This window comes from Mastomys coucha, unplaced genomic scaffold, assembly GCF_008632895.1.
Source record: "Mastomys coucha isolate ucsf_1 unplaced genomic scaffold, UCSF_Mcou_1 pScaffold22, whole genome shotgun sequence".
Classification (NCBI taxonomy): domain Eukaryota; kingdom Metazoa; phylum Chordata; class Mammalia; order Rodentia; family Muridae; genus Mastomys; species Mastomys coucha.
This window is the reverse complement of record NW_022196905.1, coordinates 6339266-6404252: the sequence shown is the minus strand read 5'-3', so window position 1 is coordinate 6404252 and position 64987 is coordinate 6339266. Positions and strand designations below refer to the sequence as shown.

The 64987-nt window shown below is 38.5% G+C and overlaps 1 long non-coding RNA gene across 1 annotated transcript; it reads left to right on the top strand.

Moving 5' to 3' along the window:
• The first annotated feature begins 28058 nt into the window (after positions 1–28058).
• Positions 28059–33043, top strand: LOC116070978. The gene is made up of 3 exons (XR_004110655.1): positions 28059–28093; positions 30214–30305; positions 32778–33043. It is a non-coding gene; the product is annotated as an uncharacterized LOC116070978 (long non-coding RNA).
• The last annotated feature ends 31944 nt before the right edge of the window (positions 33044–64987 follow it).

Sequence of the window (64987 nt, the reverse complement as noted above, 5' to 3'; positions counted from 1 at the left end):
AAAAAAAGAAATTAGACTTATAAAGGATAGGATTTAAAACAATGTCTCTTCAATGAGGTATTAAAAGTTACACTGTCATGCATTCATACATAAGAAATGGCAGCACAATTCATAACGTGAAAATCATGCTCTCGGTATTGATTTTAAAGAGAATGGATTGTTTAAAATTGGGTTTTGCTTTTCAAAGTTATGGTTATGCTCTAATACTGCAAAAGAAACTTAAAAATTATAGTTAAACTGTCAGTGTTTCATTGGCTGCAGTTTGCAGTTAGAACACAGGCTCAGGATTCTAACTCACCCATATTTGTAATAAAGAAACAATCAAGCAAGTGAAGGGTGCTGCCTTGTGGGGACTACTGTAAACATTTACATTTGAGCTAATGCAAAGCTCAGAGCAGCCTCAGCAGAGGATTGTGTGGCACTGCTTTTGTCTACAAGAGTCTTTGGGCCCTTGCCTCCAGGAACCTGGGGATTACTTTTAGGCCAAAGCAGCACTATTATAAAAGGATTGCGGATTTATCCAGATGTTATAGATACTGATTATGAAGGGAGAAATTAAAATTATGGCTGCTTCCCCTCATGGCATTATAACTGTTCCTGCTAACCTTAAAATACTAATGAATAAAAAGCACTTGGAAGGATTAATAGACACCAGAGCTGATGTATTCACTTACCTCCAAGGGATTGGTTATTCCATAAATCTAAAAGAAAGTTCAAATTTATTATTTATGAAAGTTTAATGAAACTAGGAACTTATGAAAGCATTACAACCTGGCTTACCTACTCTAGCTGCTCTTTCAGGAAGTACATATAGAATTATTATAGATTTGGAAGATTGTTTTTATACTATTCCTTTTTGTCTTGATGGTTATAAAAGGTTTGCATTTACTGTGTCTGCCTGTAATTTGAAAGGGCCCATGAAGCAATATCATTGGAAAGGTTTGCCTCAAAGAATGGCTAATAGTCTTACATTATGTAAAAAAAAAAAATGTCTCTTCTTCAATACTAGAAGTTAGGACTTTCAATCTTTCAGTGAATACTATTCATTATATGGAGGGTATTTTATTAGCTGATTCCTTTTATGGAGTTTTACTACAAGCCTTTGCTCTTATACAACCAGCTTTAAAATTTTGGGGAATAGTTGTTGCTCCAGAAAATATTCAAAGACAGTATCTTTTTCAATCTTTGGAACATCAATTATAACAAACTGTGGCACAGAAAACTTAAATAAGGAAAGATAGTTTACTTACTTTAAAAGTCTTCTAGGAGATGTTAATTGGCTAAGACCTCACTTTCAGCTGACCATGGGAGGACTCAAGGGGTATGCAAATTAACTGGTGAGAGATGGATAGTTTTGTAGAAAGTAGAGGAAGCTACTGTAATCAATTGTTGGCTGTTTGCATTATTGCTACTCAAGTGCCCACAGCAATTCTTTGGCAAAAGGAACCATTAAAGTGGATTCATCTTTCTTCATCTCCAAGTAAAGTTTGAACACACTATCATGGAGCTGTTTCTGTGTTAATATAGAATTGTAGGATAGAATCATGAATTTATTTTGGAAAGAATGTCTTAAGAACCTGATGAAATGTTTATTCCTTATTCCAAAGAGCAATTAAATTGGTTATTGCAGAATACTGATATTTGGCCTATTGCATGGCAAACTTTTTAGGGAAAATTGATAATCATTATCCAAAGACAAGTTGTTACAATTTGCTTTTATGAATCCTGTAAGTTTGTGTATATAGTCAATAGAGAAAATGCTCACTGTATTTACAGATGGCTCATTTAATGGGGAAAGCAGCATATGTAATTGTATCACATGTTTATTCTCTTGACTACCCCCTGCTTCAGCACAGATCATTTAATTACATGCTGCAGCCACTGTTTTTGAAATGTTGAAAAATCAAGGTTTCAATTTGTATACTGATAGTCAATATATGGCTCATGGTATACAATTTCTTGAATTTGTTCCTTTTTTAAATACTGCTAATTTTCAAATTTTACAATTATTTATGCAAATACAATTCAAGTTAAGAGAAAGAACTGTTCCTTTAAAGGACTGTTTTTGGACATTTAAGATCTCATACTGGATTGCCTGGACAGATCCCTTAGGGCAATGCCACAGTAGATTTGTATACCAGGCAGTTAGGCCTTTCACAGAAACAATTGGCCAAACAATCTCACTTTTTACACCCTCAAAATAGTAATAGCTTGAGACAATAATTTAGTATTTCTAGAAAATATGCATGTCAAATTGTAAAGACTTCTTCTGTCTTCAATTTCTACATGTACCACATAATGGTGCTAATCCTAGAGGACTTATACCTAATCAATTATTGCAAATGGATTTTACTCATATTTCTGATTTTTGGAAAATTAAAATATGTACATATGACTATTGAAAACTTTTCAGGCTTTCTAGTTGCAACTGCTTTAACAGGAGAATCAACTAAAAATGTAATTAGTCATTGCTTGCATTGGTATTTTTGGCTGTTCCAAATCAGATTAAAACAGATAATAGAAATGGCTATTACAGTCAAGCATTTGAGATGTTTTATAGATGATTTATTACTGCCCATATTACTGGGATTCTTTATAATTCTCAAGGGCAAAGTCTTGTGGAACTTTAAAACAATATCTTCATAAAAGGGGGGATTATATCCCTGTAAACGACATTATTTAAATCATGCCTTTTATCTTTAAAATTTTAAAATTTGGATGCCAAGGAACTCTCTGTTAAGGGTCTACGGCACCCTACAACTAGGCATACTTATGCCTACGTGAAATGGAAGGATCCACACACATACTGGCATATGGCATGATCCTGATCAGGTATTTTATATGGCGAAGAGGGCATATTTGTGTTTTTTCTGTAGGATGCTGCAGGAGCATGCTAGCTGCCAGAGTGGTTGGTGAGACATGCTGATGCTGGGACAAAGAATGATGTTGACCTTTGAGTTTGCTGAGTTTCCTGACAATGGAGGCAGGAAAGCTGTATTGGACATATTTTCCTGACCTACCTTTGCTTCTCTATATCCTAGACTGGACAAGCTGCCTTGCTTTAAGCCTTTAGACCTTGTGAGACAGAGAACATGGAGACTGGGGAGACTGACTTAGAAAAATTATTCAAAAGGAGAAGTTATAATGACTCTTTTCTTTCCTTTAATGTGACCAGTTATTCTGACTCAATCATGGAGTGGTATAAAAATCAATCCAATATTGGAAATACCAATGATGGATGGCTCAAAATCCCTATTAGCCAGCTGAGTTAGCTTGGCGTGTAGTCTCCATTCTTACTGGAGTGCAAGTGTTTTCTATCAATTCTCAAAGCCTCCACCCACATACCTAGTGGCCAGACTTTGTGTTTGATCTCTGCCAACTAGCAGCTGAATTGAACACCTGGGACATTCCTGCAGACAACTTTAATCTTCTTGCTTTTAACTTTTGGACCTTGTGTCTTGATCAGATTGGTTGTCTTCACACAAGATCACTTTCAACAAGCTCAGCTATTCACTGTGGCAGTCATTCATTGATATGAAGAAATGCTTTGAGTGCATATTCATATGTCCTTTGTGGCTTTGGTCTGAATGGGAAAGAGTGTAATTTTGAAGGCTGGTAGTCAGGGATGGGAAATCAAATTCTTGAGCTCCTATCAACCTAAGACAGAGACAAAGACCAAAAAGGTGTGTTTTTTCTTCGGGATGGGTAAGAAGGAATAATATAGACATAAGCTTAAGACAGACACAATCACCTAGCCATTCTATTCCCTAGACAGGATCATGGAAAACAAATAAATATTGTGCCCCATCCAGCTCATCTTTAAAAAAATGAAAAAGATGGAATTGTGCCCTTCCCCCAGCCTTGAATATGCTTAACAAACCCCTGATGGTTATACAACCTGGCTGGAGTCAGCACCTGGCCTCACTGCATTTGCAATTCCCTACCAGAGCTTTGAGGAGTTGACCTACTACTGAGTTTGCTTTGCAACTCAATCCATCTGAAACAAAGGACAGGTCTGTGGGGTTTGCTTATATAAATGCAGAGCTGAAAATTAAACTTTGAGCCTTGATCAGAAACCTTTGTCTTGGCTTCATCTTTCTCTTGCCCACCTGTACTTTTTCATTTCCAGCTTCCTTTTCAGGTATACCCAGTTCATCCATTGCTGCTGGACAGCTACATGCATGCATGTGTGCACATGCACCCTTAAACATTCTTGCTGGTTTTTCTCCTCCCCCTTGATTAGAAGCTGTTTGTTTTTTACAGAAAACAACTAGTACATTGTGCTTGTCTCTCTGTACCTCCCTGGTATATTACAAGTGTTCAGGTAATTTTTACTTGAAAACAAAAACAAACAAACAACAAAACCAAAGGAAAAAAATTGACATTTGTAACTTGCAATGAACTAGAGTATCTTTTAAAAACTTCCCTTGTGACTCCTTCATATGAATACAGGAAGAAGGATACAGCACTGTGTAGATATGGCTCCTTTAATCCTGGCCCTACTTTTTGCTCTTTTATACTGATTATCCCCAACACTGTTTCCCAGCAATGCCTATGGCTGATCCCGAGTTGACTGATATCAATTTTTCCAACAATGGAATTGACTTGGAATTTTCATTTCCTATTATCTGCAAATAATGCTCTAGAGGTGAACTCTCAGAATCTAGAGTGGACGCATGAGAACATGCAGAGAAAAGGCTGAACCCTATAGCCTTCATTGGGATGAAAAGACAAAATTCAGAGTTAAGTTTTGTATCTTGAATTTTTCAGATGTTTGATGAATACTAAGTCTAGAATACAGAGGATGAAATTGCTCCTAAATAAGTCTCATTATAATAAAAATGTTAACCACCCACTTAGTTTGTAGAGCAAATTACAAGGGACCTGCTCTTATCTTTCGACTACCTTGGTACCATCCCTGTCTCACTTTAATTATATATATATGTAACATAGCCACCTTTCTGTTCTTTGGAAAACCAATGTCCTTTCTGCTTTTGGGTCTTTGTCCCACTCTCACTCCTTGTGTATGTCAGTGTATGTATAGTTTTTGTTTTTTATAACAGTGTTTAACTAGGTAGCCTAGATGCCTCCAACTTAAGTCCTCCTGCCTCAGCCTCCCTAGTGCTGAGATTATAGTATACACTCCTAAGTTTGACTAAGATGTTTAAATATTATGTTATATAAAGTCCTTTTAAATCTTTAATTCTATTCTTGATGTGTATGAAGATAAACAGAGAAGATAATATGGAACTGGTCAGTGACTCTCACAGAAGACACTAAGGACTAGAATGAGCATAAAGAATTCCACTCTTTTTATTCCAGTGTTATTTTTCATAACCTTGTTCATAGATGAAAGATATGTTTTAAGTGTTTTATCTAAACAAGGCAGGTTACCAATATGTTCATCATTTCAGTTTCTTAGCAAGGATTTTACATTTGTCAAATTGCAGCAGGTACCCAGATCAATTTCCTTTTGTATCAATTGCCACTTGTCTATTGTAGAACTCGCAGTCCAGAATTCACAAAAAATTTATGTGAATGTAGCAAGTCTGAGCCACAAGGAAGGGATTTTAAAAGGAATTTCCCTGATAACTCTGAAACAAGTATCACCTCTCTTATTGCTAATCAGATAGTAGTATGTATAACCTAATTTAGCTATAGCTAAGGAAAACATAGGAAGTTTGAGGAGGTTTGAAAAGTGGATGCTCCAACATGTAATAAGGACACATGCTTCACTATCTTTATAGCAGACATATTTATAATAGCAAGAATCTGCAAACAACATACATGTCCCTCAATAGAGGAATGGATACAGAAAATGTGGTGACTTTATACAATGGAATACTAGTCAGCTATTAAAAACTTCATGAAATTTGCAGGCAAATGGATGGATCTAGAAAATATCATCCTGAATGAGGTAACTCAGTCACAATAGATTACACATAGTATGTACTCACTGATAAGTAGATATTACACAAAGGGCACAGAATACTCATGTTACAACTCATGGACCACATGAAGCTCAAGAGGAAGGAAGACCAAAGAGTGGATGCTTTGGTCTTACTTTGAAGGGAGAACAAAATAATCAAGGGAAGCAGAGGGTGGCAAGGGCTTGGTAGAAAGAGGGGAGAAAAAGAGGGGAAGAATCAAGTATGGGAGGAGATAGAGAAGATGTACAGAGGGTCATGAAATTGAACAGAAGTAAGTGCACAAGGCACAGTAATATTGGAGCAGCTGGGACAGGATCCTTCCAGTCACTATCTGTACCAGGCAGCTAAGGCTTTTCCACAGCCCTCTGTATACAGGTCCTGCCAGAAGAGTGCTCTCACTCCTGGGCTCAGAAGTGAGATCACTATTTTCTTTCCAATAACTGTCCAAAGAAGGAATGGCCAGGATTTCACAGGGCACAGGAACAGTGGAACAGCTGAGACAGGATCCTTCTGGTATCCATCAGCACCTGGAAGATGGGACTGTTGCACAGCCCTGTGTATACAGGTCCCATCAGAAGAGAGCTGGTCTCCCAGGAGTGCTGACACAGGTTTACAGGCCCACAGGAGGGAGAAGCTTTAGTCAGAGACTGTAAGACCAATTAACACGCGAGATAACCAGATGGCAAAAAGCAAGTGCAAGAACCTTACCAACAGAAACCAAGACTACTTGGCATGATCAGAACCCAGTTCTTCTACAACAGCAAGCCCTAGATACCCTAACATACCAGAAAAGCAAGATTTTGATTGAACATCACATCTCATGATAGTGATAGGGGACTTTAAGAAGGACATAACTAACTCCCTTAAGGATATACAGGAGAACACAGGTAAAAAGGTAGAAACCCTTAAAGAGGAAATACAGAAATCCCTCAAAGGATTAAAGGAAAACACAATGAAATGGATGAAGGAATTGAACAAAACCATCCATGATCTAAAAATGGAAATAGAAACAATAAAGAAATCACAAACGGAGACAACTTTGGAGTTAAAAGACCTAGAAGAGAACAGGAGTCATAGATGCAAGCATCACCAACAGAATACAAGAAATGAAAGAGGATCTCAGATGCAGAAGATACTATAGAAAACATTGGCACAACAGTCAAAGAAAATGCAAAATGCAAAAAGGTCCAAATGTGAAACATCCAGGAAGTCCAGGACACAATGAGAACACCAAACCTAAGGTATAGAAGAGAGTGAGGATTCCCAACTTAGAGGGCCAGTAAATATTTTCAACAAAGTTATAGAAGAAAATTTCCCTAACCTAAAGAAAGAGATGCCTAGGAACATATAAGAAGCTTACAGAACTCCAACTAGATAGGATCAGAAAAGAAATTCCTCCCATCACATAATAATCAAAACACCAAATGCATAAAACAAAGAAAATGTTAAAAGCAGTAAGAGAAAAAGGTCAAGTAACATATAAAGGCAGACTTATCAGAATTACACCAGACATCTCACCAGAGACTATAAAAGCCAGAAGATCCTGGGCAGATGTCATATAGATCCTAAGAGAACACAAATGTAGCCCAGGCTACTATACCCAGCAAAACTTTCAATTACCATAGATGGAGAAATCAAGATATTCCATGACAAAAACAAATTTACACAATATCTTTCCACACATCCAGCCCTTCAAAGGATAATAAATGGAAAAGTCCAACACAAGGAGGGAAAGTAAACCCTAGAAAAAGCAAGAAAATAATCTATTACCAAAAAGACGATAGCCACATAAACATAATTCCATCTCTAACAACAAAAATAACAGGAAGCAACAATCATTTTTCCTTAATGTATCTTAATATCAATGGACTCAATTCTTCAATAAAAAGACACAGATTGGATATGTAAACAGTACCCAACATTTTGCTGCATATAGGAAACCTACCTCAATGACAAGGACAGACACTACCTCAGAGCAAAAGGATGGAAAACAATTGTCCAAGCAAATGGTCATGAGAAACAAGCTGGAGTAGCCATTCTAATAGTGAATAAAATCGACTTTCAACCTAAAGTTATCAAAAAAGATAAGGAAGAACATTTTATACTTATCAAAGGATGAATCTACCAAAAAGTCCTCTCAATTCTGAATATCTATGCTCCAAATGCAAAGGCACCCACATTCATAAAAGAAACTTTACTAAAGCTCAAAGAACACATTGCACCTCACATAATAATAGTGGGAGACTTCAACATCCCACTCTCATCAATGGATCATGGAAACAGAAAGTAAACAGAGACACAGTGAAACTAACAGAGGTTACAAACCAAATGAATTTAACAGATATCCATAGAACATTTTATCCTAAAACAAAAGAATACACCTTCTTCTCAGCACCTCATAGTACCTTCTTCAAAATTGGCCATATAATCAATAACAAAACAGGCCTCAAAAGATACAAGAAGATTGAAATAATCCCATGCATCCTATCAGAGCACCAAGTACTAAGGCTGGTCTTCAATAACAACAAAACCAATAGAAAACCCACATACAGGTGGAAGCTGAACAATGTTCTCCTCAAAGACAACTTCGTCAAGTGTGGGAAGCCGCAGCTGCCACCATATATCCACCTGGTCTCCGGCCAGAGAAGAGAGCATTGAGATAAACAAGTCTTAGTTGGAAAAGCTGTGTGCCTCTAGTTTGTGATGCAAGCTGGCATGATTTCCCGCAGCCTATTATGCTTTGCCACGTAGCTGATGCTGATTGGGACCAGGGAAAGTATTTAACCCACAAGGGCTGGGGGCTGGATATAGATAGTAAGTAAGATATATAGAATAGTGAGTAAGTATGTATAGATAGGAGTAAGTATGTAGATATAGAAATAAGATGTATGTAAGAATAGGAGTAAGTAAGATGTAAAGATAGAAGTAAGATGTAAGGATAAGAGTAGAAGTAAGATGTATGTAGTAAGATGTAGGGAATAGGAGTAAGTAGGAAATAGGAGTAAGTAAGAAGAAAGTAAAAAGATGTAACTAGTAAGATGTAAGAAGCAAGATTACAAGGTTTATGATTAAACTGCATGGAGAAGAGCTCATTGTTGCCTCCTTATTTCCACTGGATGGAAAGGCAGCCAGCAGTCAAGGAAGAAATAAAGAAAGAAAGTAAAGACTTTTTAGAGTTTAATGGAAATGAAGCCACAACATACCTAATCTTATGGAACACAATGAAAGCAGTGCTATGAGGAAAACTCATAGCTCTGAGTGCCTCCAAAAAGAAACTGGAGAGAGCATACACTAGCAGCTTGACAACAACATATCTGAAAGCTCTAGAACAAAAAAGAAGCAAATTCACACAAGAGGAGTAGATGGCAGGAATTAATCAAACTCAGGGCAGTAATCAACCAAGTAGAAACAAAAGGAACTATACAAAGAATCAACCAAACTGGGACCTGGTTCTTTGAGGAAATCAACAAGACAGATAAATCCTTAGCCAGACTAATCAGAAGGCACAGAGACAGTATCCAAATTAACAAAATCAGAAATGAAATGGGAGACAAAATTATTGAAACCAAGGAAATTCAATAAATCATCAGATCCTACTACAAAAGCCTATACTAAGCAAAACTGGAAAATCTGGATGAAAATGACAGTTTTCTGGAAGGATACCAGATAACAAAGTTAAATACAGATCAGCTAAATGATCTAAACAGTTGCATAACCCCTAAAGAAATAAAAGCAGTCATTAATAGTCTCCCAACCAAAAATATCCCAGTACCAGATGGGCTTAGTTCAGAGTTCTATCAGACCTTCAAAGAAGACCTAATACCAATACTCTTCAAACTATTCCACAAAATAGAAACAGAAGGACCACTACCCAATTCATTCTATGAAGCCCTAATTACTCTTATACTTAAACCATACAAAGACCCAAAAACAAAAGAGAACTTCAGAACAATTGCCCTTATGAATATTGATGCAAAAATACTTAATAAAATACTTTTAAACTGAACCCAAGAACACATCAAAATGATCATCCATCATAATCACATAGGCTTGATTCCAGTTATGCAGGGATGGTACAACATTCAGAAATCCATCAACATAACCTATTTTATAAAAAAAAAAAAAACTCAAAAAAACCCCCACATTATCATTTCATTAGATGCTGAGAAAGCATTTGAAAAAATTCTACACATATTTGTGATAAAAGTCTTGGAAAGATCAGGAATTCAAGGCCCATACCTAAACATAGCAAAAGCAATATATAGCAAACCAGTAGCCAACATCAAACTAAATGGAGAAAAGCTTGAAGCAATCACAATAAAATCATGGACTAGACAAGGCTGCCCACTCTCTCCCTACCTATTCAATATAGTACTTGAAGTCCTAGACAAAGCAATTAGACAACAAAAGTAGGTAAAAGGGATACAAATTAGAAAGTAAGAAGTCAAAATATCACTATTTGCAGAAGATATGATAGTATGCATAAGTGACTCCAAAAATTCCACCAGAGAACTCCTAAAGCTGATAAACAACTTCAGCAAAGTGGTTGGATATAAAATTAACTCAAACAAATCAGTGGCCTTTCTCTACTCAAAGGATAAACAGGCTAAGAAGGAAATTAGGGAAACAATACCCTGCACAATAGTCACAAATAATATAAAACACTTTGGTATGCCTCTAATTAAATAAGTGAAAGAACTGTATGACAAGAACTTCAAGTCTCTGAAGAAAGAAATCAAAGAAGATCTCAGAAAATGGAAAGATCTCCAATGTTCATGGATTGTCAGGACTAATATAGTAAAAATGGCCATCTTTCTGAAAGCAATCTACAGATTCAATGAAATTCCCATCAAAATTCCAAATCAATTCTTCATAGAGTTAGAAAGAACATTTTGCAAATCCATCTGAAATAATTAAAAACTCAGTATAGCAAAATCAATTCTCAACAATAAAAGAACTTCTGGCAGAATCACCATCCCTGACATCAAGTTATACTACAGAGCAATAGTGATAAAAAGTGCATGGCATTAGTACTGTGACAGGCAAGTAGATCAATGGAATAGAATTGAAGACCCATATATGAACCCACACACCTATAGTCACTTGATCTTTGACAAAGGAGCTAAAACCATCCAGTGGAAAAAAGGCAGCATTTTCAACAAATGGTGCTGGTTCAAGTGGCAGTCAGCATGTAGAAGAATGCCCATCAATCCATTCTTATCTCCTTGTACAAAATTCAAGTCCAAGTGGATCAAGGACCTCCACATAAAACCAGATACACTGAAACTAATAGAAAAGAAAGTGGGAGAAGGGCCTTGAACACAAGGGCACAGGGAAAATTTCCTGAACAGAACACCAATAGCTTATGCTTTAAGATCAAGAATTAACAAATGGGACCTCATAAAATTACAAAACTTCTGCAAGGCGAAGGACACTGTCAATAGGACAAAAGGACAACAACAGATTGGGAAAACATCTTTATCATCCCTACATCCAATAGAAGGATAATATCCAATATACACAAAGAACTCAATAAGTTAGGCTACAGAGAACCAAATAATCCTATTAAAAATAGAGTAGAGCTAAAGAAAGAATTCTCAGCTGAGGAATAACAAATGACTGAGAAGCACCTTAGTCATCAGGGAAATGCAAATAAAAACAACCCTGAGATTCCACCTCACACATGTCAGAATGGCTAAGGTCAAAAACTCAGGTGACAATAGATGCTGGAGAAAGAGGAACAATCCTAGATTGCTATTGGGATTGCAAGCTAGTACAACCACTCTGGAAATCAGTCTGGTGGTTTCTCAGAAAATTGGACTTAGTACTACCTGAGGACATAGCATTACCACTCTTGGGCATATACCCAGATGATCCAACATGTAATAAGGACACATGCTCCACTATGTTCATAGCAGCCTTATTTAAAATAGCCAGCAGCTGGAAAGAACTCAGATATCCCTCAACAGACGAATGGCTACAGAAAATGTGGTATATTTACACAATTGAGTACTAGTCAGCTATTAAAAACAAGGAATTCATGAAATTCTAAGGCAAATGGATAGAACTAGAAAATATCTTCCTGAGTGAGGTAACCCAATCACAAAAGAACACATATGGTATGTAGTCACTGATAAGTGTATATTAGCTCAAAAGCTCAGAATACCCAAGAAACAATTTACACATCACATGAAGCTCAAGAAGGAAGACCAAAGTGTGGATACTTCAGTCCTTCTTAGAAAGGGGAACAAAATATCCGCAGGAGATACAGAGACAAAGTATGGAGCAGAGACTGAAGAAAGACCGTCCAGAGACTGCCCAACCTGCGGATCTATCCCATATACAATTACCAAACCCAAACACTCTTGTGGATGCCAACAAGTGCTTGCTGACAGGAGCCTGATATAGCTGAGACAGGCACTGAGAGGCTCTGCCAGTGTCTGACAAATACAGAGGTGGATGCTCTCAGCTAACCATAGGACTGAGCACAGGGTCCCCAATGGAGCAGCTAGAGAAAGGACAGAAGGAGTGGAAAGTTTTTGCACCCCCATAGGAGGAACAACATTAACCAACCAGCACCTCCAGAGGTCCCAGAGACTAAACCACCAACAAAAGAGTACACATGGAGGGGCCCATGGCTCCAGCTGCATATATAGCAGAGGATGGCCTTATCAGACATCAATGGGAGGAGAGGCCCTTGGTCCTGTGAAGGGTGGATGCCGCAGTTTAGGGGAATGCCAGGGCCAGGAAGCAGAAAGGGTGGGTTGGTAAGCAGGGAGAGGGGGATGGAATGGTGTTTTTTTTTTTTTTGGAGGGGAAACAAGGAAAGGGGATATCATTTGAAATGTAAATAAAGAAAATATTTAATAAAAAAATAAAATGGAAAAAAAAGAAAAGAAATTGAACAGAAATGTGTAGCAATAGTGGGTGGGGTATTGGGGCTAGCAACCAGAAAGTCCCAGAATCCAAGAAACAAGGTTGTCCCTGGACCCCACAGAAATTACAGTTAGTTGAAATAACCCACCAAGGGGAGGGAGAACCAGTCAAGACCATATCCAGAAGTTAGGCATGGATCCCGGTTGAGAGATGGGGCCACCCACCTATCTCCAAAATGTAAACCCAGAATCGCTCCTGTCTAAAGAGATACAGGGACAAAGAGAGGAAGAGACTGAAGGAAAGGCTATCCAGAGACTGTCCTACCTTGGGATCCATCCCACATGTAGACACTAAACCCAGACACTATTGCTGATGCCAAGAAGTGCTTGCTGACAGGAGCCTGATACAGCTGTCTCCTGACAGGCTCTGCCAGATCCTGAGCAATACATTTGTGGATGCTAGCAGCCAACCATTAGACTAAGCACAGGCACTCCAAAGGAGAAGTTAGGGGAAGGACTAAAGGAGCTGAAGGGTCTTTATCTGGCATCAATGGGAGGGGAGGCCCTTGGTTATGTGAAGGCTTGATGCCCCAGTGTAGAGGAATGCTAGGATGGTGAGGCAGGAGTGGGTAGGTTGATGGAGGAGCATCCTCATAGAAGCAGGGTAAGGGGGAATGGGATAGGAGGTTTGCAGAGGGGAAACACGGAAAGGAGATATCATTTGAAACATAAATAAATAAAATATCCAATTAAAGAAAATAAAAGTAGAAAATGCACATAACAGAATAGCGGTTGCTTTAGGAGATCAGATCATAAATGGCAGAGTATACTGGAGGAAGGGGAAATCTGAACCTAGCACTGAAGAAAATCTCTTTCCCTCAGGGTCATTTTGGTTGTGAAAGAGCAAGCTTGTGTTTCTCCAACCAGTGGGTTATTATAGTCAGTCTACTGTAGAGCTTATGCCCAGACTGACCATGCTATGATTCACACAGCACAAAGGTCCTTTCCTACGAAAGATTTCTGTGCAGAACTGAATCTCAGAACAGATGTGAAGGACTACTGTGGGATAGCCAGAAGTCTCAAGGCATCTCGCATCCTTCTGTTGGTGCAGGGCAGTGAAGGTGAAGCTGAGTACAGCTGATGAGCACACAGAGAAAACATTCTTATCACAAGAACAGCCTATTCTAAGAAAATGATTGCTGTTGTAATCATTATTTATTTATATATTATATAACAGGTTTATTCTAAATAGTGGCTAGCTGACTGGCAGAAATATCTTCATTATCCATGAAATGCAGGTTCCCGATGATATACTAGAAAAAAGTATTGAATGGGGTCCATAATTTGCCATTCCCCGAAATAATTTGGCATGTTAGGGAAGAAGGACTGCATTTTAAACAGTGTTTGCATTCATTGAGGTTTTGTAACTAGTGTTAGAAAATTTATAGTAGTGTAGCTTGAGTTTTCTTTTTAGATTCAAAGGAAAAAGTAAAACTTTAATTAAAAGCTTATGTGGATTAACCTATTTTTTTCTTCAATATTTTTTAATCTTCTAGAGAGAAACTGAGACCTGCAAGAAAATAGATCTGAGAAGATCTGTTGCTGGTTCTCATGAACCCCAAGAGAGAAAGAGAAAACTGGAAGTGTTTTTAAAAGCACCAGTCATCACCTGTATATTAAATGTACACCATTGAGCAAAGGCAAGGGAGCCCATCAGAGGAAGCCTTGTCTTGCTCATGAGTCAGAAGATCCACAGCTGTGGCCATGTCTGACTAACTCAGCCCTATATCTGATTCAATCAGCTAAAATCACCATGGGTTTATTGACATTAAGATGTTGACTATAAATTTGACATGGGGATTAGAGGTTCTAGAATAGCCAAAACAACTTTGAAAAAGAAGAACCGAGTTAGAGAACCAGATATATCTGATTTCAAGACAATACAAAGTATAGTAATTAAAGCAATATGTTATTGATGTAAAGCAGGGATACGCAAAAGTTTTTATACAAAGAATCAGATAGTAAATATTTTAGGCTGTGTGGGCCATACTGTCTCTGTCACAACTACTCAACTCTGCTATGAAAACAGCCATACGCTAACAGCCGTGCCCAATACATAGGGATGAGTGTGGCTCTGTATCCATTTCAATAAGACTTTGTTTAAACACATGGAAACTTGAATTTATATAACTTTTATGTATAATCCAAAAGTATTCTTTTGATTTAAAATTTTAAAATGTGAAAAGCATTCTTGGCTCATGGACTACATATAAAAAATTTGACCTACTGATCATCATTTACAAAACTGCTGTAGATATGGACAAAAAGATTTTAAAAAGACAATAGTCCAGCAACATACCTAAGTGCATACCAACAGCTATTTTTGAAGAGCTGAGCAGAGAAGGAAGTGGGAGAAGATCACCAAATAGTACTCTATTCTCTGTAAAGGAAAATAAGAAGCTCGAGCTCTGTACCACACAAATATTACTTCAAAGAGATAATCTCAACCCTAAAATTTTGGAATCTTAAGAAGAGATGCAAATTTTTGTGACCTTAGTTTAAACTGATTTCTTGATAGTTTATCCAATCCCAATTGGATGGCCCTAAACACATGTACATATAAGCAACAGTAATTGGGCTTAGTAGGTTTAGATATATATGGAATTCTCTGTACATATAAATGGATATGTTATCCAAATTAAAAAAATCAAAACCCAACAAATATAATTTCTAAGTTTATAGTCTGAAAAAAGTTAATTTTCGATGAAGATTAGAAGATCGAATGGCTAAATGGATAGGAAGTTATACATCACTTGTTGAGCAAAAATCAAGTACAGGAACATGTTAAAGATCATTTCATCTATTAATCTGTAATTCAGCTTAGTAGCTTTCTGATTATGACAATTGTGTCTCATTTTAAATCCTAGCTTTAGCTTACAGTTCCTGAGAGCTCTTTACCTCAAATTCAGATTTGTGTGCTACCTGATGACCTGGGTCCATATGTCCAGGAAGCCACAAGGAGTCCCCTATATTCTGTGTACCCCAAAGAAAAGTTTTATGTGCAAAGATGTAAAATTTATGCACATCAGACAATTTCAACTAAATTTCAAATTACAAAAACTGAGATAAGACAAAACTTTAAAAATATACAGAAATCACTATGAATATATGTTACACAGAAATCCAGGCTTAATGGGTTCTGATAAAGAACTTTAGGCAACTAAAGAGAAGTGAAATAAATGAAATGAAATTTTTGAAATAGGAAAACTACTGGGACATTTTCCAACTTGGTTCATGATAAATTTGGTAACAAAATAATGGGCTCAATTTTAAAATATAATAGTAGCAATAGTAGTGACCCTTTATCTCAAGGAAGTTGTGTCACTTTCATAACTTAGAGAGCAAAAAGAACACATGAGAAACACCAAATGACCTCCTGAATTCTGGAAAGTATTATAAAAACCTCGAAGTCTGTCATGCAAATAAACTATTGTTACGATCTGTTAAAAAACATTCAGAAAGCATCTTTCACAAGTGTGACTTTATGAAACATAAAAGATTTTTTTTCTCAGAAGGTGGAAACATGATCTGCTCTCTTCAGTTCCATCCAACCTCATATCGAAAACCTAACCAGAAAAAGGGGAGAAAGCACTAAAGACAGAACAATTAAAAGGATGATATAAAACTGCCATTATTCAGAAGTTACGTGGTTTTGTATGTAGAAAACTCAAAAGAACTGAAGACAACTTATTAAAATTAATAAGTGAATGTAGTAAAAAAATCAATTGGCTTTTACATGCAATGTAATAAACCTTCACAGTTCATAAAATCCTGAGTGATAAATGTATGTGTGGTTACTGTAAAAAATATTGGGGTCAGATGCCAAAGATCTATGAGGTAAAGGTTTTCTTGTATGTATTGATAATGGACCCCAGATCATCAACTCCCAAGAATACAGTAACAAACTATGAAAAATTAAAATCAGAAGAGTGGCACCATTTAATTTAGCATTGCATGATCAATTACTGCAAAATAAACCTGATGAAAGATTTATGTCTTCTATGAAAACTATTCTAAAATATTATTGAGAATTTTTAAAATATTTATAGTATTTTTAGATTGTCAGACTCAATGTAAATATACCAGCTCTTACAAAATTATTCTATGGGTTCAAAGCTATTCTATTAAGAATCCTGACAGACATTTTAAAGGGAAATTGGCACCATGATTCTTAACTTTACATTAAATATACATGGAAAGAGCAGCCAAACAAATCAAGAGATATGGAATGTTTGTACAATCAGATATCAAAGTCATTATAGTTGTTGTTATAATTTTTATGTGACAAACGCATCTGTTCTGGGTAATTGTCTTTTGAATAAGTGTTGCTAAGTTAGTTGGTCATCAACAAGGTAAATTTTAATCTGGATTTCTGTAACACACACAACATAAATTAATTTCATATGTAACATATATGCAAATCCAAACATATAGCATTATAGAACTCGTGCATGGCTTCCAAGTTTCTAAGAATACTCTGTCCATCAGTGAGAAACAAACTTGAAGTGTGAATCAAATTAGATAGTATACTGTTTACCTGGCTATTTCATTATTTAGGCTCCCACAGCTTGTTTTTTAAATGGATGCTTCTGTATTTATTCTATAGAGGGGCATCTAGAATTGACTAAGATGTTTAAGGGGTTTACAGTCAATTAGGGGAAGATTGAGAGTATGTGGAGAAGTTATGAACATACTTGGTTTGTTGTGATGATAATGGTGAGAATAAATCCACCCAGGAAGCTATTAATGCCCATACAAGGTTATGATGTTTATGTCCAAATTTACCTCTAAGGAGCTAATGAAAACCTTTGTCATTTAGAAGCCAAAGAATTTCCTATCTTTATGGCTCAGATTTCTTTTCATATGCCACTTGAGCCCTGCACATGCTTTATAATCTATGTTAAATTAGAGAGAAGGGCTAGCAGTAACCAACAGAATAGCTATGGTGAAGTGATAGAGTTTGAGGAGAAATACAGTTTTCTCAGTCAGAAACCTGGAATCCCAACATGCATGCTTATAAACACTATAAACTTAGGCAAGATATTAAATTGTGATGGGTGGAGTTCTTCAGTTCAGGGACAAAATAAGTTATTCGTGGCTGTTGTGAGAATTAATTGCAGAGGTTCTTGAGAAACACACACACACAAACACACACAAATACACACATTATACACACATATATACATTTATATATATATAAAATGTGTCTATGTATATATGAGTTACTTCATCTACATGGGATGATAATGCTCTCACCAAAAGCTATATCAAAAGACTCATAAAAACACCAGTGCCAGGCATGAGATACTGTTCTTTGAGTTATTTTTCAGAGAAGCTTAAGAGACTACCCAAATCATATAGGCTATTGACATTGTCTTTGATTATCTCCCAGAACTTCAAGGTAAGACCCTATTGCTAATAACTCCACTTATTTCAGACGCTGGAATTGAAGGAATTGAGATGGAACTGGTTTGGAAACGTCCTCTCTGGGGAACAGCTCTCACAATATCAGAAGGGGCTGTGCAAACTGTCAAAGGTGATAAACAATCAATTATCATACCCAACTATAATTTCTAAGATCCAGCAATGTTAGCAGATCCAACAAGATATCCCCAATAATGCAGTTTTTTGTTAGTTTTGTTTCTTTTAATTATGGTGGTAACTTGATGTACATGAGGTGTTCCACATAGTCTCAGTCATTTTGTTCCCTACTATGTGGCACTATTTGATTAGATTTAGGAAGTATGAACCTGCTTTAGAAAGTATGTTATTGCCAGTTAAAGCGACTAATTCCATTTTAAGTTCACCCTCTGCCTTGTGGTTGCCTCTTAAGATGTGAGCACTCAGCTTGGTGCTCCAGATGTGATGACTGCAAGCTGCCATGCCATGGAGGACTCTTATTCATCTGGAACTGCAAACCAAAATAATTCCTTTTTTCTATAAATTGCATTGGTCGTAGTATTTTATAGAAATACTATAGAAATAGCAATAGGAAAGTAACTAAAACTGTAACTAATAGTTGTCTAATTGGACTTAGGGCCCACTAAGTAGAAAGGAATTAATGTCTGGTACTGTAAACCTAGCCAGTTTTCCATGGGTGGAGAGCTCATAGGCCCTAGAGGAGAACATACTACTGTCGTTTTCCAAAACCAATATAGATTCTAAATGTATTCCAAATATGTATTCTTATATCCACAGATAAGTGTAGTTTATTTTCATCCCTCATCAAAAAATCTTTTTGTAACAGATCAGGACTATTTACAGAGATCTATACCAGATAAAACTTCAGAGACTAAGTTTAATAAGAATAAACCCAGTCACAACTGACACATATATAACATGTTCTCTAGACCAAAGGATCAAAGAGAATTGTGGAATGGTTATCAGACAGATTTCAATAACCAGAAGAATGAGATACTTTCTTCTGGATAGTATCTTCTAGTCCTGACACAGAAGTTCTTACATCCATGAAACATTAACAATATATCTTCTTAAAATAAGATAAGGAGACCACCATTGAAATGCTGATGTAGATGGGAAAGTTCATAAGACTCTACACACAGGTAAAGAGCTACAAATATGCAATGGTTTCTGTCAAAGGGAGACTTATTTTTCAAGATATGCACCCTTTATAAGTTTTTCAATTCCAAGTGTCACTAAAAATACGAACACGTGAGCAACACTAAGTAAGTAGTTGTTGTGTTAGTTTTTTGTTGCTATAATAAAATATCATGACCATGGCAACTTACAGAATGAAGAGTGTATTTGGGCTTACATTCCTAAAGCGAAGTTCACAATGTTAGGGGAGACAGGGCAGCATGAAGTTAGATCAGGAAACTACAAGATCACATCTTCAAGCATAAAGTGGAGTGAGGAAGTACACTCACAAAGCTTGCCCCCAGTGATACAATTCCTCCAGCAAGGCTACACTGCCCTGTAACATCCCCAAACAATGTCATTAACTGTAACCAAGAATTCAAATAAGCCTATGGGGGATGTTTTCATTCAAGTCACAACAGGTGTGTGTGTGTGTGTGTGTGTGTGTTTGTGTGTGTGTGTTCGTGTGTGTGGTGTGCTTGTGCATGTGTGTGTGTATGTGTTTGTGGTGTGTATGTGTGTATGTGCTTGTGGTGTGTGTGTATGTGTGTGTGTGTGTATAGTCACACACAAGTCTGTAAGTCTAGAAAGTATATAAACTTGAAATTCTCAAAAAATTAAGAATTCAATAAAAATAAATATTTTGAAATTTCAAATTTCAAGAAGGTCAATACTATATAAAATTTGGCTTTGAAAAACACACTACAAATTCCTGCATTTAACTATTTCAAGGCACTTATCTTTCCTTTCCCCTGTGTATCTTGTACCATACCTCCTCTTCTGTGTCTAGTCCCACAGAGCAAAGGAGACTCAAGATTTATTTGTTTTACAATAAATGCAAGTTTTAGATTGGACTTGAAGTAAAACTGGGATGTCCTTTGTGCAGAAGTGATGAATCCCACAATACTCTCTGTAGGAGTTCACGTTTTATACTTAAAAACCTATGCCACAAACAATCTCAAAGGCTAGAGACTTTCAGGTAGAGCCCTTTCTTCCTAGACCCCTATGCCATAACTGGTTGTCCTTGGGGACACTGACTTCTGGGATCGTTCCTTATTAGCTATTGCTTACATAGTAGATCTCATCCACCATGGGATGGCCTATATCGAGGAATGAAGTCTTTTTCATTTACAAATGTGAAAACCTGCATCCAGGCATATCTCTTCTACAATGCAGTGAACCTTCCAAGCCCTTGCCTTAGTCTCTTGGAACCAAACAAATTACATGCCACTGTGTGCTGTATATCACAGCTGGAGTGTTTATTACTCTGGGCTGAGTGGAGTTTGAGAACAGGCTTCTCTGGCAAGCTGGAGCAGTCTGTACCTTTGACTGACAAGCTGCCATTTTCCTGAGGTTTGACTATGTGGGTCCTTCACCTATCCATCCAAAAGAAAAAAAAAAAAAAGAAAAAAACTTAACCTTGGAGATCTTTGGCATTTGACCCCAATATTTTTATACAGTAACCATACATACATTTATCACTCTGTGCTTTATGAACAGTGAAGGTTTATTACGCTGCACTCAAACCTCATTTAACCTTTTCTCTTGAAGCAATCCTTTAAAACAGTGTGGGGGTTTGTGCAATCAAGGCTGGCTGATTCCCTTTTAGGACATTCTCTAGCAAGATACTTGTAGCCAGTGAGTGTTTGGTGGCATCTTGAACATAGAACTTACTCTTTGGTTCTCTAAGGAACTCAGAGTCTTGGCAGCCTTCGGACTAGTAGGATTAGGAATGGGAAGGCCTCAGAGTCAACAGGTCCCTTAGGCACAGTATCATTGCTTTTACCTCTGCTCACAGGTCTCTCCTCTCTTCTTTCTTGATTTGCTCATCAGTTATCATCGAAAGGTCACTTTATACTCGGAAGCTATTCTGCCACATGTGAAACTCCATTGTTATATCTAAGTCATAAAAATTAATATTTTATCACCACAAACTATTTTAGATTTTTATTTGTATACATATTGCTTTCTGTACTTGCTTGCCTGAAGATTAAAAATGTAGATTTTACTTGTAAACTCCATCTAAACTCAGTCCCTTACTTGATGCATGTAAAAAGCCTGCATAGATTGGAGGAGTGCATTTTAACCATATAATCTTGAAGAAAGAAAAAAGTGTTTCTGTCTAAAAAGAAACACAGTTTGGTGAGGAAACTGAAGCGCAAGGAGGTTGCATTCATTTTACCTGAGGTTCTTAATCTGTGTGTATCATTGGTGGGATTGAATTTGAGGTCACCTAGTTTGTTAGTCCCTGCCTTTAACCACTATACCTTATTTTTATGCTTTATATATTTGATTTTTGTCTACAAAGTACTTAAAAAGTCACGTATTCACAAAGTATTATACAAATGAACTCTGGGAATATGAAGAAACGAACATCGTTACATTTTACAAAGCATATCAACACTGAAGGAGAGTGTGAGACATGGTCATTCTACATTGCATAATAGTGAGGTCTTTTTCCCACCTCAGCATCTCTGATTCTTCACTGGGGAAAGGGAAAGGGCTTAGCTGTTTGCAAGATCACCAAATCATATCCAGAGTGGTTGCTGAGATATGCATCCACCAGCAAAACTTTCAGATGAGTTGTATCGGGGGAAAGAAACTGAATTACTGTCCACCCAGCTAGCAAACATGTGCTAAGGGATAGTAAGGGCAAGAAGTGAGATTCAAAAATACTTGGATATGTTAGATTCTTACTTTTAAATATTACAAGTCATCAGCAGTTTATACTTCATCAAAAAAAGACAATATTAAATGGAACAAGCACTTGTACATTTCATAATTAACTAACACAGTGCCATCTTTACAGTTGTACTTCTACAGAAAAGGGCAATAAGAAAAATAGGAAGGGGGAAAAAGCAGGTAGAGGTTTAAATTCCAATAGTCCCAGCATATATCATTTAGCAGGGCACAGGGCTTTTCATTCCCTGTGTCTTTAGGGTTTCAGGTTGGGTACCCTTGTTTGGCAAAAATGAATTCATTTTTGTTAAATCTATAGGCAGCATGATCTTGGCCAATGTACCAGCCCCTTAGGAATACTAAATGTATCCTATTTTGTTTATAGGAAAGAAGCAAATTAAGACAGACCTCTTTTGTGCAAACCATAAACTGAGTTTAACAAGACCAGGGGCTTGGGAATCTATGGTGAGGCTGCTGGTTTTCCTGGCACCTTGTTAAACATGGTTGAAAGTTTGCATGCTGGGGCACAGCCTACTTTCTCTTTGTTCCTGGGAATGGTTCGAAAGTGCTTGGTAGACCTGGGTAGGCCAGCTGGAATTTCAAACATGACTAGAAGAGAGCAGGGTGCTCACTAGCACCCACATCTGCTAGACCTGAGGACAAGCCCTCGGAAGACTGAGACTGTTTCCAACACTGCCTCCAGCATCTAATGATGCTCATTATAGAGCTGTTCTTCCTATATCGAAATGAAATCCTCCATCCTGTAGTTCAGTGTATCTCCTTTTGTTCTGTCCTGAATAAAGATGGAGAACAGCTGGTCAGCATTCCCTGTAGAATAACTCTCCAGGCGCTTGAAAAGTATTATTAATTTCCTCATAGCCTTCCCTCCTCCAGACCAATATTGTGGCTGTCTTCAGCCTACTTCTCCATTTACCTTTCTCTCTTCGGCTTCAGGTTCTTCTCCAGCTGCTTGCTTCCCAAAGCCACCCAGAAATCTGAATGTACTCATGTGTTTATTTGTGTGTGTGTGTGTGTGTGTGTGTGTGTGTGTGTGTGTGTGTTGGGGTGAAATGTAATTGTTACTACAAAATAATGTCTGGGATTTTGTTTCTCTATTAGCATGATATTATTTTAGAGGGCTTAGTCTTCTCTCTCTCTCTCTGAATGTGTGCATGCATGTGTATGTATGCGTGCATACATGTGCTTTTAAGAGTAGTGTTTTATTTAAACAGGAGTTTACAGTTAAGTCTTTTAAAATATTATCTCATGACATACTGTGCAGTACTGTTTTAGGTGTGCTCATGAAATTAAAGACAGAGTGCCATTCTATGTGTATGAGGATCTACATACTAACTCTGATAGTCAGCAATAGCTTTTAGAAGTCATTGTTAGAATGGATTCTGAGGTTGTTTAATAGCTAGTGTGAAGTAAGAATGTTGAAATGATTGTTCCACAGCATCAGCTGTGAATAGGAATACATATGGGAGCACTTTTACCAAGTTATAGGGGGCTAAGTAAGAGGTCCAAAGTTAAAATTAAAAATAATTGTGAAATGTATTCTTTCCTTCATTAGGTAGCATAGAGACTATATTGACCCCTCTATCAGGAAAGTCATTTATTAATCTCTCATTTACTTTGACTCATATACCCATGACATTTTATTACCCTTCTTTCCTCTGACTCCTGTATTCTGTTGGTTAGTAAGCAGTATTGAAAAGCACTACCATTTGTCTGTCATATCCTAGGAATTTGTCAATTCCTTGGATTTGTCCCAACAGATCAATAGGTGGCCAGCTTGCCTTCCCCCTCCCAAGCTACTGTCACAGTAGGCTTGTATTTGTTTAGTGCAATTCATTGCTTAACAACCATTGGCCAGTGCTGCTTAGTGTCATTCATTAAATGCGTCTTCTGATTGTCTTTTGCATGTTCCCCAAGTAGCTACCATCTAAACTACTTAATCTAATTTTATTTCACTTTTAAATAAACATTTCCTTTTTCAAAAATGATTTAAATGTTTCTTTACACGTACGGAGCATATTTTTCTACCCATTAAAATCTGCTCTTCTCTTTCCATCTACCTAAATTTTGTGTGCACATAGTCATCCACAAAGCTTTCTATCAGCTTGTCACTCTATAGTGGTGTCTCTGTCATCTAACCTCATCCTACAAATACATTTTCTTTCTTACTGCTTTGTGTAAGCTAGTTGCTCCTCTCTCTTCTTATGGGCAAGTTTCCTTCTGGGGGGACTCTTTGCTTCTTTGCCTATTTATTTTACTTCCTTTTCATCTGTATCAATCTTCCCCACAGCAGTGGTTTACCCAGAAACCCTACTCCCAAAGTTCCAATCCCATGATCCTCCAAATAACTAGGTCGACAGCTTTTTACTAAAAGATAATTCTTTAAAAAAAAAATTCAATTAGTCTTTACAGATTTGGGTAGATAGACTAATATTTCAGAGTATAGTTATTGATGACACGAGTAAAGAAAATGTATTTGGAGATCATACATAGTTAATAAATGATTCTCTTTGGAGGAAGAATAAAAGTGATTTCTTTTTGACAGGGCTTAAAGTATTATTAATTACGCGGATGCTAATATGGTATTGGGGAACAGCAAGGAAAGGCATGGAAATGGAATTTCTCACCTGGCTTGCATAAAATGGTGAGGAAATGTTCACATTTCTCTTCTCTGGTACATTGAACACATTAGAAAACTGCAGGCAAAATGCTCAGCAAGAAAAAGTCTTGATCAGTCATTAGTACATAATAGTCACTATAGTAATCAAGAAAAAGCAGAAAGGCACCTGTTGACTACAGTGTGTGTACCTCTCAGGTTTTGATAGGCCATTCTTTAGCTGAAGAAGGTTTTAAAACTCAGGCAAGACACTGGAGGACCCCAGCAATGGCTTCCCTTGTATTCCCTGTATGAGTATGATGGTGGAACTAACTCCAATTCACCTGAGAGACAAAGCACAATCATACTATAATGTTGTATCTCTGTGCCACAGCGTAGTGGCTTAATTGATTTATACTTTATTCTTTTCAAAAGGCAGCTGAGTGTCAAAGGTCTTTCTTTTGTGTAGTACTGCAAAAGTGGTTGTCAAACAACCTCCACTCATTTAATAATTTACCCCATTTTGTAGAAGAAAGGCAACTGACATGCAGTAAATCTACTCCATATTTAAATTACCACATTGAACAATAACGAGAATGAAAAATCTAGTCCATTATTTAAAATTAAACATATATGAAACTGTTTTGTCCAAATTATCACCAAAGGCTGTAGTTTAAAGAGAGAACTAAAGCCCTGAGTGGAATAAAAATGCCTAACGGTGCTTTGAGAGTGGCACTGGGATTATTTATTCTATTTTTTCTATACATAAGGAATTGAGCTAAATGAACAATGTTTAAGCATGTCAGAATTTCATCAATTTTGCATGAGCGTTCTCAAATATCCTGGTGGGGGTAATTGCTTGCAAATACATTTAAACTAATGATATGTTATATCCTTACTTGATATAAAACTATTAAAAGATACGTTATTGCATTTGACAATGCCGTGCAGCTGGGTCAGATCTTAATGACAGATTTCTGTATTTGTGAATTAAGATACAGTCTGCTGGAAGCAAATATTTTGTAAAAAAATGAAAGCTATATACTATGTAAGTTTGATCATTTATCAAAAAGTTCTTTTGCAGGATACTACAGGAGTCAAAAAGAAGAACTTTGCCCCTCTCCTAAAATTGGAAAAGAACTCTGGCTTCAAGTGAGCTTTTTACCTTGCTATCCTCAGCAGGGGAGAGAGGACTTGTGAAAGACCCACTTACACTGTGGTTTTCTGCACTCCCATGTACAGGTGACTGACATGCCTCGGAACAATTTGAGAAAGTGTCCCTTTCCTCCTTTAAACACATACATACACACATTCACAGACACATTTTCCTGGTGAATCAAACTAGGCCAAAAGAATTATTAGATGGAGAAAATAATTCTAGGGAAAAATGAAATTTAAAAAATCCACTTGCAGAAATAATTTTGTAAAATAAAGTGTAACAATTGGGCTGCTAGGAGTCTTTGGTCCTTCATTTTCAGGGATATCACCTTTTTATTTTAGCCCATTCTCAGTTTTGCCTTAGGTCAATAGAGAGGCTCTACTTTCTATCAGCTTGGGTTAATTTGTCTGGTCCTGTGATCAAAATCCCAGTGTGATTTCTCTTATTGACAAAGAGCTAAAGTGCATATTAATTTGTTTCCAGTGCAGATGGATTGTGAAGTAGGCATTTGTGTTTGTAGCTGGAGCTGGTTTGGCATTCCACGAGAAGTCAGGTGATGTTCATCCCACCGAGAGTCAGGTGATGTTATGATTTCAAGGAAGGATTGATACACTTCCCTAGTTATTTCTTAGAACTTTGTTTTTTATTTATGATGTCATTCCAAAGATATGCATTATCTACACAATCGCCAAGTAAAAACCTCCCGTGAAGGCAAATGCATCCCACTGAGCCAATGCCGGAAGATGCTGCTACATATCCAGAAGCATCTGCATGGTGTTGACATAATAAAATGTGTCCTTGTCCCCATCATCACAGAAAGCTTTCCCCAAATTATCACTCTGACTATTTAGTTGATCTGCAAGTGGTGAAAGGATTTCAGTAGATGAATGGCTGTAAGGTCCAGTCTACACTTAACAGGTTCTGATAGGACCAGCCTAAGAAAGGCCAACTACTCTGCAGAAGTTGAGATTCACCCTGGTATCACTTGTGCACCTTTATATGGGCATGTGTGAGAAACTACACATACACATAGACACACACAAACACACACACACACACACACACACACACACACAGCAGAAGCAGCAGCAGCACTCAATTGATGACCTGGAGGTGAACAAAATAAAGGGAAGATAAGCTTGCCTCTGATGTAAGGGGAAGATAATTTTTCTCATGAGCCGATTCTTCACAGAGTGAAAAAATTACATATTGTCACTTGGTGGTACATATATATGGAGTTCTCTCCTTGGCTTGGCAGCTTAGCTTGGCAAAGAACAGTACAATAGACCTTTAGTGCAAGAGTTACAGTTATGTGGTAACTCTGATGCATATTCTCACCCTTCTTTAAAAGGTATGTAGGCTCTGATTTTCAACACCATTGAAGATTATTACAACTTCACTTCATAATATACTGTAAATTTTATTATAAAGCACCAATTCCCAGGCTCCTAAGAACAATCTGAGGCAAGAGTTCTCTATACTTCTTACTCTTTCAGTAAAGCAAGGAACCTAATGAAGGTCTTTATGCAAATTTCCCAGTTATCAGGTAAAACTTTCACATAGAAAATCTGTCACATGTTGTAAAATTTCTTTATGTTATCAAATGCTAATGATGACTCTGAACACAGCCCACAGAGGATCTTTGAAATCCTTCATAAAACTGTATTCCACCCCAATATCAGAGAGGCCTTGGAAATTCCACCACTCTGAAGACGCCGGTTTGTAATTAGCACGGTGCGGGCTTCTCTGCCCTCTGAAACTATAATGTTAATTACAAAAATTACACTGTGTTTAAAAGTGCAATTAAGAGACTCAACTGCACAAAGGGAATCTTGGAACCTCTTTTCACACTTTGAAGCCAGGTCATAATGTAGCCCATAAAAAGGAGGCCAAGGCTCATTCCCTTTTAAAGGCTTCGGAAGACCAGGGAGGCGATCTCAGCGAGAATGCGTTCTACTGAGCTCCACAGCGCCTTAATGAACAGTGTTCTACCTGGAGCAAAGGATTAGGCAAAAGGAGAAAATGAGCTGAAAAATATGGCCGCTCGGCTCGGCTCGGCTCGGCACCCGACATGGCTGCTGTCATCATAATGCCCAGCTTGGGTCGGTACTGGGCCAATTCTGGAATCATTTGCCTAGTCCTGGTGGCAACTGGCTCTCAAAGTGGGACGTGTGTCTATGTAAGCAGAGTGAGGAGGTGGGCTGGGGTAGATTTAGGACTACTTTGGTACTTCATTTAGAACTGAGCACTATTAAGACGTATTGGAACAAAAATCAAGGTAGACCAGGAAACAAGCCCCACCTCAAACTTCTAGGGTGAAATAAAGGAGTGCAATTATAAAATGATCGTGATAACATTTTGGGATGATTCAATTTTGGGACCCAGGTAACATGACCAGTTTTACAATATGCCAGTGGTTGGTTAGTTCAAAGTGCAGGTTTGCAGAGTAGTGGGTCAAATATTAGGCAGGAAATCGATGCCGTGAATTTACTGTTCTTCTCTCCAACAGTGTAATATTTAGCAATTATTTAAATTCATAGGCTTTCAATTTTTCACATCAGAATAGTGAGCATACTACAGGTCTGAGGAAACTATGATCAAGTTATCTAGAACTATTATTGAACGCAAACCTACTCACCAGTTTTTACAATAGTTATCACTCACACCTTGTCTCTTCGGCTATGCCCTGCTAACAACGGGTCTCTATCAACTTGGGTGGAAGGTCCTTCGCTCACTTTATTACTGGTGAAATTTTGACACCCTCCTTCATCTTCAGTCTCAGGATCTCAGAATGAGTCCTTATTTGGAAATAGAAAGTCTTTCCAGATGAAAATAGCACGGAGTCATTAGGGACTTTGTCCAATATGATTTATGAATTAAAAAAAAAAAAACAAACAAAACAAAGCAAATGTGGGCACAGAGGGAGAGGTACACGAGGGGATCAATACTGAAGGACAGGAGGAGCTTCCCCTGGGTAAGCAAAGGAGGACTCTTCTCTCACAGACCCCCATAAAGCACCAGCCTGCACTCCTTTATTGTACACCTTTAGCCTCAGGAGCAGCACGGCTGTGGGACAGTTCCTGTTGCTATGCCTCAGTTTGTGCTACTTCCTTGCAACAGCACTAGGAGCTAATGCATGCTGAAACCATCTCTTTCTTTAGGTCCTTTTTTTTTTTTTAATTATATAGAATATCTTATCTACCATGCAGACATGCTTACATGTACACATAGTCCGTTATGTTTGTGTGCCCTTTATCTTTGGACACATAAAGTCTCTTTAAGCCAATCTTTTGCAGCAGGGACTGTTGTCATTTTGACTCTAGGAGCTTACTTTGTTTGCTTTGCTTTCAACTTCCTTGGAGGAAAGACTGGTGTGTGAAAACCCCTCTATCTTAGTGGTTTTCCCAGCGTCTAAACTGAGACGCCTCCCTCTCACTGTGGAATGGAACCAGAATCTAATGAACATTAGAGAAGTACCCAGAATGAAATCAGGCTGAGGATCTGGTGCCTCCATGCATGTTCTGGGGACCAATATAGTGTTCTAGAATCTCAGATGACAGAAATACTTGCTCTGGAAAGAGAAATTTATACAAGAGATAAAATGTTTTGAAAACCCAAGAAGGCATTTTAAGAGGCTCTGTTATGCCCCCTCCTGTCCCTTCTTCTTATTGACAACAGGCGTATGTACACAGGTGCTTCTAGACATTCATGCTAAACACATCCTAAATAGAGGAGTTCATCTCTCTCGGGTAGATTTGTACTTTGTATATTTTAAGTGTTAAATTTGCAAACCCTTCAGATATGCCTTTCTTGGATGACTATAAACATGTGAGTTGGTAGCTGCCCATATGCATCAGTGGAAGTTTTGAATCTCTGTCCACCGCAAAGGCTGCACTTATTTACCTTAGCTATTCCATCCTCAAAAGCTCTGATGAGACCTGAACTGGGGCACTTTAGTTAGTCATCCCTTCCATTTACAAATAAGTTTCTTGTAGAATCTAATGTGAAAACTCCCAACACTACCCCTAAAATTACCTTTTGTAGAAATATTAAAACAGAATTAAATATGGGAGAGAAAAATTTCTTCCTTCAAATTTCCCCCACCCATTTCCCCTCCTCCACAAAGTCCTGTGCAATGTGCTGCCCACTAGCCTGGGATATTTGGCCCATGTGTGTGGAAAAATTCCCTTCCTCCTCCTCCATCTTCTACCTGCTCAACTCGTTACAGAACCAGACAGTTTACATATGTGATCCTTCCTATTTAGAAAATTAATGGTGTTTTCTGGCTCCAAATCACAGCTTGTGGTGCTCGGCAGGCGATGAAAAACTTGGCCAGCTTCAGCAGCAAGGCAGCCATTAGAAAATTAACCCTTGGTGACCAAGGAGCAAAGGTAGGCGAGCAGGGTCCTGGAGACGTGGCAGGCTGTAGCTTTCAGGTGTCGATACATATGTTAGCCATGTTGGAACAGCACACATGGGGCCCCCTGAGAGCTCCTAGCTAGCATGTTTGTGGCTGCCCACTGCAGAGAGGGCACGGACATAGCTCTTGGCAGCCAGTGCAACCAATATGCCACGCTTTTTATTAGAGCTCAGGAGAACACCCAGAGCCTGGCTTTGGAATCCCAGCCATCACTGTCTTGGCTCCACCTGATTAAAAGATGTGCCATTCATCGCCAGCCATCCCTGCGTGCCTCCATTTCACACCCCGTGCTGTGCTCTCCCTGCCTGCCTCAGGAAATGGCTGACCTCAGAGAGACAGAGTCATAAAAGCCAGGGGGAGAAACTTTAAAGTGATTAACTCCACATTAACTTAAGCCTCCTTTGCTTGTTTGCTTTCTGGATTTTTCTTCTCTGTAACATATTTTCATGTGTGGTTTGGAACTCTCTCTCTCTCTCTTTCTCTCTCTCTCCTTCCCTCCCTTCTTCTCTGTCTCTGTCTCTGTGTCTCTGTGTCTCTGTGTCTCTGTGTCTGTGTCTGTGTCTGTCTGTCTGTCTGTCTGTCTGTCTCTCTCTCTCTCTCTCTCTCTGTGCATGTTAGGGATACAGGGTGGTCAGGGTCAAGTTTAGCATTGAAATTATGGTTTTCTGAGGGCAAGGCTTCATTTTTAGAGTTGTTGCTTTCACAGAACATACAGAGACATGGATTGTAAGAATTCATAGCTTGTAAGTTATCGTTCACATACAAATTTTCTTTGTTCTATTCTAATGAAACCAGTAACACTGACCCCTAAATCCAATGGGTGGACTGTGCCTTTCTGTACTCACCAGTTCAGCAGTTAAGGTCCATGGACTCTATCAGACCCAGCTATCAGCCAGCACTAAGGAGAGACACACAGAGTCTCTAAGGATGGCTCACAGTGCAGCAGGCAGGAGGAGCTGGAACCCTAGTTCTCATCTCACACACCTAGCATGCAATCCTGAAGTGCATTTTTATTTTTAGGTTCCTGGTACAAGAAAACACAGCTGCTTATTTTACTGCTTCTGTATGCTTGCTCCATGGTATTCAGAGAAATCAGGCTATATTCATCGCTAACATTGTGTAACACCAGCTTTAATACAAACAGGGTAAATAACACTGGCACATTAATTATTCCTTTCTAGTTCACTTTGACAAAAATACACTAAAATGAAGACTAATATAATTATAGATGATGTATTTTCAATTAGCCTTTGTTAATACTATTAATAAGATTAATAATATATACTAAAAATGTCAATATGCTTGTCTAAATAATTTTTTTTTAAATCACCCTTTGGGTTGTAGCATCAAACATTAAGGCACACAGTCTTAATTACGTGTGCTCATCAACAAAGTTAAATGGCTTCCATCCCTCAAGAGTGGCAGAGACAGAGAAGCAAGCACATAGCCTATGTGTGGACTCACCTTCCTTAGCACACTTTGCCTTGTCTGTCAACATTAGCATTTATGGAGAGACCACAGCTACCTTAGCTCAGGGATTTGCAAAGTTCTACAGAGTGAGGGCTACTCACAGCACAGCTTATTCGCTAATCCACACACATATAAATGACCTCCTTCTGAACTGAATGATAAAATGTGGGTTTTTTTCCCCCTTCATAATTTTAATAATATACAGCACAATGGTGACTAGTGTTAATGTATAGAATTAATTGCCCCAGTGAGACATTTCTTCAGAAAAAGCAATAATAGCTGGATTCTCCTTGAGATCTGAAAACCCTCTGGTATACTAATAAAATGAAAAAGGTTCACAAAATAATATCCTAAATAATTGGGTTCCCTGCTCCAAAGGACCCCATGTTGTTCCTCCTAAGTGTTCTAAAAAATGGCGATTATTCCTTGGGACTTAATAAAGCATAATTGAAAAAATATCAGTGAGAACGACCCAGTGCGGTACCACCGCGTCTCTTTAGTATTTCTGAAGGTGAAATTGTTCGCACTTTCTTCATAGTAAGAAGAACTGAAGTTTTGGCAGTAAATAATATTGTATACTGGGATGTAACATCTTGGTAATGTGCCCTGTCTTTCTCACTGTGTGTGTGTGTGTGTGTGTGTGTGTGTGTGTGTGTGTAGTTATCATTAAAGTTTTTAACAGCCCAATGTCACTGAACTGTTCCTCCCCAGAAAGTGGGAAACTACCTTGTCCTACTGGGCTGTATTCACAATCAAATTAGTATCTTCTGAAGTGTGTGTGTGTGTGTGTGTGCAAGGGGTGGGGTACACAAAACTGTTCTGTCGGTATAAATGTTTTCATTCCTGTAGCTTGTCTTTTTTCCCAATTCAGACATAAAGGTTTAGCCAGACTGATAATCTCTCACTACTGTTCTCCTCCCCCTGACTCATCTTAACCTGTTTATTTACTTCTTCTAATGCTACAAAATTACAGAAGGAAGAATGAGTGTGAGGAGAGAGAAAGAAAGGCAGCAACTGAAAAGGAGGAGCAATGGTGAGCGTGGCAGAAATGCAAAGGGGCCCGAGGACAGAGCAGGGGCTGCAGGAGCGACAGGATGCTGAAGATAGTTGTCCCAGCTACGAGATAAAAGCTACATTACATGAAATTAATGGAGGCTGTCTGAGACATACATGAATCACTGTTTCACCACTAAGAAGCCGGCACAAAAGAATAAAGAAATCTGAGTACTGACTACATCTTCAAAGGTCTCCTATTTACCCAGCTATACTGGGTACTGACACAAGTGGGGGGAAATATAAGGAAAAAGGCACTGCTGTGATCGAATGAATGCGACCATATGAGCTATATTGGAGCCGTATGCATCCTATTTAGCTGATATCAAACACAGTTTAATGAAAGTTAAATAGTTTCTGAGGAGTGCATGAGCTGGAACAGATTAGATTCCACCGAGGGGTCTCTCAGCATATTGTTGCTCACATGTATTCCCTGCTCAGGGCTGCTACAATTCCAGCACTCCATTAGCAATACACAAAAGACTTATGCAGATAGCGGGCATAAGCTCCAACCGCCATGTTGGGAAATAAAATAAAAAAAAAAAACCACACACACCGACACATGCACACTCGGATGAAGGTTTTGTTCAATGTGTTCATCTCAAAATAGATCTCTGTCATTCAAAACTGATAAGCGCTTTTGTGGAAAGGAGGAAGTAGCTGCCTATATTTTGAAGGAGAAATCTGCAAGCTGCCTCCAGGAGAGATTGCACGAGGCACATAATGAGAGTTTGATCTCTCAGAGGACAATGGCCTGGGTGACTGTGATGCCCTTGTGGTCTGAAAGCTACATCTGGCCCATAGGTACCTCAGCTGCCACCACCTCATGAAATTTCAGGGGTGCCTTGGTCTGCAGATGCCCTTACGTGGTATACCTGTAGCTTTTCACTTTAAAAATGTCCATTCTTTCCATAAACCCTGCTGAACAGCCTGCCTGTCTACTCACAGGGCTGTTACAAGAACTGACAGGATTGCAATTAAGAATTGTATTACTTGCCAAAGATTTTTTTTTTAAGTTTTTCGTGACTAGTCCTTCATGAGCTTTTTGCTGTTGTTTTGTTTTATTTTCCTTGTTTGTTTTGTTTTGTTTTGTTTGTGTTCAGTCCAGCATCTATGACTGAGCTGAGCACACAGTGGTCTTTTAATTTAGATAGAAACAGGACTAGTCCTTTATATTGGTCTCTTTATAAAATGGTTAGAATGGCTGATTAGCATCACTTGTTCTCTTTAGATGGAGGGAAAAGAATCCTTTTCAACAAGGGCTGCTCATGGTGTCACTGGTGTTTAATTGCATGCAAACCCTGCTGACCGATTCCCCCATGCCTTCCCTATGCTAGACTGCTCTAAAGATTAGTCATGCACTCTCTGCATGTGAAGAGCTGCCATTTTGCACAAAGATTCTCTACTTGGAACAATTTTGACACTACTCATACTCACAAAAGATTTTTAGAATACTATTTTTGGTTGGGCCCACATGAAAATGCTACTGGCATCGAACCAGGGATAGATGTTGTCACCATCCTAAAAGGGAACACTGTCCTGTGCCCATAGCAAAGAACTGTCTAGTTCCAAATGTCAACACTATTGCCCTCTGGAGGGGTGATTGTTTGTTGTGAACGTACGAGGTGAAGGCACCAACAAGCTTTGAACTCTGGTGTGTCTCTACTTGTTCCTTAGGTGGTCAGGACACTCTGTTTCCAGGAGGATCCAGGGGCTGAATGAGACTCTTGTAGGACTTTGCTTAAATTTGGAAAATATTCTTTAAAAACATTTTGTAGCCAGAGACAATTCTCTAACTTTCAGGAAAGCCTTTTTACTTTCTTGGCTGCCCGAGGTTAGGGACAAGAGTTCTTTTGTAAATTTAACTAAGGAAAAATAAAGCAGACATCATTACACATGGGTCCTATACTCTTTCTCAGTGCCCACTAAGAGGTTTCTGAATATCATTCAGATCTTTTTAGGAGGGGTGAAATGTTCTTAGTCATCTCTCCTTTCTCCTATGTCGTTTTGTGATTGTTCCTAGAGAAAAGTGTGGCCCCATATTTGCGACCAGAGTGCCAGTTTAAGGTAGGTGGCCAGGATGCTAGATAATTGGTTCTACTCTCTCCTCTTGATTCTTGGATGACATCTCATTCAGAATAAGAAGGTAATGAAGTTGTTGCTGGCTGCTCAAATTTTTCTTCAGGGACATCAGTATTTTTCTCCTCATCTTCTTGTCACTCCAGTGTATCTCAGGGTTCATCACAGTGCTCGATGGAGCATTATGTATGTAGTGGTGTGCATGCCCTAGGAGTTGGTTTCATCTGGTGGTGGCAAGATAGAGGTTGTTGTCCTGGTTAGTGACATCAACAAGCCAGAATACTTATAAAAATGTTGATGGGCATGCCCCTCACTTCCTCTTAGATTTTTGCTGCTCAGATAATTGGGAATATAACATCCATGTGACTGGAAGTTGGAGCGTAATTTATAATGAACTGATAGCAAAGTTTATCTACTATGACTAATAATCATAATGTAGTAACGATAATGTCAGTCATAATAAGAAGCTAATTAGAGTGGAAAACAATATGTCTCCTTAAGAAACCTTACCTAGCAGAGAAAATAAAGACATGAAGTTGGCACAACGTGTACTAATTCATTTAGCACAGTGAACTCAAGTAGCAGCACTTGCAGGGAATGATTGATTGACCTAGGAAATAATTCATGTGGAAAGTAATTGATTAAGGATAACACTCAGCCCACTTTTACCTGTGACAACGGGAGTCGGATGCTGCTGTATGAAGTAGCCTAAGCCATTACTTGCCAAGAAACAGCTTCTTACATGTTCTTAAGTGCAAGGATCTGTTGGCCCGAGCATTGAGTGGGGGAGCAGGCTGGCTGCACTGGTGGTGGTAAAGGCATAGTTTTATAAAGAATACTGTTAAGGCGATGAGACTTCTTTCCTGCTGATTGGCAAGGACTGGGGATATTTTGGAGAGAGTTCTAAAATTGTGCTGTAACAATTCAGGATTTTGTGCATTTTTGCAACAGTTTCTCTTTAACCTGCAGGTGGCATTAGTAGTAAAAATGTATTTTCTATCATTCCTGAGAAAATATGCAGCAATGGAGTGAGAGAAACAGTAAAGGGACTTCACAGCATGACTCAATTAGAGGAGCAAGCCCGATTCATTGCAGATGGTTTTTTGCTATGTTTAATAATCCAGGGAACTCAATGATCCAAATCCAGAAATAGTAAACTACAATCCTTATAGGAATTGAAAAATCTGAGGAAGTTTTTTTTTTTCTTTCTCTTGAGTTTGGAATAAAAGCACACTTCTATATGCATACATACACACATGTCTTGGTGATTCCATTTCCATGTGGGAGGCCAAGCATCTGAGCCCTGGGAACAAGCTCCATTCTTTACTTACAGGGCGAGAATTGAGAACCGAAACTCAACAAAGTGTGATTGAAGCTCTGTGAAGCCAACCCTTCAAGATTCCGACTTGCTGCTTCTGGGCCCTGCCTCCGCCCAGCGAGACAGGGTGGGGGCGGGGTGTTGATTTCTACCAGTTGCCAGAGTGGGGCTGGCTTGTCAGAGCTTCACAGTACCCCTGCAACTTTCAACTGTAAAAGCCAGGCAAATAATAAAGTGCCTGGACTGGAGTTTGGCTGGCAACATCTTTGCCAGTTCCCTTTCCCTAGAGTTGCTAACTCGACTAGTCGTGTTTGAGATGGGAAATGAAAAGATTGAACTGAGAAATGGCTCAGCTTATAATGTGTTTGCTGGATAAGCACCCGAGGATGATCCCCAGCGGTCCAGGAAAGAAAAGCCAGTTTTAGTAGCATACATTTGTGATCTCAGCCCTTCGGAGGCAGAGACAGGTAGATACCTGGCTCTTACTGGACAGGCAGTCTAGAGGATTTATTGAGCCCCAGGCCAATGAGGTACCTTGTCTTAAAAACAAAAACAAAAAACAAACAAAACAAAACAAAACAAAAACAAACCAAAGTAGATGTGTCAGAGGAATGATATCTCAGGTAAGGCCCTGACCTCTCTATACACAGCATGCTGCCCATACCCCCACCCCCAACCCCAGGTTTTAAACACACTCTAAAGATAAACATCATCCTGAAGTTAACATTTCCTTCTCTGAAGATCCTCACATTCACATGTTCCAGCTTTGGTTACTTCCTATTGGATCCTTGAGAACTTAGTTCATTTCAAACAGCCCCAATCCAATCCCATAAATAATTCTCCAGTCGTGAGTCTATTACCTCAAGATCTTTCTGGACAAAGCACATTAAGTCAACATTTAACCAACTAAGTTAAGACTTACACATTCACTGAAACTGAAGGTGCTACTGTGCATGTGCCCTGTTCTTATGAGCTACTGCCTAGTGTCTCTGTTGCTCTGGCTCCAGAGCCAGGAACTCCACCTTCCATTAAGCACCCTCACTTAGTGCCATCACGTGAGAAAGGGTACCATGGCCTGCATCTTTTGTTGCCTCTTAGGCATTCACTGCACTTTCAGATGTTCCTCTCAATAAGCAGCTGAGGTCCCAGGGATCAGATAACTCTCAAGTTGTCCAGCTGTTGCATGGGAAAGTGATACAGGCAACCCTTTTCTCTCTTGGCATTATTCACCATCCCAAGGTTAGAGAGACATGTGTCTGCACAAATAATTCACTTGGATGTAAGAAAGAGCTTCTCCACTAAATACCCTTGTCCCTCAAGCTGACTTCAGATCTTGGGGACAAGTGTTACCGTGCCATGGTGGGTTATAGACCAACTGCACTCAGGGCATACCACAGTGGTACCTTAGGCTTCCAGACCTGACCATCATTTGGGGCAGAACCAGACCTTCCAAGTACATGCGATACACCTTGCTGAACAAAGATGGCACTCAAGGTCACTATTCACTCGTGTCTAGTTTGCCTTTCTTCTAGATCTTTCTGAGAGCAGATACAACCCATTTTCTCCTATCTGCTCTCTTTAATGCCAGATCATGATTTTGTCCCCTGAAAAGAGACCCAATAGTATCTATTCTGACCTAGAATATTATCTGAGGCAAAAATAGAATGTGGCCTGACTTCCTTTTTTTTTCATAAAAGAAAATCCTTTTAAAACTTTTTTCTTTGCAAATTGAAAATTGATCATTTAAGATGTACCTAGTAGTACAGGCTGACTATATATTTCCCTCCAAATTCATATACTGAATCTTCAATATGAAAGAACTGGAAGTTAGGCCTTTTGGGTTGCTAGGTCATGCAGAGAAAGCCTTCAAAGTAGATTGAAGATTCCTGTCTCTATAAAAAGAGCCATGGAACCTACTTCTCCTCTTTTTCTGAAGTTGAGGACACTACATGATGGTTGTCTACAGAATAGGAACAAACCCTCACAATAACCTAACCATGTTTCACCCTGATCTTGAACATCCCAGCCACCAAAATTAGGGAAGAGACTCCTTTTTATTTGGTTGTTCTGAGATAGACTCAACTCCCACTATAAAGCCTTAGTTGGCCTCAAACTGGCAGCAATTGTCCTGTTTAGCCTCCCAAGCACTGGGATTACAGATGTTTACCACTATGTCTAGCTGACTTTGGCTATCCCAGCCAACCTACTCTGTCGTATTTTGTCAAAGTAGACAAAGACACATGGCTAAAGATGCTTCACACTGGGCTTTATAGTTCACAGATTTCTATAAAAGTCACATAAAAATAAGGTGATCTTGGTAATCTAGACACATGATTACCTTGGTTTGAGGGCATTTTATCAGTAATAATCTGCTCTAGCTAAAGAGTACCACTCTCGGTAGCCTCTTAGTGGTTTCTGGCCACTCTAGGTATCAGGCTGTTGGCTTCTGTGTCATGGAGCACATGGGACTTTAAGACAGTTGATGTGACCCACTACATATGATGTAATGATATCCCCCTAGACTGCTTCCTCTTCCTGGGTCCGAGTACTGCACCGTTCCCTGGAGAGACTGCTATTTACTCTCCAGGCCATGTGTGTCTGAACTAGTTTTTGTCATTCTCTTCAATTATCCTTTCCCAGTCTTCTTCAGTAAGTCACTGTTTAACTGTGTGATTATTTAACTATGCTTCCAAACTCTGGAAGGAAGCAAAACACAGCAATGCTAGAAATCCAGTAACACTTTTGACCTTGAATTCCTCTGGGAGTGTTTCTATTATACTCTATAGATTCACACTAGAGTGGACCCAAATTACCCCAAACACCTTGCTCCCAAAGTCCTCTAAAATAAACACACATACATGGATACGTACATATACGAGTACATACTTATTTCTTTAAACACACAAAATTTAATCTAATTACTGATGTCTAAGTTCTAAGAACAATTCTGAAGAAATTTCACAATTAAAAAGCATTTAACACTTCATATTCTTGGAGCAGAGAACCAGCTGCTCTGTCTCAACTTTCTCATATTGTAATTATAAGGCATCATGACACCAATTCTACACATTTCATAATGTTATCAAAATGAAGAAATACTCTAGAAAACAGAAAATGACTGTGCATATATTACAGGTGGTTACCTGGTTAACTGTTGTTTAAAGTATCTATACTAGCTACAAAATATTTATCAACGTTCAGGAGTTAATCCAGCCTGATTTGGATACAATATCTGCATTTGTAGAGACAGTCTTATAGTCTCAGAAGGTACACACATCTGCAGAGTACAGCTTCTACAGGCAGCACTATGTTAGAATTTATCTTATTCTTAATGAAAAGTTTGCTTCATCAAATCAAGACAGAGAGAAATGGCTGTTTTATTTAAAAAGAAAGAAGGAAGGTAGGAGAGGTAAGGAGGGAGGTAGAAGGAATGGAGAGAGAGGGGGAGAGAGAGAGAGACAGAGAGAGAGACAGAGACAGAGACAGAGACAAAGAGACAGAGAGATGGAGAAAATGAATCAGGTTTTCAAACTGAATTGTATAAGAAGAATCCTCTTCAAAAGAATTGTGGAATATGCTTTTGTGGAAATTGCTTTGGAATCCACCACTTGAAGATTCACTGAAAGACATTCAGGAAGACCTTCTTTCCTTCCTTCCTTCTTCCTTCCTTCCTCCTTCCTTCCTTCCTCTCTCCTTCCTTCTTCCTTCCTTCCTTCTTCCTTCCTTCCTTTCATCCTTCCCAATTTCCTTCCTCCCTTTGCTCCCCTTCCCTCCTTCCCTTCCTTCATTTTGTGTGTGTGTTTGTGTATTTATGTGTTTTCTAGGCCCTTGAAAGGGTGAACATTGACCCAATATGTCTCAAGTATTGTTAATGAGGGACCTGAGACCCATTTGTTTTGACTAAGGTGTGTATATTTCCAAATTTCTGAGCCTTTAACAGACACATTTGTTCTAACCATATTGCAGCAGATCAGCATTGCTAGCCAATTCCCTCGAATTCTTAATTCTTGTTAACAACTCTGGCAATTAACCAATTACTCCTACCACTGAAGGGCTCAGGGAGGAAGGGACCTGTGATTTATAGCAGCACAGCGTCTGTGCTTGTTGACTTGAACTCGATTGAGGAGCACTTTATTTAGAGACAGGATGGGCAGGTGAGTAGCCAACAGACTGGAGGCAATCAAAAGGCTAAAACTGCCCAGGCATGGCAGCTGCAGGGACTGCTTCCTGGCCCCTTGCCTGCTGTTACTTGCCCATGGTTCATGTGCCTAGACCTTGCAAGAAAGTCTTGGGCATTGCCTATGTGGGGCAGATAGCTAATCTAGCACTGGTGGTTCCAGAATGGCAGAGCTGCAGTGCTTGAGGGGATAGTGATTGCCTCATCTGTAAGTTAGGAAGTCTGTGCCTCCTGCCCCAAGGCCCTAATGAGTGGCCATTTAGACTTTTCTCAACTATGACCAGAAATGACTTTGGAAGGAAGCTTATTCCATTGCTGTGTAGTACTGCTTGTCAAAAAAGTCTCCCTTTAAGTGAAATGCAACCTGCCCACTTGTAGTTTGGATTCATGGATCCTATGTTGCCCTGAGAAGCCATCCTGAGTAAGTACTCTTTCTCCTAGCTGATGTGTTTTGTCAACTTGAGAGAAACTTCTCTGTGTCCATCTCTGCCTGTGATGGATTTCTTGTAACGTTATCAAGGCCTGTTAAACCTTTCAGCATCTCTTAAAGGCACCTTCTTAGTTTTCCATGCTTTGCTTTAATTGTGGTACAAGCATGTGTAAACATAATTATCCAGGTTGCATTCTTCATTAGCCCTAGTCTTGTCTTATCATAGCCCATCTTGTCTTTGGTCCACTAAAACCATCAGTTATAAGTGACTCATTTAACTAAAGCCCATAACATGAGCAGTAGCATTGTGGTGACATTTGATAGACCCTCTTTTGAATAACTTTGGATCTCTTTTTTTCTTTTTCAAGAACTATTCCTAGGGCTATATGGCATAGCTTGAATTTTTGATGTGCTCTTTAGGAGTTAATAAAATTATAGGTACTAGTAAAGGTAACAACATAGCAAGGGAAATGAGCAATGGCAAGACAGGAGGAAAAGGGAACTTCACTCGGGTGGTGGGGGTCACTTGGAAGTAGACACATAATTTCCCTTAAGGTAGGACCCATCAGATGTATATATACATATTTTCTGCTGTAAATGATGTGAAATGGGGTCCTAAAACTTCCCAGAGACTGAATGTCCTCACCCTCCTCCTGCTACTACTAATACATGTGCAGTCATACACTTTAGCTTGGGGCCTCCATAAAAGTGTAAATGTTTTCTGGAAGGAGAATATTAAGTCATTATCAGCTGGTAGTGTCTCAGAGGTTGCTGGTCACTGAGTAGGTCCCTAAATGTACAGGATGCAAAAGTGATCTGTTGTATCTGGAAGAGTATATGAATTGTATAAAATATAAATTTTTAACATATTTCATTTTTTAAGATGTAAAGAGGAATGATGAAAAGAAAACATTTATAGATACAAGCCACCAGAGACTAGTAGGGTAGCTGGACAGAGCCTTCTGCTGCAGTGTGGATTTTGGAAACTGAAGGGTTAAAAGGAATATCTCAAAAGAATTAGCTGTGGCATGGTGTTAATAAATTACCTAAGTTAAAAAGTACGAAGAAGAATACCAAGGGAATGCCTACGAGTGTTTCCTAGCTTGAGTTCAAGGACTGTGAGTTGTTGGGTAGAGAAAAATGCCCTGGTGTTTCTCCTGTTTGCCTAAAAAATTGATTAAATATTCTAAGGAAGAGCCTTAGACTATGAAAGTCTAAGCACAGCTATATACCAAGAAAAAGGATGCCTGTCTTTTATCCCCTTGAGGGTAGAAGTTGGCCACGTTGCTTCATCGAAGGCGTCATTAAAGACCTATGTTTGGGGGAAAATGTCTAGAAAAATGTTATTCTTATCCACAACTGTGAATTCTAATGAGAATAGGCTGGCAATTTACTATTGGAAGAGATGGAGACTCACTCAAAACATCTGTAGGCAGAACATGGGAGGAGGGTTCCCTGAAAAGGCTGTTTACATCAGTGCTCTCCTATGAATTAAAATGTAAATTCTGCTTTAATACCAAAAGAACAGTATTCTGATAGGCTTTCTTATCCAGGAGGAAGATATGAAGTTTGGATAAAATTAATATTATTAAATAAACAAAACTAATGAATTAAATAAATAAATGCATATTTTGAGAATCAATGAAATTTGGGGAATAATCTCCATTGTGATGTATTGAATGCGAGCTGACGGTTTGTTGCTGTTCACTCGGTGTGTAGTCTATTGTCCATCCTAACTGTATACACAGAGTACATTTGTGTGTTTTATGGGTGCGAGAGCAATGGAGAAGGCATATAAGAAAGAATGCCGCCAGTTTGCAAGGAGCAGAGTTCTCAATAAGGCAGCCTTTTGTCCAGTAATATACTTGGATGGGTTTCCTTCCCTCTGCCCAAGAACAAGACTTTCTCATATGAAAAGGCAAGAAGTCCACACACCCTGCCCCTGCAAATATGAGCAAGGATGTGCACATATGTCCCAAATTAATTCTGAGTCAAATTCAGACCCAGATTTGTGTTAATGTATTTAGCAAGTAATTAATTGTCCATTCATTCATTAGCAGTATATTTTAAAATTTCTTGCAATATCCTGCCTCCTCCCTTCACAAGGTGTCACTTCCAAGAGACAGAAGGGCTAAAAAATATGTCCAGTTAGATGAGAACACACATCAGAAACAGAAAATTACATTTTCAGCTGTAGACTATTAGTCATGGGAATGAAAAAAAAAACATTTTGTTTTCTTTCATGTTTTTACACACACACACACACACACACACACACACACAAATACAGTGCAGATTACAGCTTCATCCGTGGGTGTTTTACCATTTTATGATTCCAGTTTAGTACAATGCTATTCTCTCTTGTACATTATAATTTTTCTTCCATTTGTAAATGGCTTTATAGTTTTCTAAGCAGTTTCACATAAAGCAGTTCATTTGTGGAACTAATAGCATTTACATGGGGTAACAATATCCTAATAGAATTGTGCAATTCACATAATGAGTTTAACATGTTATTAAAATGAATGCTACCTGACAAAGATGGAAGAGAGAACAAGAGTGGCCACCAGTCTTCAGGTGAGTTCTAACTGTCCCTGGTTTGTAAGAGGCAGAGAGTATGCATATCTTTACAGACCTCTTGGCGTTTCTGTGCTCCCATACCATTTACCCTCTGCCTGTCTCCATTTTCAATAAGCAGGGCAATGAATTATGCTCGAGAAAGGTAGAACTACAAGACTTTATATCCCACTCTTTTCTCACTATAAAACAAACTCATTGTTCTTTTTGTTTGTTTATATATGTTATTATAATTATAAATCAACTAAAAATTGGGGTTGAAATTTAAATGATGTTGGCTGTCATTCTTAGGAACTAACAGGAGGATTTGAAGATGTTTACATAGCTGTAACAACAATCTGAGACAGTAGTTAAGATGAGCCAGTAGTTCTTTTGCTTCCTTACAATGCTGCACTAATCTCAGAGTATCTAAAATAGATGACCCAGGGTTGTGTCTCAGTCTTTAGCCTGCTGAGGCACCAACAGGCAGGACTTTTAACCTTAGAACATCCGATTCCCCTTACATTCATTCTTTTTTGGTAAAAATTTAAAAAGCTTTGCTAAATAGTAATTAATTTTGAGGCATTCTTGAAAGTGAATGTGAAGATCTGGGAAAATGAAGGAGAGCTAGTCAAGTGGGGCTGTGAAAGTACATTTCCTTGTGAAAAGAACCATGAAGAAACGAGTTTAAGGCTCAAGCATGAAGTGAAGAAGGTGTACGGAGGCCCTATCTTCCTCAGAGACATAGCAGAAAGATACCAGGTTCCCATTCACCCCCAGTTTCTCATTATACAAACACTGCATGCAATATTTAAGGTGGCAATTTGTTTTGTTGAAAATCCATAGACCCAACCTCACTTCTTTGTTTGGATATACCCACAGCATTTGCCTCCTGAAAAGACCTCCTGATCTCAAGAAACTCCAGATAGTAGAAACCATGTTAACGATGGAAGGATGGAAGATGGGGGTGGGGGGTTGGGGGCCGGAGTGCGTGCTTCAGCCTTTGCAGAGTGGCTGTCTTATCTCAGGAATAATATCATGTAGCCTCTCACTGACCTAAAGGTCCCTTTCATTCTGAATTTGGGACACACATACAAAGGAAGTCCAGAGCAGACATGTTTGTGGTGCTGTATGATAAGGGTATAATTTGGAAATAACGGGTACTCTTTCCAAACATAGGTGGGGACAATAAGATTCCCGTCTGTCAAACAGTCCTGAGATATCTCCAAAGGATTGGAGAACACAGCAGTGTGTTTCCTCCAACCTTGGTGCCCATACTGGGGGCTACAGTGTTTCACAGTTGTTACCAACTGTTTCAGCAACTGCCACAGAGGGAAAGCTTCTTTTAGAGTATGCCCTCTGAGATTAGGCTGAGGAGCAAGTGCCCCATGAGTAGAGATCTCCAGAGACCTTCCAGACCATTCTGTAATGACTATTCTGTGGCCATGGGACTTGCCACTTTCCCTGTCTTTCTTGATAGCTTTTTGTTTTCAAATGTTTTAAGGAAAATATAGAGACTGTGCCACCTGGGGATCCATCCCATATACAGTTACCAAACCCAGACACTATTGTGGATGCCAGCAAGTGCTGGCTGACAGGAGCCTGATATAGCTGTCTCCTGAGAGGCACTGACAGTGCCTGACAAATACAGAAGTGGATGCTCACAGCCATCCATTGGATTGTGCACAGGGTTCCCAATGAAGGAGCTAGAGAAAGGACCCAAGAAGCTGAAGGGGTTTGCAGCCCCATAGGAGGAACAATATGAACCAACCAGTACCTCCAGAGCTCACAGGGACTAAACCACCAACCAAGGAGTACACATGAAGGATTCATGGCTCCAGCCGCATATGTAGCAGAGGATGGCCTTGTGGGACATCAATGAGAGGAGAGGCCCTTGGTCATGTGAAGGCTCAATGCCCCAGTGTAGGGGAATCCTAGGACAGGGGAGCAGGAGTAGGTGGGTTAGTGAGGAGGGAAAGGGGGAATGGGATAGGCAGGTTTTCTGAAGGAAAAAGGGGAAAGCAGATAAAATTTGAAATTTAAATAAAGAAAATATCTAATAAAAATACCAAAAAAGAATATATAGACAAAGGAGGACAATGGAAAATAAGACAAAAGGCCACAGAGTCCTTACTCTGATTTTGCTGGTTTTGTTCATTATTTATTATAGCTTTTTTTGGTGGGAGAGGTAGTCTTTACTCAGCTATTTCTCCTAATGTTATTTCCCAGAAATCAACCTTAGTTCAAAAACAAATGGGAGATTTGAATATTCTCAGCTTCAAGAGAATTCTGAGAGTTGCCAGCACCAAACCCCTCATCTATCCTGAAGTAGAGGTGGAATTAGTAGCATGTTAGTCACTCAGTCCAAGAACAGTCTTAATTTCAGCACAGTGGAACAAATGAAAGGAAATAAGAGAAGACCTGGCTAAATGGGAAAGTCTGTGACACAGGTCACACCAAGCACACACATGAATAGTCGAGGCACAGGCATAAATCCAAATGTAAAGTACAAATGAGTCCCAAGTAAAGCAAGAGAAACTACTGTCTATTATGGTGAGCTACCAAGAGCAAGAACAAAGAAGATAGAGTAAACTTTCAACAGAAAGACCAATTGCGTTCACAGCAGCCACAACATGGCTAACCAGAGACTTCCCCAAAGAAGCAATGGAAGCAAGCAAATATGGAGGTGTTATTTTCAAAGTGATAAAGGCATAAAAGGTTAACTCAATGTTTATCGTTATGGAAATGCCCTTCTGAAATGAAAACATTTTTAGAAGAAAGCCAAAGTCTCATTTATAAGTGTAGCTCATTCAAAGGAAATTTGAAGGGTATTCTTTAGTAAAAATTGAAATGGCCTATTGTTTAAAGAAATAAGCTGAATGAGTTTTAAAAGTTAAACATATGGGTGAATCTAAATAAATATTGACTGTAAAAATAAATAAAATGAATAACATATTTTGTGGGTTTTACCCATAAGCATCCAAGAACACACAATTAAAACAGCACAACAGAAGCTTGCCAGATGTGCTTGTGAGTGAGAGATAAGTGGAGGTAGAGTGTTCTGTAGCCTGTGCAATGCTGCAAAAGGTGAAAGGATCATCTTTTGTTAGCTTTTTTATGAGTCAGAGTGTATATTCTAATATCTCGTGTAACAAGGAAGATAAAGGTATAAAAAGTAAGGGCCAGGGGAGTAAAAGGAAGAAACGAGATAGCCAAGCAAACAAAATCAGCTGATCCAAAAACCAGACAAAGAAGACAAATACAAAAGCAAGGGAGGCAATGCTACAGAAAATGATAACTTCAGATTTTAAAAGAAATCGAATTTGTTATCACATTAATATAAAATTATACACATGCCCCCTCAAGAGAAAATAAAGTCCACCTAAATGCCAGTGAAAACAGACTTTAAAAAAAAATGAGGGCAAAGCAGAAAGCAGAGGGATAGAAAATAGAAAAATGGAAACAAGCTGGGATATGCAACTCTACTATTATCAGGCAAACACTTTCAGCTAACAGTCACTCAAATGATTAATGAAGGGACTTCTCAATGGCAAAAAATTCTATTCAGTAGGGAGGAAAAGTTTTAATTTTCTATAGTCATCCAAACACAACTTTGAATATATAACAGAAAAATAATTCACTAACTTGAGATGAAATCTATATATGTATAGTATACTTTAACATATTTCTCTCATTAACTAATAAAACAGAGAGTAAAACAATAGAATATGGACCATTTGAAAACACAATTAACAAACAAGGCATGATTGATTGATCTAGAATATGTATCCAACATCTGCAGAGTATGAATTTGTATGAAGCACACATGAAACACTCACCAAAATAGATCATCTGCTGATTCATATAGAAAGTCTAAACACATTTCAAAGGGCTGTAGTCATGTTGAGGGTGTTCTCTGACCACAGAGCAAATCAAGCTACAAAACAAAAACAAAAGATAACTAGAAAATTCCCATATGTTTGAAAACGAAGAAGTATATTCTAAATAGATTTTAAGTCAAAAAAAAAAAGAAATTATAGAGGAAATTAGAAAATTCTTTGAAATGAATGATAATGAAAAAATACCACGACATGCAGACTGCAGCTGAGGAAATCTAGAGGGATAATTACAGAGTTAGCTGAATATATAAGATAAAGATGAAAATGATGTGGCCATCAAGCTAAAGGAATCAGGAGGAAAAGAACTAAGGGAAACCCCAGATAGCAAAGGAATGAAAAAGTATAAATACAGCACAAATGAAAGAGGAGAAAACAGATTTGCAACATAGCCCACTGTTAATTACTTGGAATGTTTACCAACACCAACAGCTAAGTTTCACTGTTGCAACTGATGAGAAGAGAGAGCAACCAGCACAAGCCAAGAATGAAAACAATGAAGTGTCTTCTTACAAGGTAGGGTCATATTCACAATAACTAAATCACACATTTGAAAGTATACCTTGTGATGAAAGAATTCTCAAGCAAACTTCCCCCCACAAAAGGAGAAATACAAATAGAAAATTTTAAAGAAAAAGAAAAACAACCAGACAAAAATACTTTGTTATTAAAAGTCTCCTTTGGAAAGAGGCACTCTGGTCAGTGTCTTAAATGAAGTCTAACTTCTTCCTGTCTTGAGAAAAAATGATGACAGTCTTATATATTACATAGCATGCAACATATAAGCAGAAGACACTCCCAATTCAGTCTATAAACGAAAGCACATAGGGAAGCTCAAAAGGGAAGAGTTCGTGTAAGTGTTCTTCAAGGACACAGATGAAAACCTTTTTGAACAAAAATAAGAGTGCACGGAGAAGACTGCTCCATCAAAATGCTCTACCTTTGAGACAAAATTGTTCTCCCTCCAAAAATTCAGAATGTCCCTAACATTGAAATGAATACAGTTCACCATGTTTCCAGAGAAAAGAAAAGAAAAATGTAATTCTCAGTAAATGCAGAAAAGCAATTTTGGAAATATTTACTATTTAGAATTACAACAAACACCAAAACAAAACACCTGAGCAAGCTAGAAATAAAAGAAAGTATGCATAACTATACTTATGAGCCCAAAGTCATCATCCGACTTAAAGGTAAGATGCTTATGGTCTCCAGAGTTGGGGATATTCTGAGGATGCTATATGCTGTCAGTGCTGTCAACCATTTTGCTGGAGTTGTTACAGCAAAGTAAGACGTAAAAGAAACAAATACATAAATGACAGAAAAGGATACAATGATTTGATTAGATCATAAAATCTAAAAGAAAATGTTTCATTTGACATTTTTTCAGATGCACATAAAGATCCCTGATTGTACTTAGCCACTGTATGATACTTGAAATCCTAGCCTTTCCTTGTTGGTTCTTTCTGGTTTCTTAGTGAGAATCCCACTTCCACAATTTTTAGATTTCTTTTAGGAGGGATAGATACCATGAGACACCTGATTGTGGCTTATTTCTCTAAGCTGTATTAGCTCCTGTCTCCGTTTGCTAAAACTACATGATTTCCTTCTCTCTTTTTTTAAATTAGATATTTCCTTTATTTACATTTCAAATGATTTCTCCTTTCCTGGTTTCCCCTCTGAAAACAAAACAATACAAACAAAACAAAACAAAACCAACCATGTTCCCTCCCCCTGTTCACCATCCCACTCTCTCCTGCTTACTGGCCCTGGCATTCCCCTACACTGGGGCATAGAACCTTCACAGGGCCAAGGACCTCTCCTCCCATTGATGACTGACTTGGCCATCCTCTACTATACATATGCTGCTGGAGCAATTAGTCCCACCATGTGTACGGTTGGTGGTTTAGTCCCTGGGAGCTCTGAGGGTATTAGTTAGTTCGTACAGTTGTTCGTCCTAAGGGGCTGCAAACCCTTCAGTTCCTTGGGTCCTTTCTCTAGCTCCTTCATTGGGGACCCTGTACTCAGTTCAATGGATGGCTTTGAGTCTTTACTTCTGTATTAGTCAGGTACTGTCAAAGCCTCTCAGGAGACAGCTATATCAGGCTCCTGTCAGCCAGCATCCACAATAGTGTCTGGGTTTGGTGATTGAATATGGGAAGGATTCCCAGGTAGAGCAGTCTCTGAATTGTCCTTCCTTCAGTCTCTACTCCATAGTTTGTCTCTGCAACTCCTTCCATGGGTATTTTGTTCCCCTTCTAAGAAGGAATGAAGTATCCACACTTTGGTATTCCTTCTTCTTGAGTTTCTTGTGGTTTGTGGATTGTATTTTGGATATTCTGAGCTTCTGATCTAATATCTGCTTATCAGTAAGTGCATACCATGTGTATTCTTTTGTGATTGGGTTACCTCACTTAGGATGATATTTTCCAGATCCATCCATTTCCCTAAGAATTTCATAAATTCATTGTTTTTAATAGCTGAGTAGTACTCCATTGTGTAAACGTACCACATTTTCTGTATCCATTCCTCTGTTGAGGGACATTTGGGTTGTTTCCAGTTTCTGGCTATTATAAATATGGCTGCTATGAACATAGTGGAGCATGTGTCCTTATTACATGTTGGAGCATCTTATGGGTATATGCCCAGGGGTTGTATAACTGGGTCCTCAGGTAGTATTATGTCAAATTTTCTGAGAAACTGCCCAACTGATTTCCAGAGTTGTTGTACCAGCTTGCAATCCCACCAGCAGTGGAGGAGTATTCCTCTTTCTCCACAACCTCGCCAGCATCTGCTGTCACCTGAGTTTTTGATCTTAGCCACTCTGACTGATGTGAGATGGAATCTCAGGATTGTTTTGATTTGCATTTCCCTGATAACTAAGGATGTTTAACATTTTTTAGGTGCTTCTCAACCATTCGGTATTCCTCAGTTGAGAATTCTTTGTTTAGCTTTGTACCCTATTTTTCAATAGGGTTATTTGAATATCTGGAGTCTAACTTCTTGAGTTCTTTGTATATATTGGATATTAGCCCTCTATCAGATATAGGATTGCTAAAGATCTTTTCCCACTCTGTTGGTTGATGTTTTTTTTTTTTTTTTTTTTTTGTCCTATTGATAGTGTCCTTTGCCTTAAAGAAGCTTTGTAATTTTATGAGGTCCCATTTGTCAATTCTTTTTTTTTTTTTTCGAGACATGGTTTCTCTGTATAGCCCTGGCTCTCCTGGAACTCATTCTGTAGACCAGGCTGGCCTCGAACTCAGAAATCCACCTACCTCTGCCTCTCAAGTGCTGGGATTAAAGGCGTCTGCCACCACTGCCCAGCTCATTTGTCAATTCTCGATCTTAGAGCATAAGTTATTGGTGTTCTGTTCAGGAAATGTTCCCCTGTGCTAATGTGCTCAAGGCTCTTCCCCACTTTCTTTTCTATTAGTTTCAGTGTATCTGGTTTTAGGTGGAGGTCCATGATCTACTTGGACTTGAGCTTTGTACAAGGAGATAGGAATGGATCGATTTGCTAAGAAAGCATTTGACAAAATCCAACACCCCTTCATGATAAAAGTCTTATAAAGATCAGAAGTTCAAGGCCCATACATAGTAAACAATATACATAGTAAAAGCAATATACAGCAAACCAGTAGCCAATATCAAACTAAATGGAGAGAAACTAGAAGCAATCCCACTAAAATCAGGGACTAGACAAGGCTGCCCACTCTCTCCCTACCTATTCAATATTGTACTCGAAGTCCTAGCCAGAGCAATTAGAATACAAAAGGAGATTAAAGGGATACAAATTGGTAAGGAAGAAGTCAAATTATCACTATTTTCTGATGATATGATAGTATACTTAAGTGTACTCAAAAATTCCACCAGAGAATTCCTAAACCTTATACACAACTTTAGCAAAGTTGCTGGATATAAAATTAACTCAAGCAAATCAGTGGCTTTCTTCTATACAAAGGATAAACAGGCTGAGAAAGAAATTTGGGAAGCAACTCCCTTTACAATAGTTAAAAATAATATGAAATACCTTGATGTGACTCTAAGCAAGTAAAAGCTTTGTATGACAAGAACTTCAAGTCTCTAAAGAAGGAAATTGAAGATCTCAGAAAATGGAAAGATCTCCTATGTTCATTGATTGGCAGGATTAATATAATAAAAATGCCCATCTTGCCAAAAGCAATCTACAGATTCAATGCAATCCCCAGCAAAATTCCAACTCAATTCTTCAGACTTGGAAAGAGCAATTTTCAAATTCATCTGGTATAACAAAAAACCTAGGATAGCAAAAACTATACTCAACAATAAAAGAACCTCTGATGGAATCACCATCCCTGACCTTAAGCTGTACTACAGAGCAATTATAATAAAAACTGCATGGTATTGGTACAGTGACAGGCAGGTAGATCAATGGAATAGAATTGAAGACCCAGAAATGAACCCACACACCTATGGTCACTCGATCTTTGACAAAAGAGCTAAAACCATCCAGTTGAAAAAAAAAGACAGTATTTTCAACAAATGGTGCTGGTTCAACTGGCAGTTAGCATGTAGAAGATTTCATTTTTAATGACTGAATAATTTTCTATCACATATATGTGCCATGGTTTTGTTTGTTTGTTTTATCCATTCATTTGCTAATAGCCATCAAAGGCCATGAATTGTACAGATGGCATGGTAGAGCCCCAAACATACTCTGCATAAGATCCTTCAGGAACATATGTAGGAGTGGCAAACCTGGTTCATTTTGTGCTTCTACTTTTAGGGTGGTGAGGAAGTTCCATATAAAGTTCCAGAAAGTCTGGACAAATTTACATTCCCAACAACAGCATAAGAGAACTCCTTTACCTGGACTCTCATCCTTACCAACATTTTGTTTATTTTTTTGGTAATACCCAATCTGACTGGGTCCAGAAGAAATTTCAATGTAGTTATATCTAGTGACTAAAGATTTTGAAAAAAAAAATATTATGGCTTCACTGTGGTCTATCACTTTCTGAGTTCATTTGGCAGTTTACTGATTATATTGTTTGTTCTTTTGCTGTTTAACTTTTTAAAAGTCGTTATATTGCTTGGGCATTTATCCCTGTCAGATGAATAGTTAAGAAAGATTTTCTCTCAGTCAACATAGTCTGGCTTCATCCTCTTGTTTCCTTTACCATCTCAAAGCTTTGAGTTTCGTGCATTCCCAGGAGTAGACTTGCTCTGTTACCTAGAAATTCTGAGTCAAATCCAGAAATCCTTGCCTTTGTCTGGAGTTTGGAATCTTCTTCCTAAATTTTCTTCTGTATTGAGTTTTGGTCTATTTTCAGTTAACCTTTTCCCCCAGATAAGTTGTTAGGAAAAAGTCCAATAGTTTGTTAAAGTTAGAGAACATTGATGAATCATGTATCTGTCTATTAACCTCCAAGATTTAAAAGGAAAGAAAATCAGAATAAAATCACTCTGTATAATTAATAAAATATGTATGTGGAATGTACATAGAAATCAATAATATTAAGAGAAAATAAAACTAAAACTTTTAAAGGAAGGAGATATGTTCATTCATTGAAAGACTCAAGAAAGTAAACATTTACAATTTCATACTACTTATATTAAACACAGTCCCAAACAAATTCCAAAAGTGATTGCATCTGGATAGTGGCAAAAGAATTCTGAGTGGTATGAAAAATAACTGGGCAAGAATATAGCAAAGGTGAGTTGCAGGAACTTGTTTTATTAGGTTTATTAGGTATAAGACAGATGGAAGCTGTAGTAACTATGGGTGTGGTTCTGAAACACACATTAGTAGACAGAGCATATTCAGGTATAGACATGTCTTCATGGAGACCAGTTTGTGACAGTTTCCTGCAGGAAGCAAAGATAAGTCATCTTTTTTTTTTTTTTTATATCAAACTTGTCACCTGGATAAACCTGTGGGGGTTTGACCTCTACCAAACACCACCCACAAAATAGGCTTTAGCCCTGAATGAGTTCTTCAAAAACAGAATAGCTGCATGACTAGTGAACGCGTGAGAGAGTACTGCAAGGAAAGTGTACATTGAAATTACTGTGAGATAGTAGAATGAAGTCTGCAGTCTAATTAAAATGACAAAGACCGGACAGTGAAAGCCGGGACTCGGAATTGTGGGCCAGGATGTAGTCAGTCAGCAGAGCATGCATGAGGCCCTGGATTCAACACCCAGAACTGACAATAAGTACACTGGGGAAGGATTACCACTGTCACACACTGCTGCTAGTACACTGAGCTCTAAACAATGCTACCTGTTGGCATTGCCCCTTATAGTCATTTTATCATTGAGAATAACTGCCTCCTCAACCCAGGAAAAAAATATCAAACAATGTCAAAGGAAGCATGCTTCATAGCAACCAAAATCACGCTGTGTAAGTTAATGTCACATATAAGTTAATAAGTACTAAATCTGCACAATGGGGCATTAGACAACTGTAGAATGTGTATTATTGCTATCTGCTGACACATGAATGTACTCGCAATCATAATGTTGAGCAAAATAAGCGGGATATGAAGGAAATGCAAGCAATGTGGTTTAACATTATGCTTAAAAAGCAGAAGTAGTTGATGTCCAAATGAGGACACCATTACTTGAAGAGGAGAGAGAGTAGTTATTAGATGGGCAAATGAAAGTTGGCCATCTTGAGGATTGCCTCACATCTGCCGCAGAATGTGGACTGAATCATGTGAAAGTTCACCTTGGCTCTTATTCATCTGTGAACTGTTTTGTATAGCTGGTATGCTTCTGAAATCTCAGTATTTAAAAGGCTCAAAGAGTTAATCAATTAATTTCTCAAACCTCAAGGAAATAATACTTTGTAGATGTATTCCAGAACCTATAGAAAATAACGGAAACATTTTAGAGTTTGTGTCTATCTAATTTACAAACAGGATGAAGACAATGCACAAGGCAAGCAAGGACGGGTAGAGACTGATGCTAAAACAGAACAGAACACACTAAGGAGCAACCAGCACACAGGCTGAGGAAGACAAGAATCAGAAAGAGTGTAATTGTTTGGTTTCAGACTTTAGGGCAAGGGGCAGAGGTGTATATTTTACAAACCAAAGCAGATCTGGCTTCCAGGGTCTCGGAGAATCCCAACCCTAAACTTTCCAGCCTAGGGGCTAAACTGCTCTTCCTCTAGAGGTTCTTCCCTATATAATCCAGACATTTTGGTCTCTTTCTCTCTGTCCTCTCTTTTCTTTCCCTCTCTCTGCACCCGCACATTCTTTTTCTCGTTCTCTTCCTCTCCCCGCTTTCTCCCTCTGCCTGGTAACTTCCCTGACCTAGGACCTTGGGGGCAGTGAACTCAGCCTAGAGCAGGTTCCCAACAAACCTGAATTTAATGTACTCTCACCCAGTTTGAATTGGCTCATTTCACTGGAGGAGAAATAACTTATCATAGTGACCACACACATTTTTGTTATTTATTTACTTAACATCACAATCACAGCTTCCTCTCCCTCCTATCTCCTACCAGTCCCTCTCACTCACCTTTTCTCTCCCTTCCCATACCATTCCTCCACTTCTCAGAAAATGGGAGGCCTCCCATGGATATCAACCAACTTTGGCATATCAAGTTGCATTAAGACTAGGTGCATCTTCTTCTATTGAGGCTGGACAAGCAAGCCCAATTAGAAGAAAGGGATCCAAAGGCATGGAATGTAGTCAGAGGCATCACCTACTCCCACATTAGGAGTCCCACATTAAGACCCAGATGCACATCTGTTACATATGTGCAGAGGGCCTAGCTCCATCCCATGCATGCTTTCTATTAGGTGGTTCGGTCTGTGAGTTCCTATGGACTTAGATTAGCTGACTCAGCAGGTTTTCTTGTGATGTCCTTGATCACTCTGTCTCCTTCAATTCTTCCTCCCCACCTTCAACAAGATTCCTCAAGCTTGGCTGTGGATCTTTGTATCCGTTTCTATCAGTTGCTGGGTGAAGCCTCTAGGATGACCTTTATACTAGCCTCCTGTCTATATGTATAGCAGAGTATCATTAAATAGTGTCGGGGGTGGGCTTCCTCTCATGGTCTAGGTCTCAATCTGGGCTGGTCATTGTTGTCCCTTTTCTCAAATTCTTCTCCATCTTTTGCCCCTGCATACCTTGTAGGCCTCATAAACCGTGAGTCTAAGGTTTAGAGGCTGGGTTGGTATCCCACTCTCTCCATTGGAAGTCTTGTCTGCTTACCTATGGCTAGTTGAGGCTTCATACCCTCCATTGCTAGAAGTCTTAGTTAGGGCCACTTTCATAAATTCTTGTGAGTTTCCATTGTCAACGTATCTAAGTAACGAGGAGAATAAGGAGGACTCAAGTGGGGCAGGGTGCTTGAATCTCACTGAGAAAGTAAAATAGATTAGACATGGAGGTATCAAGGGAGGCGACTGGGTATGGGAGTAGGGAATAGGAGTAGGAAGGATGAGGCTGGGGTAGGACAGAGGGAGAGTGGATCTGTAGAGATAACTGGATTTTTTTTTGGGGGGGTGGCTTATCTCTGGGACCACACAAAATTTCTAAAAGGCGAATTTGTTACTATAAAAAATGAAAATTCCAATTGATTTTGATTAGAAATTGTCAGCATTTATTTCTTTTCAGCATTTATTTCTGAGAAATCTTGACAGAAAAGTTAAAGACACAGGTAAGGATATATTCACTGTGCCATAATTGAAGACAGGAATGTTAACCTGTAGCGTTTAAACAGTCAAACGTTTATGTGAATTAAGTTCATCTATGTCACAAGAAACTGCTTAAGAATGTCAAAAACAGGTAGCTATGAAGGAAATTGCCAAACACTAAGAAACTCTTAGGAAGAGTTAAATGAAAAAAAAAAAAACCCATGAAACAATATTAAATATTAATAATAAAAAGATAAGGGGCTGGTGAGATGGCTCAGTGGGAAAGAACACTGACTGCTCTTCCGAAGGTCCTAAGTTCAAATCCCAGCAACCACATGGTGGCTCACAACCATCCCTAATGAGATCTGACGGCCTCTTCTGGTATGTGTCTGAAGACAGCTACAGGGTACTTACACATAACAATAATTAAATCTTTAAAAAAAAATAATAAAAAGATAGCCTTTAATTTATTAAGTATGCATAGGAACATGTACCATATGTAAATGCATGGGAAGAAAGTAGAAAGGCACTTAGCTGATTCAATTACGAAGCTTGGGTGAATGGAGATAATTGTGAGCAAGCATAGTGAAAGGGAGATTTCTGCCTTTGGTGCCTCTAACACATACCACCTCATCCTACAAAACCAAGCTTCAGTTGAGCATTGTTTGCTTGTATATTTCTGGCAATAATATCCAATCACTCACCCCTGTTACAGGGTATAAATGTTTGTAACTTGTCAGCACCCCATGAAAAGTTTTTTCAAATAAGAAGGCAAAGCTACAGCTTTGTTAAATATGAAGTTTCTACCAGAAATATCAGCACTAAGGAAGTATTCAACAGAAAAAAAAAACTGATGATAAAGAATAATCTGGGGAGTAATAAAGAGATACAGCAGATCACAGAAATCCCGCCATGGCCAAGTTACTCCTTCAAGGGGAATTTGGCATTTTAGAATGACTCGGATATCAAAGAATATATACTTCACTCTGAGAAATATCTCCTAATACCAAGGTGCAAAAATTGGTAATTATTGTAGAACTGGGGACCAACAAATAGTACCCCTTCTTTCACCTTCTCATTTCCCCACTCCTTATTCCCTGGCTACTTGCAGACAGTATTGATTTTTGTTCCAAGTGTCTTTCTTCATGGACTCCCCTCTCGACCTCAGGGGGCTTGAGCGACTAGTGTGTGTTCCAGAAGCTCTATGGTTTTGGATGATGAGCATTGATTTTTATCACTTTGCAGGTGCAGGCTCTGAGCAAGACTCTCTCCTTCTGACCTGCACAGAAGATACCAGTGGTCTTGGAGGGTGTGGGAAGGAACAACACCCAGGACTCAGCAAAGGACATCAGCCACCCCGACCAGGAAGCTTTTCTGAGGGGACTCTCAAGGAAAGGGGATAATGCCCTCAATGCAGGACTAATTTGTCCATGGTATACACTGGACAAGCAGAGTTTAGTATGTATTTTCCAGGATTATCAAAAACAAGAGATTTTCATGGGATACATATTATGTTCTATGTGGTTCTGAATAGAACATTCTTAGTAAAGAATGTAGTAGTAGTGGATTCTTTTTAAGAAAAAGTACAACAGTCAAAGATCTCAGCTATATTTTCAATTGTGTTTATTTTAATGTTACTTACATTGTTAAAACATGACAGCCATGAAAAACAGGGAGTCACTTTAGTTATTACATACAGTAAAACTCAGAGAATTTGAGTCTGGATCGAAACATAGAAGTAAAGCCTGTGCTTGAATGCGAAAGAGTTTGGAGTTCTGAGCTTAGAGGCCAGGTATCAACTGACTGTAGGTTTCGGCTTATGAGTTGCTCACTTTTTCCATGAGTCTGGTGGTTGTGGGAATGGTGGCAGGAAAATGAGGCAACCTGAAAATATAAGAAGACGCAGAAGAAAGGTCTAGAGATGTTGGTTGGCATTTTTCAGTGCTTGGAAGTGTTTAAGAACATGAGACTAATGTCTTGTCTTAACCAGTTGCTGAGACCATGGGAAATGGTGATGAAGCTCATTTCAGAGTCAAGGGGCTCACTTCAAAACAAAACAAAACACTGAAAACTAAATCCCAAAACAAATCTTTCCTTATTGATTAAGTAAGATAAGTAGTCTGTCTCCCATAAAAATATTACAGGCCACTTCTTGAACATGCCACATAAGAAAATTTAGTTTAGTCCACAAGGACATGAAAGACAGCCATAATGGGTGCTTGAAGAAGTGGATAGTACTAAACTCTATAGATAGTATGGTTTTCCTACAGCTATAGTCATTTGCTAGTTTGATTTACAATTAAAGAGAACAAGAGGGTAATGGTGATTAATGATGGAACACAATGATAGCAAGAAATAGTGTACTAAAGTTATTTAAAATTTCTGCAGTTTATGATGTTATTGAAATAACTGGTGAACTAAAACACCATTCTTCTAGATACCCAAGAGTGTGGGCACTGCTGCGACCATTCTAAATCCTGTCTCCTTCAAGTTAATTTTCTCTTTTCAACAACTGTATTGTTAGGTAATTATATGTATCTTTGTCTCCTTGCCAGAGGGAAGGAAAGGGAAAGAGATAAGAAAGAACATTTCTGATGATGAAGGAATTCTAGAGGTCCTGGGAAGAAAACCTCTAAGATTAGTTCTAGAAAAGGATTTGGGAGAGCCACAGGAAAACAAAATGTAATATACAGGAGTCAAAATGCAAATGACATAAGAAATACTTCAACAAGTCCCATCAATGAGCTATCCAGGACAAATAAATGTAGCTGGGAATATTTCTCATGATTTTTGAATTCGAGGGTAGAAAACAGGACTTATTATGCTGGAAAAGGATTTACATCACCAAAATTACATCAGGAGTGACATTTCAGTGATTTGATCAGGAGCCCTGAAGATACCTCTGAATGAAATAAACAAAAGTTTCCAGACAAACCCTGAGGATAAGCTATTTAAAGGGAACACAGAACGTGGTGTATTGAAAGAAATAGATCATACCGAGCTCTCAGGAACTTTGTCAAGAATAACATGGGCTTTCACATGTTAAAATAACAGATGAGTTATGGGTAGCAAACAACTGAATTAAGATTTTGACACAGGCCTGGTGTGGTTCAGCAGCTGAAAGCACTTGCCTGAATCCAAGTTGAATTCTTGGATCCTATAGTGAGAGGATAGAATAGGTTCCCAAAAGTTCTCTGATTTCCATATGCATGCTACGTGTGCTGATCTTAGCTCATGTAACTTGCTTAGGCAAATACACACACACACACACACACACACACACACACAAATAAACAATAATCTAAAATTAGTACAATAATTTAAGAATATATGCTTGATATATAAGTTATGTGATTGGAATTTAATTGAACAAAGCTTATCTGCCTGGCTACGACTTATGCAAAGTCTTTGGCATAGCCATCAATTCTTCCATAATTCAATGCGGGAGCTGATGTATTGGAATAGAGAGTATGTGTTATGTAACAAATACAAATATATGATATATACATATATAAATATGCATTGAGTTCAGTCTAGCAGCATCTGAAGTGTACTTCATATTTTGGGCACTACATTTTAAGGACACATTGGAAACAAATGCTCATTTAAAGGAACCCAAAAGGAAAAGCACCTTGCTTGACAAACCATACCCTGGCTAAGGACATCATGTAGGATGTCAAGTGTGATTGCTGTCCTGTGTCTCTCAAGAAAGGCCACTCTCTTTGTCAACATGAACGGTAGAGATAAGAGTTGAATCTCCACAAGCACTAAAGTTTGGATGAGTGTTTCCTCACATGTAGACAGTGCTATAGCTGGATCAAGTTGGGACTGAGTGAGACTGTCCAAACTGCTACTGTGATAGGTTGACTATTCCATCAAAGGAAAATATGACTATTTCAGAACCTAGTAGGTCTTTATATGTGGTTCACAACTTGTTTGCAGGTGTAAGCTAAGGGTAGCAGTTACAAAATAAAAAGACTAGGATGAAGGAGTTGGTTTACAAAATGGATCCTTAGAGGAAAATCTAATTGTTTAAACAGCAAAGATGAAAAAGGGGAGCTATGCAAAAACATACTGATGCAGCAACGGACATAGACATTAATGTAGCTTACACACAACACACACACACACACACACACACACACACACACACACATATCCCATTTTATGTATGTGTCTCTCAGACCAGAAAATTCCACACATTATAAGACATTTTTCAGAGCAAGTGAGAAGTGAAAGTGGCAATGAAGGAGTTAATCTCTGCTGGAAGCCTACAGGAATGTTTATCAACCCTGGCCCAGGCCTCCTTTCTCCCTTTTGGTGAGTTAAGTCCAGCTCTGCTTTGTTCAACGCTGCCCATTTGAAGAGCGCTTAGCCCTGACCTTCTGCCAGAGAGACTGATGACAAGGACAGTTTGCACTAACCTTGACATTCACCAGGGTAAATGGCTTTTTCCACAAGTAGTCGGCAAACAAGGAAAGCCAGTGAAGAGCTAATGAATCTGCACCTGAGAGAGCCTGAACAACAATTGTGCTTTTAAAGAAGCGCAGTCCTTGGAAGGTGCAGCCCATCTGGTATGCAAAGGGTTATGGGAAATTTACCCCTTTAGTCGATGCGGTTTGAAAATGAATATATATAAATAAGCCCCGTCTTTAAAATCTGCCCTAATGGGTATTTGTAAGTTTGTCCTTCCAGTCTGTACTGCCTCAAGATGAGGTAAGGTGTGTCATTTTGTAGTACTCAAGGGAGGCAGAGCTATGTTGCAGTCACTGGGATGTCAAGGGATATTTTCTCAGACAATACTCACGTCATTCTACATAAACTGAGAATCTTTCTTTAAGTCCCTGACCTTATCATCTCTGCCATGTGTACTAAGAAGAAATTCCCATAAAGCAATTCAGAAACTTTCCTTTGTAGACAATTAGAGAAAGTCATTTCCCCCAGGAGATTCCTATGATGACATATAAACCCTACAAGGTTAGCTTAAAGAAAGGCATCCTCGGACACTTTCCATCTGAATACCCACTAGTTCTCTGTGGTCCCCTATCTTTGATATTGGCTATCCTGTTTTAATAAAGTTCCACCATTGTAGCCCTTTCCACTGTAGTTAGTTGTTATCCTTCACACAGATTTACCAGATCTGTCTTTTATTTTGAGTTTGTGTATATTGAGTCTTTTTAGATTTATGGTAAGGAATGAAGAAAAAATGAGTTGTATTTTTAACCTGCCAAATCTTGCTCAATTCTGAAATATTTAATGAAAGTTCTTTAATTTGTTATTTTTAGGTATTATTCTTAGATTAGATCTAGAAAAAAATATATAAATTTTAAGAATACAATGGAAAATATTTTTACTAAGAGGTACATCCCTGAGGTATATCCATGAGACCACCTCTCAAATCAGTACACAGGAAGCTTTGCTGACTCCTGTCCCCATAACTTTCCTCTCTATGAAATATCAACTATGTTGTAACTCTTGTGGTAAAAGATTCATGTTAAGATTTCTATGGTAAATAAATGTATTATCTAATGATGAATTCATTTACTTTTATTATGTAATTTTGAATTCATTTACTTGTTAAATGTGTACAATTTGTTCGTATTTATTCATCTCAAACTTTATCGTAGAATGTCTAAATCATTTCATTTTTAAGTTATTTTTTATTGTTAATAAAAATTCTGCTGTGTACAATTTTGCAGTTGTATACCTTTCTACTGAGGGTAAATTTGGAGATCAAAGTCAATGCATATTTTTTCCTTAAAGAGATTTTTTTCAATTTTTCCCCAACATCCTGGAAATTATTTTAACATATCACCCTCTTTTTTATTACATACTAAGTTTAAACACCCTGTTACTACTATTTAAATATTTCAATTTTTTTATTGTGTATGTATATGTAGTGTGTGTGTGTGTGTGTGTGTGAGAGAGAGAGAGAGAGAGAGAGAGAAAGAGAGAGAGAGAGAAAGAGAGAGACAGAGACAGAGACAGAGACAGAGAGAGAAACAGAGAGGAGAGAGAGAGACTGGGGAAAAGAGAGAGAAGGGGGAGGGAGGAGGAGAGTGCATAAGAGCTTTGTGTGGGGCACTTGTGTAGACCAGATTAGAACATCAAATCCCCTGGGGCTAGAGTGGCAAACAGTTGTGAGCCACCTGACACAGGGACTAGGAACTGAGCTTGGGACCTCTCTAAGAGCAGCATGTGCTGTTAGCCACTAAACTATTTCTCTGGCCCATCTTTATTAGTATTTTTAGAGTTTAGTCTAGATATTACAATATGACCACTTGATAATGATTTAATAGAAATTAATATTTTTAGGGAGAAATGGTAGTACATGTTGAGAAGCTGACATGAGAAGAATACAAGCTAGTTTTGAATCTTTCTAAAATAAGAAGGATGGAGGAGCAACAAGCAAGCAAGCAAAAAAAGCTGTACTCCAAATTCCATCACAACATAAACATTAACTTAATCCTGTCTTTCTCCCCAAATACATGGTAGTACGGCTTTTAATTCTGTCTACAGTCTAAACTCTCAACAAAAACTTTAAAATGCTATTTGTTTAGTACTTTCCTTTTCTGAATTCCCCCATTCATTTTTTTCTTGTTAATATTTATTTATTTATTTATTTATTTATTCATATTTTCTTTTTTTATTGGATATTTTCTTTATTTACATTTCAAATATTTTCCTCTTTCCAGGAAACTCAAAGGACTGAGAAGCACCTAAAGAAATGTTCAACATCCTTAGTCATCAGGGAAATTCAAATCAAAACAACACTGAGATTCCATCTCACAACAGTTAGAATGGCTAAGATCAAAAACTCAGGTGACAGCAGATGCTGGTGAGGATGTGGAGAAAGAGGAACACTCCTCCACTGCTGGTGGGATTGCAAGCTGGTACAACAACTCTGGAAATCAGTCTGGCAGTTTCTCAGAAAATTGAACATAGTACTACCTGAGGACCCAGCTATACAACTCCTGGGCATATACCCAGAAGACGCTCCAACATTGTAATAAGGACACATGCTTCACTATGTTCATCCCTGCCATATTTATACTAGCCAGAAGCTGGAAACAACCCAAATGTCCCTCAACAGAGGAATGAATACAGAAAATGTACATTTACACAATGGAATACCACCATTCATTCTCTCTTTTTTTCTTTATTTTATTAGATATTTTCTTTATTTACATGTCATATGATTTCTCCTTTCCCAGTTTCCCCTCCAAAAAACAAACCAAAAACAAGAACAAACCCCTATTGCCTCCCCCTTCCCCTTCTTGCCAGCCCACCCTCTCCCGCTTACTGGCCCTGAGAGGCTCTGACAGTACCCACCATTCATTCTTAAGCCTTCAGGCATTTCCCCAAAACCATCTTCCAGCCCCCTGTAAACCACTTAATAATTGTTTTGTTCAGCCCCTTAGGAGGAACAACAATATGAACTAACTAGTACCCTCTGAGCTCGCAGGGTCTCAACCACCAACCAAGGACTGCACATGGAGGGGTCTGATTGTTCAGGCAGCATGTGTATAGTAGAGGATTGCAAATTCGATCATCAATAGGAGGAGAGGACCATGGCCCTGTGAAGGTTCTGAGCCCCAGTGTAGGGGAATGCCAAGGCCAGAAAGTGGGAGAGAGCGGGGTGGCAGGCATGGGGAAGGGGGAGGCAACAGAGGTTTGGTTTTGTTGTTTTTGTTTGTTTCTTTGGTTTTTGGAGGGGAAACTGGGAATGGAGAAATTCGCATGTAAATGAAGAAAATATCTAAAATAAAAAAAAATAATTGTTTTGTTATACCTCTGTGAGTAACTGTCTTTTCCAGTTTCTGATAACCTGAAAACATGTCATACTGTTTATATTTAAAAGAAATATTTACTAGATGTGATAGCTATTCTCGTTATTCAACTTGACTACATCTGGGATTAACTAAACCCAAGTAGCTAGGCACACCTGCGAGGTGAAGGACTTTACTTGGTTAAATTATTTGAAGTAGGAAGACCCAATTTTAATCCTAATCTTTTGTGGTGGAAAGATCTACCTCAGGTCTGGGCCACGCCTCTGATGGCAGCCTATACAAATGACAGGGAAAGGGGAAGCTTTTGTTTTTGGTCTGCTTGGCCTTGCTCTCACTGGCAAGTCCATTCCTGCACTCGAATTGGAGCCTACTTAGGGATTCTTACAAGGGACCCTCTAGAGAACCCTTACTGATAGAGCAGACTTAGAAATACAGTTCCCTGTTTGCTCTCAGCACCTGCAGATGGCACTGAATTGCTCTTTGGTTTTATCATTTCTATTCAGAAGTCAAGAGTAAATTTTCTTATTGCTCCTTTGATAATAATTATCTATAAACCAAAGTGTCTGCCTCTTTCTGTCTCTTAGATACTTCCCTTTTCATTACTATAAGAAGTTTCACCATGTTATACTAGGAATATGTTTCTGTCAATTTGCCTTACACTTAAATAATATTTTATTTGTTTCTGTTACCTGCTCCCCTCTCTTTACTTTTGACATGTGTTAAATATGTTCTGTTGTTTATATCAGGAATGTTCTATGCATTTAAACATGCCTTACCTCATCTGGGTATTTGCCTTTCAGCTACTGTGTCCCCCACATAGTGAATCAGTTTTTCATTTTACTTCATTATCAAAAGTCTAAACAGGATAAATTATATTTTATTATCTTACGGAGCCACCTACTAATATGTTTGAAAAAGCTATGTTTCTTTTTTTGAGAAAAAAGCCCTTAAGCTTTCATTGTAACATTTGAATCATTTCTATGTCTATTCAACTCTCACCTTTTGGTTTTTAATCATTTGATCATGTCAGTTAGTGTGCCCACTTATATTTACTGGCAATGTAGTTGCATAGAAGAATCACAGAGGTTCTTATGTAATTGTCTTCCAAACATACATTTCTTTTGGCATTCATCAGTATGTGGCTAGAGTTCTTTGAAATCAGATTGTTTGGGGAGAAATTCCTGAATCTCTGTTCTATAGAAGGTTGTTCAATTCCCCCTTCAGGGTTCGCAAGTAAAAGGTGTTATTTACCATA